General features: G+C 43.3%; 1 protein-coding gene across 1 annotated transcript; it reads left to right on the forward strand.

Annotated features, from left to right (window-relative positions):
• Positions 1–19371: 19371 nt before the first annotated feature.
• Positions 19372–42198, forward strand: ADRA1B (adrenoceptor alpha 1B). Its single transcript, XM_063447779.1, has 2 exons — positions 19372–20643; positions 40626–42198. Exons 1-2 carry the CDS (start codon positions 19680–19682, stop codon positions 41183–41185), a joined length of 1524 nt encoding a protein of 507 aa, XP_063303849.1. The 5' UTR covers positions 19372–19679; the 3' UTR covers positions 41186–42198.
• The last annotated feature ends 29891 nt before the right edge of the window (positions 42199–72089 follow it).

Here is a 72089-nt window from a genome sequence, read left to right on the forward strand (position 1 = left end):
TATACCTTCTGTTTTCTGTTTTAGTCCAGTGCATCTTATACTAGAAAACATGGCATATTGTAGACTTATGACTACAACCATAAGAGATGCTAGAAATAAACGAGTCGAAAGCCTTTTCTCAAGAAAAGAAACCACTATGGCTGTGAATAACTTCTCATTTCAAAAATTAGAGAGACTGGCAGAAAAAGAGGTTAAAAAATGGTGGGAGATTAAATATCTCCAACAATACTTAAATCTGGGGATCATACCAAGAGGACTAAGGATTGAGAAAGAACCAGCCTTTGGTAATGATAACCCCATTTTTATGGAAAAATGGAATAATGCCTTAGATAAGTGTTCTAATCAATTAATGGAAATCCTGGTGGAATACCAGGAAGACTGTTTGAAAACTATCGAGGAAGAGATCCATCTGGTGGAGTCAGAGATTAATAAAGCATTTGACGAAGAAACCATCAGAGAGAATAGTAAATTGTTAAATAAGAATGTGGAGAAATTAGAAGAAAAATTTTTAAACAATAAAGAGAATAAATTGAGTCGCGATAAGGAAGACTACAAGAAAGGCACTCAAAGGAAGTGGAGGAAGAATAATAAATTTACGGGTCCCCAGGGTAGGAATATAAGAAATAATAGACCCCATCAGTATAACCAGGGGGCTGGAAAGAGATATGAAACATATACTACCTCTGAGGAAACCAAAATAGCTAAGAAATCCTATGGTACAAATAATACTCCTAGGAAATTTAGAACGGTTGTAGATCATGAAGATACGGATAGAGTTGTAAGAAGAAAAGAAATACAAGTTAACACTATCAATAAGAAAACAAAAGACAAGCCCAGTCAGCAGGAAGTTTTTTTAGAGAGCCGACCAAGAGGCCATTATTCAAAGAATCAGAATGTATGGACCCACAAGAACAGGTTTTCCCCCCTGCAGATCACTCAGACACCACCAAAAAAGAGAAAATTATTGGGAGCCACCGGAGGACTAGGGGACATAGAGGAGGGAGAAATGTCCGACTAAACGAAACATCTAGTAGCGAGGGCATTTTGAATTTATCCTCAGTGATCTTAAGTCCAGAACAATTGAGTGTACTGAACAAAGGCTTAAAATTCGCCCCACAAGCTGAACCAAATTCATTTGAATTGTTCATTGACACTCAAAAGTTTTTGAGGAAACTAACAATAAAAAGATTTTTTGAAAAGAAAAAAGACACTACACCAATGATAGGAACCGTTTCAGACACTCCCGACAAAGATGGAACATCTATTGATGCAAGACAAACTCCAGAGACCATCCATTCAGGTTTCAAAAATAAATCCAAATTCTTTCCCACTTGGGAAAAGGGGGATCATATCCCGGTTTTCTGCGAGATGATCATGAGGGATTTCGAAAAAATTTCCACGAATAAGAAAAAAGAGAATTTAACTAAGAGAGAGAAACAAGCCCTTAAATTATTGAAAGACAATAGGGAGATAGTAATTAAACAGGCCGATAAAGGGGGGAGCATTGTGGTCTTAAATAGAGGTGACTACATGAAAGAGTCCCAAAGAATATTGGGTGACACTAATACCTATAAAATTTTAAAAAGTAACCCCACATATGATTTTAAGAAAAAGTTACATCAAATTTTAAATGAAGGTTATGATAAAGGTATTATAGATAAAGGAGAACTTGACTATTTGTTTATCTCATCCCCCAAGACAGCAGTCTTTTATTACCTACCAAAGGTACATAAGAGCCTCATATCCCCACCAGGAAGACCCATCATTAGTGGGATCGGATCGATGACTAGTAACATCTCACAGTACATCGATTTTTTTCTCCAGAAATACGTGGCACAAGCGAGATCGTATGTTAAGGATTCTGCCCAGATCATTAGGGAGTTTGAAGATATTGAGTGGTGTGATGAATACATCTGGGTAACTGTGGATGTAGCATCCTTATATACCGTTATAGACCATGAGAAGGGTATAGATGCCGTCCATAGGATTTTAATGAAAGACCCAGAAATGAATACAGAGCAGATTTCTTTTATCTTAACCCTCATAAGGTTCATTCTGTTCCACAACTTTTTCTGGTTCGAGGGGACTTTTTACCTTCAAACTTGTGGAACAGCAATGGGTACCAGGTTCGCACCGAGTTATGCTAATATTTTTGTAGCAGATTGGGAACTTCAGAACATCTGGCAGAATAACCCATTCGGTGCGAACCTGGTACATTGGAGAAGATATATCGATGATGTTTTAATAATTTGGAAGGGGGGAAGGGAGATCTTAAACGAGTTTTTGTCTTTTATTAATTTTAATACCTATGGTCTTAAATTTACTGAAGAAATTCACGACACACACATAAACTTCTTAGATCTGACTTTATTTATAAAAGAAGGGAAGGTCAGAAGCAAGACCTACTTTAAACCCACAGATGGGAATGGATTCATTGAATTCTCTAGCTGCCATAATCGCAATTGGTTGACAAATATTCCAAGGGGGCAACACATGAGAATTTTTAGAAATTGCACAGACAGGGACGATTTTAAACAACAAGCACAAATTTTAAATAAAAAATTCCAAGATAGGAACTATCCCAATGATCTTTTATTTAAAACCCAACAAAAGATAGAAGGTTTCCAGAGGAAAGATCTCCTAGTAGATAAGGATAAACATAAGATTACGAATAATAGAGGACACAGAAATTACTTTGATTTTGCCTTCCTCACTAAGTATAATGGCAGGGCGAATCTAATTGAAAGATCTATACGGAAAAATTGGCCCATTTTACTACAGGACCAGTATCTAAAAAGGGTCTTACCATCAAGACCGAAAGTGCTATACAAAAAAACTAATAATCTGAAAAACATTCTAGCACCTAGCATACTACCTAAAGAAGGCAAGGAAAAGGAGCATTTTTTATCCAAGAAACCGAACGGTTTTTTTAAATGTGGCAGATGTAGCACTTGTAAGTTTCAAGCAAACAAAACTATGGAATTTAGGAGCACAGTCACAAAGGAGGTTTTTAAAATAAAACATTTTATTAATTGCCAGAGCAAAAATGTTGTATATTTACTACAATGCAAATGTGGCGTCCAGTATATAGGACGCACTATTAGAAAACTTCATGTTAGACTGCTTGAACATTTTAATGGGATCAATAATAAAAACATGAAACATAGTGTTCCTAAACACTGTACTACCTGCAATGTTTTTAACTGGAAAGATTTTATTTGCATTGGGATTGATTTAATTAAACCACACTGGAGAGGGGGGAACACGGAGAAAATGTTGGCAATGAGGGAAACCGAATGGATATATAGAATGAAATCATCGGTTCCCTCGGGTCTTAATACGGACCTTGACATACTGTTTTTTATAGATTAACCTGTATATGTTGACCTGCATATATTAACTTGTTTTTATATCCCCTTTTTATCTAGATTTCTCCATGTATATATATTCTTATTTCCATTTTTATATTTATCTTTGTTCCTGTTTGTGCAATGAAGAAAGTGACAACAAGAGAAAGCGAGCCCCTCCATTCTTTGAACTTCACAAAATGATCCTCACCACATAGAGGTTGCTATTTCTATAACCTTCCATGGCCTCTTGATCTTATTATTTTATACTTGTCCCCTATTCAATTATGTTACACTTTATTCTCTTTATATTCTCCATATTTTGTATTGATGGATTTGATATTTAATCATTTGATATACTCTATGTACTCCGTTAGAAATTACTGATCGATTGTTTATCTCTTGAAGATAGTTTTTTTATGTTAGCCCTAGACATATATATATGTAATTTATATCATGAATGTAGTGATGCAAATGGGCTATCATTTTTTATGTACATATACACATGTAGATTTTTTATATACCATATATATATTCTTTATTTTTTTTTATATTTTATCATTTTTTCTGCCAGTAAAATCAATATAATCAATTCTTTGATTCAATTGGTCATCTCTATTTTTAAGGCCCAATTTGCATCTTTATTTAGGATGCTGGAATTGTAGCTACACTAAGATTGGATGTAGGCAGGTCTGTGAATTCAGACCGCATTATTCTCGAGCGCTCCAAGTGGAGTTTTGCTCGTTTTGTGGCTGTGTATATTACACATAAAGTTTATTTGCGTTCCAGCGTGGAAGACGCATGCGCACTCCGACCAACCGCACGTCATTACGTATGACGGCGCGCACGGCACGGACTGCGCATGCGCAACCACTAATTGGTGGCCGGACCGGCGATTTTAAAGAGAGAGAAGACCGGCAGGAATTCAGCAAGCTCCTGAGGAAGTCGTTACCGACGAAACGCGTAGAGCACCGAGCACCCGCAAGAACCCTACATTTTTGGTATAGCAGTCTGTTTTTACATGCATTTTTAGTGTTGAAGTATTTGTGCATTTTTTTGCTCAAAGAAAATAGCATTGGCACTTTTGTATACTCTGCACTTCAGCATTTGGCACTTTATTTAAGCATTGTATAAATATAGCTGCTACCTTTAGGGGTTCTTGATTCTTCTGTGCATGTTGCACTTTTAGATATTGTCCTAATAAATTGGATTTTATATTTTTATATATGGTATTTTTATGACATTATTCTGAACTATTCCATATCATTTTATACTAGATCACCACATATCTTAATGCTTGTGGCGCCCTGTAGTCTGTACTAGAGTCCAGACTTTGTGTTCATTACTCTTAGGGTTGCCAGGTATTTCTCATGTATTTCTTAGGGTTGCCAGGAATTTCTCAGAAGTATTTCTCAGGTATTTGAGGCTGCCTAGCCGGTGCCGGTATTGCAGTAATACTGGCAATACAAATGTCTGTCTCAGTTTAAACATAGATTATTCTGCAATACCAGCGCCGGCCAGTAGGGGTCGCTGTTTGTGTGGAGAGAGGCAGTGATAAGAAGTTACGGCATCTCCCTCCCTGCCTCTCTCTACTCACTGATCCGCGGGGGAGCAGCTCTGCAGAGAGAGTCCAGACAGCAGCTCCGAGACATGGGGACGCTGAGACATTGGGACACTGGGGAACATGGGGACCCTGAGCATGGACGTCCGCAGGAATTTTCTGGGGGGGGGGGGGGGCATAATTGTAATGACATCCATGCTTGGCCCCTTTTTGACAGTGTCATGAAAGGGAAGGAGCATAGTCATTTTCACATAAAGCAAGGATGAATAGCGTTTTCACAACTATGGTGGCAGGAATATATGTTTGTATTCCTGACACTATAGTGTTCATTTTATCAAATTACAGGAAGATTCTGGTCACCATAACAACTTTATCTAAATGAAAATGCTGTGATGCAAGGTGGCCCCTGGGTGATCTTTCTTTGAAGGGGTGAAATCACTCTCAAATGGTTTACCCCAAAGGCTTCCTTTAGCTCCAGATCTCCAGGTCGCTCAGTGGTATTCGACTTCTGAAACAGAGTGTCAGGAAGTGCAGATTGACGTTGGGCATGGGTGCCGCTGATTGGCTACAGTGGTCAGCTGACACTCTAAGCCAATCGCTAGTTCCCGATTCATAAAAATGTTTTACGTTTTTATGAATGGGGAGCTACTGATTGGCTTAGAGTGCTAGCTGACCCATCTAGCCAATCAGCGGCACCCCTACCCAACGGCCCTCTGTGTTTCCTGACACTCAGTAAATAAAAGTGAACACATTAACACTGATATTGTTTGTTTTTACCTGGGGAGATGAGAAGGTCCAAAGTTTCCCTGCCAGGCCCAGGTACCAACGCCTTATGATGTGGTGTCCAGAATGAAGTGCTCCAATCTCATTTTCTTCTCCTTCATTTGACACAGTCTTCTTTGTCTTCTGAGGCTCCTTCACCTTTCTGCTACTTTCTGCTTATTTTGCGCCCTTCTGCTCCTTTCTCTTTCTGATCCCTTTCTGCTCCTTGATGGCTCTTCCTGCTCCTTGATGGCCCTTCCTGCTTCTTGCAGACCCTTCCTGCTTCTTACTGCCCTTCCTGCTTCTTCCTGCCCCTTCCAGCTTCTTGCAGCCCCTTGCTGATCCTTTCTGTTCCTTCTGATTCTTCCTGCCCCTTCCTGCTCCTTGCTGCCCCTTCCTGCTCCTTGCAGACCCTTCCTGCTCCTTGCAGACCCTTCCTGCTCCTTTCTGCCCCTTCTTTCTCCTTGCTGCCCCTTCATACTCCTAGCAGACCCTTACTACTCCTTGCTGATCCCTCCTGCCCCTTGCAGACCCTTTCTACTCCTTGCTGACCCCTCCTGCTCCTTGCTCCCTCTTCCTACTCCTTGCTGCCTCTTCCTACTCCTTGCTGCCTCTTCCTACTCCTTGCTGCCCCTTCCTGCTCCTTGCTGCCTCTTCCTACTCCTTGCTGCCTCTTCCTACTCCTTGCTGACCCCTCTTGCTCCTTGCAGACCCTTCCTACTCCTTGGTGACCCCTCCTGCTCCTTGCAGACCGTCCCTACCCCTTCCTATTCCTTGCTGACCCCTCCTGCCTCTTGCAGACCCTTTCTACTCCTTGCTGACCCCTCCTGCTCCTTGCTGACCCCTCCTGCTCCTTCTACTTTACCCTCCTGCTCCTTGAAAACCTTTCGACCCCTTCCTGCTTCTTGCTGCCCCTTTCAATTCCTTGCTGACCCCTCCTGCCCCTTGCAGAACCTTTCTGCTCCTTCTACTTTACCTTCCTCTATGCGGTCTCCCCCACCTCCCATCCCTCACTTACTTGCTCTGTAGGCTGCCTCTGTGCATATCCCCTGCGGTTTCAGTCATGAGAGAGAGGCAGGGATAAGCTGTAGCTTCCTGCCTTTCTCCATTCACAGCGCTACCTACTGGCCAGCGCTGGTTTTGCACTGTATTCTCACACTAAAACTAGAAAAATAGCCGCACAAGCTGAAAAATCCAGGGGGGGGGGGGGGGGGAAGTACCCCCCTACCCCCCACCCCCATTCGGACGCCCATGACCCTGAGACACTAGGGACACAGTGGCCCCATGTCTCCCAGTGGCCCCTAGTCTGTGTCCCCATGTCTCCCAGCCACTGTCCCTAGTGTCTCAGTGGCCCCATGTCTCCCAGTGTCCCCATGTCTCTAAGTGTCCCCTAGTGTCCTAGTGACATCAGGACACTGGGAGACATGAGGACACAAACTCTAAGGGACACTGGGAGCCATGGGGATACAGTGTCCCTAGTATCTCAGTATCCCCATGTGTCCCTGGTGTCTCTCAGTGTCTGTAGTGTGCCAGTGTCCCTAGCGTCTCAGTGTTCCCTAGACTCCCAAAGTCCCCTAGTCTCCCAATGTCTCTGTGTCCCCATGTCTCCTAGTGTCTCAGTGTCCCCTAGTATAAAAGAAAAAATCTCAGACACTCACTGTGATAGATTTAGACAGGTTTATTGGACACCGCAATGTTTCGACCTGTACCCAGGTCTTTATCAAGTCTCCAATGTCCCCTATGTATCAGTGTCCCCTATGTATCAGTGTCTCGGTGCCCCATGTCTCTCAGTGCCCATAGTGTTTCTGTGCCCGTAGTGTCTCTGTGCCCGTAGTGTCTCTGTGTCCCCTAGTATAAAAGAAAACAATCTCAGGCACTCACTGTGATAGCTTTAAGCAGGTTTATTGGACACTGCAACATTTTGTCCTGTACCCAGGTTTTTATCAAGTCTCCCGTGTCCCCAATATATCACAGTGTCTCAGTGCTCCATGTCTCCCCGTGTCCCCTCGTGTCTGTCATCCAGTGTCCCCAAGAGTCTCAGATTTCCCAGGTCTCCCAATGTTCCCTAGTATCTGTGTCCCCATGTCTCCCAGTGTCCCAATGTCTCTCAATGTCCCCTAGTGACATGGGGACACTGGGAGACATGAGGACACAAACACTAAGGGACTGGGAGACATAGAGACACAGACATTCCCCCTTTTTGTGTATGTTCGCCCTTTCAGCCGTTCTGGTTATGTGATTTGTGTCAGTAGCCCACCCTTTTACCGCATCCATAGACTTCCTGCTTTACTGGACACTGCTGTTAGGGGGTATGGGTTTACTTGAAAGATGTAAGCATGAGATTAGCAAAGGGTATGTGTTTTCTCATAGTTGCATCCTATGAGTTTCCCTACAGCATCATCTCCATCAGATACATGACGCTTAGGAGGTAGGACTGTTTTAGTGTTTTTGGTCAATAAGATTTTGTAATTAGGCCCATCATAATTATCAGCACCAGGCCCATTGGGCTCTTAATCCGGCCCTGTCTACAAGGACATAATTGCTGCACATGGAGGCATATTTGACAAAATCAAAGTTTAAAGGACACAATTATTATTATACTTAAAAGTCATTATTTCTAACTTTGTCCAAGCACTATGTTTCCTATTCCAACTCATTGCATGAATGCTTTCATGGATAATAAGGACATTTCTGAGTGACCCCAAACTTTTGAATGCCGGTGTACATGCAGCAAATACACTATATATATATATATACACATGTAACATATACATTCCATATACATGCAGCATATACATTCTATATGTGTGATTGCCGTGTCTAAGGATACCCTAATGGGAAGCTAATAAACATGACTCCATCCTCATTTGGTCAGTGTGTCTGTAAATATGTGTAACAGTGTGAATATATATGTAACTGTGTATGTATGTCTAAATGTGTGTATATGAGTGAGTGTGTGTGTGTGTGTGTGTGTGTGTATGTGTAACAGTGTGGTGGCGTATGTTGGCGGTGCAGCCATAAGGGCGGTGGTGGACGCCCAGCAGGTCACTTTCGGACTCGGTAAGGCTTTCATTAGCGGACCAGACCAGGTCCTTGTCACAGTGTTGGTTTGTTATTTTCCTTATTATTTTTATTAATATTGCATTTATATAGCTTTATTCCTTCTTATTCTGCATCGCTTTACAATATTATAAAGTGGGAAATTTAAGAACAAATGAGACAATTATAAAATGTTACAGGAACAACAGGTTTATGAGGATTACAGCTCTGGTCGGCTTTAAATCCTTAATACTAAATAAAATGTTAATTGACCTGGGAAACCTTTGGAAAGCTTTAGAGAGTAGTAAGGTATATTTAAATGTAGGATTAAAATATCCACCAAGTTTTCAGGGACACACAATGTTGTCATATTTCTGAAAAAACATGAAAGTGGATGCCCCGCACTACCTCCCATGCCTCACCCTACATTGGCTTCCTATAAAATATAGAGCTCAATTTAAAATTCTGGTTCTTGTTTTCAAATGTCTACATAATGCTGCTCCCACCTATCTATCCTCCCTTATACACAAGTATGTCCAGTCTAGGCCCTTACGATCTGCTGAAGACTTACGTCTATCTTCTGTCCGTACTCCCACCTCTGATGCTCGCCTTCAAGACTTCTCGAGGGCTGCACCGTTCCTGTGGAACTCGCTTCCCTCCTCCGTTAGATGCTCACCCAGTCTCCACTCCTTCAAAAAATCATTAAAAACACACTTCATAAAAGCGTATCAATTAAACTCTTAATAGCTCCCAACTGATTCCTCTTCTGCAACTGTCACTAGTCTAATACTATCCTTACCTTTTGTGTCATTTTACCCCACTCCCTCTAGCATGTAAGCTCATTGAGCAGGGCCCTCAACCCCTCTGTTCCTGTGTGTCCAACTTGTCTGGTTGCAACTACATGTCTGTTCGTCCACCCATTGTAAAGCGCTGCGGAATTGTAGATTATACTAGCTTTAGTGTAACTATAATCTTAATTTTATTAATGACAGGAGGCGAATATTTTGCTTAAGTCTCTCTTTACTAGAACTCCACAGCAGCACATTAACAGAGAGATAAACACCAAAGACAAAAACATAAGGCATCTATATAAGGCTCCTCCTAAACCACCATTTCCTCTTTCACGCTGCGACAAAGTAACGTACACAATAATAACAAAAACTAACTAAAGAAAATATTTCAACATAACAATGAATGCCATCAGGAAAAACTTCGGATAATGGATGAACTTGAACTTCATCCTGCCAAACAGCCGATCCTATGAACCGAAGTCGAACCATTAAACTGAAACGAAATAAACAGAATCGAAAACACTGATTAGTGAACGAAATGTACTGATAAAACATAAATCCCACGATCCAGTACTGACAGAATAAAGACATGAAATTCATCACTAATGACCGTCAATACAATATAACATGCACTTCCCACAACATCACCCCAGACTACCAAACCTAGCCCAGATAATCAGACAAATCGACAGAAAAACAATCAATGCAATCCATCCAAAACAAGGGGGGGAGAAACCAAACTGGGTGGGAAATATTCGCCTCCTGTCATTAATAAAATTAAGATTATAGTTACACTAAAGCTAGTATAATCTACAATTTTATAGCATGACAGGAGGCTTCATATTTTGCTGTTTTAACGCTCCGACAGCAAAGCAAGAGAAACATAGTCCGACGGTCCAAATAAACTGGCGCAAAAAAACTCCTCACGGGACCGGACCGCCACCTACAAAAAAACGTCCCGAGGAGAAATGCCCATCAAGGAACAAAACTCGGAAGCAGTAGCGCCGCTAACCGAATGCACTCCAAGAGTCGCATTCACCCCTACCAGCGTCAATCCATCTCCTCCATCGAGATTGGACAGGGGCGAAGGATCGAACATCAGAAACACGTCCGAACGAAACCAGACACAACAAGAGGACAAACACAGTAGAAAGCTGTCGAGGGGAAAAAACAAGGAACTCCGGCCGAATCCCGAAGAAAAACGCTAAAACCATACTTACCTCCCAGAGGGAAGGGTATTTAGGCGCCGGAGGACGTGCCAGCCTCCTCTCCCGTAGAAATCTGCAGACCAGCTGGTCCTGACCGATGGGAAAAAACCTCCAAACGGAACACGCGCCGCCTAAATAAAGGACTAATCACAAGAACCAGATGGCACAGCCATCTCAAAACCTCGAGGAGGGACAAGACACTCAGCAAGTTGGTCACGGGCCGGAAAAAAGGGTTCAGCATCTTCTCCTAAGCACCAACGACACTATGAAAATCCATGTTGAGAGGACACTTCCCCTCGACCCGGGAGCTCAGGGATCCCAGAGAAGGTCCCGACCGATAGTGACGACGCCTCGACATACCAGTTACTCCCGAAAGAGTCCAAGAGGAGAATTCGAGAGGACGGTAAGAAGAGAGGATCCCGACAAGAAAAATCCAGAAGCTCCGTGAACCCGACCGCTCTCGCCATAGCGGAGTCAACAACGCCAAGGACACATGACGACCACAAACTAGAAGCAACACCCGGGGAAAAAGGGCGAAAGGAGGAAACGCCTAAGCTTCCTGAGAAGAAACGACCGCACCCGTTGAAGCGCGACCATCATTGCGCACGCTGGAACCGAGAGTCAACCAAAGCACGACCGAATCCGATGGGCGTCCTGGAGGCGAATAGAGAGCGCCCAGTCGCTGGCATCCTTCCAATGTCTGGAGAACCAATCCGACGTCAGGTTTGACTCCCACGGCCGGTACACCGCCTGAAACGCGATGTTGCGCTGGGGTAGAAACTGGAAATCCCTTTCGTCACCTCCAGTGTGCGAGACCGAGCGCCCTCCAAGCGGTCGGTATATTGCACCGCTGAAACCCTGTCCCTCCGAAGGAGGACGCAGCAATCTGACAGGTGACTTGCCAGTCTCCGAACTGCCAACGAACTCGCCATCAATTCAGGCACCTGAAGTGGAATTCAGACTCGGTCACGCACGTGGCACCCCAACCCAAAGGCGTACAGTCGATTCCAGTACGAACTCTGGGGTTGGTCCGAATATTGCCTTGCCGTTCCATGCGACCATGCGCAGGAGCCACCAGCGCAGTCCAGTCCTCACGTCCGGAACAGAAAATCCTCTGGTCTGAAGAAGGTCACCTGCGTAGAGCATGGGCCTTTAACCGTTGTATGGTCCTGTAGTGTAGTGGGCCCGGGTATATTGCCTGTATCGAGGCTGGGAGGAGGCCCACCATGCGAGCAAACATTTGAAAGGGAATCCGGACTTGCCGTGATATCCATCTCATTACCTCCCGGGCGGTTGCCATCAGTGCCAGAGGCGGACGGGGAACGCATTCCGTCGCATTGACCACGACACCCAAGGACTCCACCGTCCGGGCAGGTTCCAAAGCTGATTTCTTCAGATTAACCACGAATCCCAGGAGCTCCAATAAGGAGGTCGCCGAACGCGTTCAAAGTCCGAGCCAGGAGGGAACTTCGCAGAGGGCTAGCACATCATCCAGAAATAACAGGAAACGGACGCCCACTGACCAGAATCGGGTGACCACAATCGTCAGCAGCTTGGTGAAGCACCAAGGGCCGAACTGAGGCCGAACGGGAGGCACATGAATTGGCGAGAGACGCTATTCCAGGTGAAGCGAAGCAACCCGCGACCACTCTTGTCCACCAGGACGGAGAGGTAAGGATCCTTAGGTCTAGGCACACGAACAAGTCTCTCGGCCGGGGAAGGTTCCGATGGAGGTGAATGCCCCCCAACTTGAAGTGGTGGCAGACAACGAAGGTGTTCAATTCCCGAAAATTGACCACCGGGAGGAACTCCCCCGACTCCATCTGCACTAGAAAATCGAGCCAATGGCGAGCAGAGTCCGAACCTCCGAATCTGTCAAGGAACGTTGAGCCCTCGCGGTGATGGAGACACTTGGAGGTCCAACCCGCGTCAGTGGGGTGTGGAAGTCCATGACCTAATCTCATACAGTCCGATGGACCCCTGCGTTTGAAGGCACTTCCTCCCGCCTGTCCCTGCAGCGAAACGCACTGTCTGTACGTAGTAGAGGGAAATAGAAAAGTGGCAGGAGTTGTACCCACCCGCAGGGAAACTCACTCGTCCTCTGGCACGGTCTCCACGACCTCTACCCGCCCTTCGAGTGTAGAGAGGTCTGGGCTGGTATGGTGGTGAAAAGACGGGCCATGGATCCGTGGGCCCGAAGACCAGCCGGGGTAACCGTGAGCGAAATACCTTCTTTATAGAGGACTGTGCTTTATCCAGGGAAGCAAAAGTCGGTGCGTTTCTGTAGCTCCTAATGAGAGGTTCCCCGAACAGTAGGACTTATTGGCCGGGGGCCCAATACTAAGAACCCTGGCTCCGATAGCTCGGTGTCCATCTGAAACAGAGCCGTACACTTGCGTTCGGTGCAGATTAGCATTGCCTAGAAGGCAAATGGGGCGTAGCGCCCAAATCCGTCTGACGGCCGGGTCCAGGCTCGTACCATCCGTGTAGGCCATGTCAGTCAGGGCCAACAACCTGCACAAATGGGCTCAGCCTATCCAGCTGTCCATCTTGCGTCGAGCGGAGGTGACGCTCGACCCCTTTTGCGGGGTCCCGACCCGTACTATTCAATTACGAGGCCGCCAGGGGGTCAAAATCCGGGGCCGCCGCCCCCTCGTCTGGCAGGACGGGCTTGGGGCATTCCGCCCACAGCTTCTCGCGGGCCTCCCCTTCCAGGGGGCTGCGGGTCCAGTAGTGCACGAATAGTGCCAAGTGGTCGGGCAGTGACCATTCCGAGGGTCAGGGGTGTCGGATAGACCGAGGGTCAAACAGAGGTTCTCCGGCATCGTCTCCCAGTATCGCCGTGGGGGCCTCTGTCGCCGGCGCGTCTTCATCCTCCCAGCGCCAACCGGGACCCTCCCACGGTCCACATCCCAATCGTCTCCTCCATCCGAGGGAGACAGGTCTGCCGCCACTCCTCCAGCAGGCCAATGTAGGGGGGTAAGGAGGCCATCTCCCCTGCGCCAGAAAGGCGGGGGCGCCTGGCCGGTGAGGTTCGACAACCTCGAACCATGTCGCTTCGCCGGAGCTTTGTCCTTCCGGGAGCGTGGTTCAGGGCCTTCACCCTTCCAATAGCGCATGTGCGCACTTGCCTGCTCTCTTTCGTGAGAGTCTGACTCAGCCGAGTCGTCTGCCAAGCAGGGGGATCCTCTCGCACCCCTGTCCGGTTGTGATTGCGGGAGGGCCCTAGCCAGGGCTGTCTCCCCAGTGGCGGACACCGCCGCATTAATCAATGCCTGCAACTTCTGCTCCTGCGCAGAAGGCCTCCATAATCTCCGAGATGGTTGTAGGTGATACCTAAGTAGACAGATAACAGGTATCCCCAGCAGGCAGTAGGGGCCGCACCCCTTTAATTGGCAGAGGCAAGTCTTAACGCATGCCGGCTCAATAACAGGGGTCCAGGAATGGAGCCGCCAGGCCAGTAGCATGCGTAATATGGCACAGACAACGCAGGCCAAATCATGGGGCACAGACAAGGCTGGCCAATCAAGGGGCACTGACAGAGCAGGCCAATCATAAGGGCACAGACAAGGCTGGCCAATATATGGGCACGGGTAGAACCGGCTCAGTGATAAATGGAGGTACGAAAAGCGAATCCCAATAGGTGACACGCAGGCAAATCTTGATATAGGGCGTGCAGGGTAGAGATGTACCAGGTCCCCAGGTCAGGTCTAGACCAGTGCGGGGATAATGTCACCAAGCGGGGTCCCACGTAGGAAACCTGCCGATGCCATGGGTAGACCAATCCTCAATTAGGCCAGGCAGTCTGTACAGAGAAAACGGGATAGGCACAGGATCCAAGCACTGAGTGCGGCTGCAGTAGCAGAGTTTAAACGACATGCATGCTACTGCCACTTGCATAGAGACAGGGAGAACAGAAAAGAGCCTAGCTAACCCAGTATAGCAGAATATATAGGTTGCACAGATTGGGTGCATAAAGTAAAAACTGAATGATATAGGACAAAAAATAAAAAATATATCCATATCACCGTTTATTATATAGAACTCAAATTTACAAAATAAAGTATTAGATGGTAGAGGCAGTGGTATCTAGAAGGTAGGAATCAATATGTTTAATCCCCTGCAGAAAGGGAAAAACGTTCCAAAGCATAAAGTAATCAGGGATATGAAAAGAACAGTAATAATGCCACTGAAGGAAAACGGGCGGTCCTGCGCCTTTAAGTGCAGTGTGCACACGCGTCATGAATAGCCGAGAGCCGCGCACCCCCGAACCCATACCATGCGGTCGCGGGGGAAAGGGCGCACAGGAGCCGAAGCTAAGCGGCAACAACGAGACCCCTGACCCCTCCCCACGCCGCCCGTGAAGAGACTGCTGAGCGGGGACGCGGGAGGGACAGGGGAGCAAGTAGAGGATTCCCGCCCGGCGTCGAAAGACGGCAGGCGGGAATCAGCATGTGGGGCCACCGGAGTCTTTCTCCGTGGCCCCAACAGTCGGTACGGGAGGCGGTCAGGTGACCGCTTCCCGGCGACCGGCAAACAAGAAAAAACAGGCAAAGGGAAAAGAAGGATAAAGGGACAGACGGTAGAATAGAGCCAGAATAGCAAAAACGAAATAGGAGAAAGTAGGGCAAAAGGACGGCAGGCAGCCAGAACTGCCAACAGAAGGCACACAAACCCCAGAAAAGAAGAGGTAATAAAACGAAACTGTAAAAGCACACAGCATAAACACAGGAGGATATAAGTAATAAACCACACAGCCACCCATATAAAAACAGGAGGCAGTGGTACTCTGACCTGTACTGTTCTGCGGAGCAGCAAAGAAAGAGGAAATGGTGGTTTAGGAGGAGCCTTATATAGATGCCTTATGTTTTTGTCTTTGGTGTTTATCTCTCTGTTAATGTGCTGCTGTGGAGTTCTAGTAAAGAGAGACTTAAGCAAAATATGAAGCCTCCTGTCATGCTATAAAATTTGACGGCACTCTAGAAATAATATAATAATAATAATAATAATAATAATAATAATAATATGTTCAATGCATATTCTGCAGGATTCTTCATTGCCCATTTGCTCAATTGTATACACCTTCTTCTTAATTCTACGCACTACAGGGCAACCCTTTTCATGTGCTGCCCATCAATCTGAATATGTAATATGTGTCCCTGAAAACATAGTGGTTATGGTAACCCTATTTAAAGGGGACAGGTGCTAGAGAGATAAGCATGTAAGCCACATTTATTATGGATTGCAAGAGGCCAATTGGGGAGTTTATTATGCATAATATGTGCATAATCCAGAGCTTTGATAATAGGTAGTCAGCAGCATTGCAATATGGTTACATATGAGGTTATTAAATAAACACTGTAGGCACCATAACCACTAGTGCCCGAGGACTCCATGAACCATAACCATATCAGTTAAGTGATGCCAATGCAATTTGTGGGAGATAAATTAGAGATTGCACCTACCCGACTAAGGAGAGACTGACAAAGGTGGTAAGGAGGTATTAAAAATGTCTTCATAGTGTAGAAGGTGCATTTAATTATCCAGGAAACAAGCTTGGGTAAAGACTGTCTGTACCATGAAATGAAACACCACTATTTACACAGTATGTTACGTTAAATAAAACCATGTCATTGCCAGTGAGAGGTTTAATCACTTTACTGAACAGTAAACTGAAAACACGTTGCAAAAATAAATACAGAGTAGATCAATTGCAAAAATAGCCCAGCTTGAGAAAGTTTTTGAGAAAGGATGTCTGGAAACTGAACAGTGGCAGATCAATAGTAACTGCAAACTTGCAGAGCTACCTGTTGGTACTCCTGAAAACATTTGCAGTACCTTGTACTTGGTTGTCTGTTACACTACAGATTTATTTTATTTTTTTGGGGGGGGTGGGTGGGTTGTGTCAATATTTTTATTGATGTATTTTTCTTTTAAAGCTGAACAAACAAGTAAAGTAAGGTTTTAGAGTAGCAAGACAACAGGGGAGGTTAGAGTACGGTTAGGGTTGGTGGGATTTCACACTGGACAGTAGCATTAGGAGCTGCTAAGGCTAGGGTTAAGTGAGGCTTAGGGTAGGGAGATCTACGTTTAAAGGGACAATATTGTCACCAAAACAAAGTTAGTTTAATTAAACTGTTTAGATCATGCATTTTCACTGCTCAATTCTCTGCCATTTAGGAGTTAAATCATTTTTGTTTCTGCTTACGCAGCCATAGTCACACCTCACCTGGGTGTGACTGACACAGCATGCATGAAAACAAAATGGTTTCATTTTCAATCAGTTTTAACTTACCTTAAAAGTTTTATCTCCTGCTCGTTTAGCTTTAATTACATTTAACTTTAATTACATTCAATGACCCCCCCCCCCCCCCCCCCTTAGTGGTCCTCCCCCTCCTCCCTCCACCCCCTTAGTGGTCGTCTCCCCCCCCTCAGTGGTCCTTACCCTCTTCCCCCCTTTAGTGGTCCTTACCCTCCTCCCCTCTCCTTAGTGGTCAACATCTGGGGATCTACCTTTTGGGCACCCTTGCTCTATATCAGGTTTCCTCAAACTCCGGCCCTCCAGATGTTGCTGAACTACAACTCCCATGATTCTATTAATTAAATAGATGGGCTAAGAGTCATGGCAGTTGTAGTTCAGCAACATCTGGAGGGCTGGAGTTTGGGGAAGCCTGGTTTAAACTGTTTTAAATCGTTTAACCTCAAACTTATCCACAGGACCTCTCAATGCTGCCTTCCACAGATCCGCAGCTGCTGCACAAAGCAGAAAGGTTTTGCCAGAGAACATCATGGGCCTCCAAGGCAAATCCTCCTGTACCGTATGGTGACCAGAGGAAAGGACAGAGGCCCAGCTGGGTAACTACAGGGTTAAACCATTCGACTCCAGCCCCTATAATGATTTTAATTATGTAATGTTTTAGAGCATGGAGTCAGCCAGGATTGTTCTTTTACGTATTTAATTTTTTTGCCATACTAGCCAAAATTTAACGGAGTGAATCAGAAGCTAACTTAAACTGACTTAAACCAGATTTTTTTTTCAACAACCATTCCTTCAAAGATTTGTAGCAAGAAATGGAACTTGAGAGTGTAGACCCCATACTGTGAATTTAAAAATATAGTATTAATTCCACTGTTTTAAACTGACAAATTATGCACATTTACTCAGATTAGTAGTTTAAGCAAAAATATCTAAATTGGATGACGCAGTTGTCATGTCACCATGAATCACTGTATAGAGCAGGTTTCCCCAAACTCCGGCCCTCCAGATGTTGCTGAACTACAACTCCCATGATTCTCAGTCTATCTATTTCATTCCTAGAATCATGGGAGTTGTAGTTCAGCAACATCTGGAGGGCCAGAGTCTGAGGAAGCCTGATATAGAGCAAGGGTGCCCAAAAGGTAGATCCCCAGATGTTGTAGAACTGCAACTCCCATGACACTCTGCATGTCTTTAGAATATCTTTTTTAATATTATTATTATTATTGCCATTTATATAGCGCCAACAGATTCCATAGCTCTGTACAATATTAGAATGGCAAAGCGTCATGGAAGATGCAGTTTTAAAACATCTAGGATCTACCTTTTGGGCACCCATGGTATATAGAGAATAATAATTTAAAGGGACACTATAGTCACCAAGACCACTTCAGCTCGATGAAGTGGTCTGGGTGCCAGTCCCTCAGGTTTTAACCCTTCACATGTAAACATAGCAATGTTTACATAGCAGGGTTAATCCAACCTCTAGTGGCTGCTTTCCTGACAGCCGCTAGAGGCGCTTCTGCGACGCTAGATGCGAAATTCACATCCAGCGTGCAGAACGTCCATAGGAAAGCATTTAGAAACGCTTTCCTATGGACTGTTAGAATGTGCGCACGGCTCTTGCCGCTCATGCGCATTCCGCTCCACTCGGGAGCTGACGTCAGCGGGGAGGAGTGGTCACCAGCGCCGAGAGAGCCCAGCGCTGGATTAAGGTAAGCTGATGAAGGGATTTTAACCCCTTCAGCGCCACGGGACGGGTACCCTGAGGGTGAGGGTCCCCCAAGGATGACATAGTGTCAGGAAAACTGGGTTGTTTTCCTGACACTATAGTGATCCTAACTATCTGTATTGTGTTGTTTCAGAACATGCACATCAATAAACATTAAATTTTTAAAATTTTTAAAAAGCTGTGTTGGTAAAACACAGTAATAAGATTTTTTTAGACTTTAAAAATTCATTACAAAAACAAATTTCATTCTGCATCAATGCTCCTCACTTGATGTTCCTCAATGATAACATTTATTGTGTTTTAGCTATTTATCTTCTAGCAATAAAAAAAAAGCATGAAAAAGAGAAACAAAATGTTGCAAGTTCTAAGTAAGATTAGAACCTAATTGTATAAGTCTTGGCTCTGAAACAAGATTATTTAATTAACCACCTAATTACCAAGGTGGCCACAGTATTTTTATTTTGTAACTATTATAGGGCCCCTAGGCAACGGAAGAAAGTAATTAAACTGCTGCCTTATACGTTCTGAAGACAGTTTGGTTAACTTCTTGCGCCCTCTAGTGTTTATTTCAGAAAAGCATAAAAAAACGTGTCACTAAGCTGTGATGTCACTTAAGGAAAACAGATGCAGCTGGTTAATGCAATTCTTCTTAAGATCACTGGAGCGTTGAGATGAGCAGCATGTCTTCTTATCAGTCCAGCAGCAGCACTTCTCCCAGCCAGCAGAGTCCGGCCATCCATGGAGAAAGGGCAAGTGTGAAACCATCATCAACAGCAATAGCTCAGAACTCCAGAACTTCCATCCAGCAGTCTTTATAAGGATCTCAAGGCAGAAAACAAAAACTGGAGCAAACCTGGGCATGTGGAATTCTTTTTTAACACTCAATTCTCATGACATTGCTGAATTGCACTATGATGGAAATGGTCTTCTTGTGCTCTCTTTGAAATTGGATTAATCTAGCCCAGCTATCCCAGAAGTGCACCATGGATGATCATTTTACAATGCCTTCACTGCTTGGTGAGAACAACTCAACTCTGGCTCCATCACTTTCCATTTTGATGGACAATGAGACACTGGTGATGGATAATCAGACTGCCATTAATGGAACCACTCCAATAAATTTCACCAGAGCCATGCTCGTTGGATTCACCCTTGGTGCCTTTATATGCGCTGCCATAGTGGGCAATATCATGGTTATAATCTCAGTGGTGACAAACAGACAGCTGAGAATTCCCACCAATTACCTGGTCGTGAACCTGGCCATTGCAGACTTGTTATTGAGCACCACTGTCCTACCTTTCTCTGCTACTTTGGAGATAGCAGACTTCTGGGTATTTGGGAGAATATTTTGTGACATATGGGCTGCCATGGATGTCCTCTGCTGCACAGCTTCAATTTTCAGTCTGTGTGCTATCTCTATAGATAGGTATATTGGAGTTAGATACTCCCTTCGGTACCCCACCATAGTGACCAGAAAAAGAACCATCTTGGCCCTTCTGTGTGTCTGGATTTTGTCCACTGTTATCTCCATTGGGCCCTTGTTGGGTTGGAAACAGCAAGCCCCCAGTGATGAAGGTGTTTGTGATATCACCACTGAGATGTTCTATGCCATCTTTTCCTCCTTGGGTTCCTTCTACATCCCACTGATAGTCATCTTGGTGATGTACTGCAGGGTCTACGTGGTAGCCAAGAGAATAACCAAGAACCTGGAAGCTGGTGTGATGAAAGAAAGGATGGATTCCAAAGAGCTGACCCTCAGGATCCACTGTAAGAACATGCAGGAGGACTCCCACAATAGCAGCAAAGCCAAGAACCACCAGCCTCGCAGCTCCTTATCTCTTAAACTGCTTAAATTCTCCAGAGAGAAGAAGGCAGCCAAGACTCTGGGCATTGTGGTTGGCATGTTCATCTTGTGCTGGCTACCATTCTTCACAGCTCTCCCACTAGGTAAGTAAAGAAAGCGTTGATTCAATGTTTTCTTTCTTTGGTTGTTTGTCTTTTGTTTCTTGTACCTTGGGATTGCCTTATTATCTGTGTCAATCTTGTTAATAATAGTGAGGAGGTCAGAGATGAAACATCTGCCACGAGAAAGGTTAAACCTATATAATGTATTGACCATTGACAAGGTCACAGATCGGAGAATTGATCAATGTCCTTATGTCCTCGTCTTTTATCTCAAAAGCATAATTACTTAACCCATTAAGAAGAACAGTTATCCAAACCATTTTTATGATATCCATGATACGTTTTTAGTTCTACAGGGGTAATGCTTCCACTTTCTTACGATGAGTTCTCTTCAACCATAGTTATTTTTACAATTTTTCTTTTTTTTATTATTATTATTAATTATAATAAAAATAAAAAAATATGAATTAAGTGGATTGCATGTATTATTATACCCCAGGTATTGCCTTCTTAGTTTGAAGGATTATTTAAATATTTTAATATGTAGGTGTATATACAGTCTCTGTGTTTGATCTTCTGATTCTCCCCAAAGAAAATGATTGTGGCTATGGTGAAATTGATTTGCCACGCTCTCACCTTATGAAATGGCTAGTGAAACTTAGTAATGGAAATGAAGGAGCAATAGGAATTGCAGTTCAGGTACACTATATCCTTCCACATCAAATATGCAAAGAGTTTTAAAACATATGCTTTCATCTACGTGCCATAAAAAGTATAAAATGAGTTCAATGACAGAACTTTTCACATTTAAGTAAAAGAGTTTAGGCAGATCAGATCAGGGGTTATGTATAAAGAACAATTCTGGAGCAAAGTTCTAAAAGAGGTGCAGTCACCATGGGAACCCATGGAATGTCCCGCCTGATGTTATAACTCTGCGCAGATTTACTCTTTGTACATAGACCCCACTGCTTACCGGCAATCTTAACATCAGCAATACTCTGCGCAGTTAATGGGCTCTCTAGATTCATTCACTTAACACGGGATTGTAATTTATTTGTTTATTTATTTATGGTATTTATAAAGCACCAACAGATTCCGCAGCGCTGTACAATTAGTGGAGGACGTAAAATATACACAGACAAATACAAGAGGTAGGGAGAGCCCTGTCCTTAAGCAGATACCTAGCCATTGAAGCATTGAAGTAATGAATTGAAAACCGAATTACAAAGGTGAAAGTAAACAAAAAGTGCTGGCTTGCAAGGTTACTTACTAAACAGAGAATTTGAAGTGACTTCCAGGTGAATTTCAGATGTAATGTAATGAATTTTCAATGTAAGGTCAAAATAGCTTAAATATTCTTTAACTCGCCTATGGTTCCACTTTGACTACTTTGGCCTTAAATTTAAAATGCAATTGGAAGTCTTATTGAATTCTCACTTTTGAGGGAAAAAAACCTGTTGGAAATAGAAGAAAAGCAAATAAATAACGACTCGACTCTAGTCACAGCTCAGTTATTAGGCAAAATCTTTGTTCACACAGGGTTATTAACTAAAATGTGAATTCAAAGTGAATTACACTTTTAAGACCAAAGTAGCCAAACTTTAAGCATGGCTGAATTAGAGAACTTTCAATTTCACTTATTCTGACATTACATTTGAAAAAAAAAATCTCAGTTTCGAGAATAACCCTGTCAGTGTTTAGTGAATAAATCCATTTGTTTGGAACATTTGCATAACATTCTTCTAGATATTTCTAAAGTATATTAGAAAAACGCAAGCAGACAAAGAAAAATTATATTAAATGGCTCCGTGCATATTGAGAAACTGCAAATGGATGAAACAAATCTGAGATTCAGACAAAAAAATATTAAGACACTTAAAATAAATGGCAGAGTTTATGCAACATTTACATGTATTTTATTTTTTAGTTCATCATTCAATAAGGAAATGAAAAAATTAATAATTAAGATATTTTGGGGAACCACGTACATAGCAAACGATATTTACCGAGATTGGGCTTTATTCACTAAACAGTGAGTTATGCTCATTGCCAGTACCACTGAGGCCACAATAGACTGTTGAAACACTATCTCTTACAGCTCAATTGGAGAATTGTCCCAGCTCTCTGTGTAAGACAGCTGTAAGGATACCATAGCTCTTTGTTTAGCTGTTCAGTGAATAGGCCCCATGGGTTGTTCCTTAAACCCTTAAGGACGACAGGCAGGCTATGCCGTCCTTGGGGACCTGGCTCTAAATGCCGGCGGGCAGCATAGCACGTCCCTGCCGTCCTATGTACTTACCTGCCCACCAGCGATCCCACGCCGGCAATCGTGGTGGGGGGGACTTACCTGTCATCCCAGGGAGTCCCCCTGCTGCCGTTACTGCCCACCTGGGCTATGCGGTCGCGAGGTCCTTGCGAGGATCTCACGATCACATGGACGGAATAGCTGTCCATAGCAGTGCCAGCAGGGGGAGTGCCTGGAATGACAGGTAGTCCCCCTGCTGCCTGTAACAAGTAAAAAAAGGTAAAACACCGTTTAAAATAAAACCATATATACTTAAATCATATATATATATATTATATATATGATCTAAGTATATATATACACATACATACACAAACACTGTCTAAGTGTATTTTAATATATATATGTATTTTAATATATATATTAATATATATATATATATACATATATATATATATATATTTATATATATGTATATATATATATATTAATATCAAAATACACATAGAATGATATTGATTAAATATAAATATATATGTAAATACGTTAAAAAATAAAAAATGTAAAATAATAAAAAAAATTAATAAAATATATATGTGTAATTTCGTTCTGACTGTATTTTGATGTTAATATATATATATTGATATCAAAATACACATAGAACGAAATAATATATATATATATATATACATAAGTATATACATATATATCACTATATATACCTACATATAAATAAAAATAATTATATATATGTATATATATAATAATTCTACGTATATATTTATGTAATATTTTTACATAATTAGGTCATTTTTATTAATTACAATTTGCGAGACCTGCCTGACAACCCAGGCCAAAAGTCCATGGAATTTAATTTGCTAGCACTATATTCAACCCTGTAACTTTCCAAGACACCATAAAACCTGTACATGAGGGGGGTTCAATTTTACTCAGAAGACTTCAATGAACACAAAAATTAGTGTTTCAAAACAGTAAAATGTATTACAACGATGATATCGTCAGTGAAAGTGAATTTTTTTTGCATTTCTCACACACAAATGGCACTTACACTGACAATATAATTATTGTGATACGTTTTACTGTTTTGAAACACTAATATTTGTGTTCAGCGAAGTCGCCCGAGTACAACAGTACCCCTCATGTACAGGTTTTTTGATGTTTTCAAAAGTTACAGAGTCAAATATAAGGCTTGCATTTCAGTTTTTTCACATTGGTTACGTTGCCTTTGAGACTGTATGGTAGCCCAGGAATGAAAATTAACTCCATGATGGCATACCATTTGCAATAGTAGACAACCCAAGGTATTGCAAATGGGGTATGTCCAGTCTTTTTTTAGAAGCCACTTAGTCACAAACACTGGCCAAAATTGGCGTTCAAATAATTTTTTTGCATTTTTCACACAAAAACAAATATTAACACTAACTTTGGCCAGTGTTTATATTACATAAATATATGTGAAAAAAATGAAAACAGTAGCTATATTTGACCCTGTAACTTCCCAAAACACCATAAAACCTGTACTGTTTTAGATGTGATACATCGCTGAATACAAATATGTGTATTTTATTGCAGTAAAAGCAAACAGTATTATGACATTCACAGTTAAAATGTCACGTAGAACTAAAAAAATAACAAAATTTCTTAATTTCTCTTTTTTTATATATTTTATTCATATTAAATTATGTTCTATAGCTAAATATTTGATGTTAAATTAAAGCCATATTTCTCCTTAAAAAAATGATATATAATAAGTGTGGGTGCACTTAATATGAAAGAGGTGAATTACGGTTAAACAGACATATAGTCAAATTCCAGGTTTTGTTTACATTTTGTTTTGATCACAACATGTACATTTGGCTCAGTCCTTAAGGGGTTAATAACCTGTAGATAAACAATTCATGGCAGCCATTGATTGAGAAACATGAAATTAATAACTTTTTAACGGTTGTCATGAAAATATTGCAACCACATACTGGGATCTGACATTTTTGAAAAAAGAAAAACGTATTATTTCTCAAGCACATTTTATTTTATTTAGGTTAAGTCCATATATTTTATATTATATAACTATCAGCCTTCTCTTATGGGAATCCATTCCATGCTATCACTATTTTTAAGTACAATTTGCATGCATATTACGTTATATTAGTTTATCTAACAACCAATCACTTTCATTTTGCAAAATGAGCTTTTGAATGCCAGCTGCTGGTAGTGTCTAGTCTTCTCCTAAGATGCTCAGCCAGACCTCATGCCCAGAGGCATAACTAGAAACCACTGGGCCTTGGTGCAAAAATTGCCCTGAGGACCTCCATGTGTCTTATTCCCCCCTGGCTCCTTCATGTGTCTCACCCTCCACTCCCCACATGTGTAATCCCTTCAGCCCCTCCATGTCTCATCCCCCCCCCCTCCAGCTCCTTTATGTCTCATTCCCCCGCAGCTCATCCAAGTGTCTCATCCCCCCTCAATTCCAGCCTCTTCCTCATTCTTCCCTAGATCCTCCATGTGTCACAGTCTCCCCCCAGTTCCTCCATGTGTCTCACCCCCCAGCTCCACCATGTGTCTCATTCTCCCCCTTTCAAATACTCCATGTATCTTATCCATTCATGTGTCTCCTTTCCTTCCCCAGCCCCTCTATGCGTCTTCTTTCCTCCTCCAGCCCCTCACTGTGTCTCCTTTTCTCCCCCAGTCCCTCCATGTGTCTCCTTACCATCCAGCTCCTCTATGTGTCTCCTTCAACCACCCCAACTTCTCCAGGTGACTCCCCTTTTCCCCCCAGCTCCCTTCATGTGTTTCTTTTCCTCCCCCAGCCCCCCGTGTCTCCTTTTCTCCCCACCAGTCTCTCCATGTGTCTCCTTTCCTCCCCCCAGCCCCTACATATGTCTCTTTTTCTCTCCTAGTCTCTCCATGTGTCTCCCCCGCACCCCCTCCATATGTCTCTTTCTTATCCCTCTCACCTCCATGTAGCATGGGCGAGCAGACTGCAGTACCCACTCTCTCAGTGAACACTTCCTGTCATAACGTGGGCCACTCGGCCATGCTACACGCAGTGACCAGCAGGAAGGGAGCGCTGTGCTGTGTGTTCCCCTCCTGCCGGTCACCTGGCAACTGCATGTCCCGGGCTGTTGCAAACTCAGAAGGTGCATTGTAGGGCATACATACTCACAAATATCGATACACAAACCTACAGATATGCATACAGTGAAAAGTCCCTACACACATTTAGTCATTTTGGTTTTTTAATGACACTGACGTCATGCTTACTGTCTGACAAATCAGTTAATTTACACTTTTATTTTATGTGTACGAGGATTATTGAGTTGGTGGCTTGGTTCTTTTGTTTTTTTACTTCGATACAGTCATCTGGGGACATAGTATGGGTGACATCTCAGTTAGAACCTGGTGGCACACAGAGATTTATTTCCCTGACTTTATGTATTTTCGCTGGTATCCCTTCCACCCTGATCCACAGTAACTCAAGTGCCCATTTGTATGTAATCATTTTCTTATCATATAACATGAATAACCATATTCATATTGTCCCCTGGTTACACATTCCCACCTACAGCTCTTGGGAATCTCAATAAAAATAACATGTCACCTGTGCTAAAGCAGGACTGTTATGTTGATGGCTCCCATGGGGCAAGCTTGAGAGCACTATCATTGGAAACTCCACTAGGTTTAGCATTAAATGATTGTAGCATTTCATCTGTGCCAAATATAAGTATAGTTATACAGATTAACTTGGTATAATTGGAGCTCTCTTTTGCTCACAGCAATAATTAAACACAGACAATGGAGGTAATGTACTCAATTAACAATGTGCTTGTTTGTGTAAAAAAAAATAACCCTAGACAAAACCGTATTAATTTAATTTCCTTCTTAATGTAAATCACTTTTGGATTCAGTTGTAGAAGCAGAAGAGAGATTGCCTTGCTCTCACTAATGTGTCTATCTAGTTTGTGGCAAATCAAAGAAGAGACATGATCGATTGTTGCCGACTCATCGAACAAACACATTTGGAAGCATATTGTAAAGTTTATCTTAGTCTGTTTTTTTGTTAAGGATTGTGCATTGAGCAGGCATATATATAATAACCAATACAAAAATAGCTGGACTGCCTCTTAGCAGTAGGGTCCCTCCTGTTCCGTGAACCCTAAGTGGTAGTGCAAGGATTATTGATGGACTGTAGGGTGGGATAGGGGGATTTCAATTAATTAAATATTTAAGTACTCATCTTCTATGTTAGGCAAGTAACTGCTGAATGGTTGTCTCTTCCCCTCATCCAATGCCAAAGTGGGAATTATATTATAATTCAAGGGGTTCAATAACCCCCCACCCCCCTCTATTCACAATGAAGAAACCTCAGCCGCTCTCCAATACCAAGTGAAACATTTCCATGGCATAAACAACATACATTTCCCTAATGCTTTTCAAACTGAGAAATGTCTAGTTCGCTGGTATTAGAGCCCACCCACTACGTTTACTCTAATTTCTCGTATAATTCCAATAATCGTCATGACAAGAGACTGGGCATAATAAATTGTGCATTGAATAAAATTGCCTTGTTGGAGAATTGGGCATTCTGTACAATTGTACATTTGGAATGGGCATGGAGGAGTTTGTAAAGCTAGCGAACTGGGCATTCCCTTGTATGGGATAGTAGTTTTGGTCGCTTTTTAATGCCAGGGAACTTGACGTTCTTACTCATGGTATTGTTAAACTCATTGTGCATGGATAAAAAAAAGAACCGTGAAAGTTCCAACACCATTGTTCAATGTATCCACACATTCCTAACAATGAAGCAAGGATCCTCAAAACGTGAAGAAAACAAACTTTGAAAACTAGAAAGACTATTAACAAAAAAAAAACAAAAAAAAAAGTTATATCTACTGCAAAGAACAACTCAATGGCTTTAGCAGAGTGACAAGACTGCAACATATTTGTAATACTACCATAATTGGCAGGATTCCTAGAACCAATCTATTTGTCTTTCATCTTTGATGCAAGAAATTAAATCGCATTTGTTGAAGGAACATGCCAGGCACCAAAACTATTCCATTACCACTTTAGCTCAATGAAGTGGTTTTTGGTACACTGAGTTCCACACAAAGCCTTTTTATGTTTTTTTTAATGGTTTAACACTGAGGTGAAGTCTTCTATAGCAGGTGGTTGGGCTACCTCTCCTGCACAGCACAGCAAATGATAAGCAGCAGGCTGAGAGCATCATTAGATTACTGGTTACCCATTACGATTAATGCTTCAAACATGAATGTATGATTTTGAGCACTACGTGTGTCACTGCTACACAAGCAAATGCTTCTGCATTTGCTGAGCAATTCTAGGGAGGACGTGGACTGGTACCTGAGAGAAACCACTTCTGTGGGCACCCTTAGCAATGGAGCACTGTTTTAAACAAAAGCATTGATTGTGATCCAAAATGATCAATAACCAGAAACAAATCAAAGACTGTATATGATGTTTTGGGTTTCATTACCATGGCGCTGGTTATGGCCTAAGAGTAGAATTCTAAACACTAAACATTAACTCTTATTCTACCTTAACACTTGCATTAAAATCTGATCCTAACTTTAAAATATCACATAATATAAAACAGACATACCAGTGCTCACATTAAAGCTTCCCCATAGGAAAGCAATGAATCAATACTTTCCTATAGAGAATTTATAGATAGTAGACAAGAGCTTCAAATTTGTTTTTAATGGAGTGAAATCTTCCACTCCATTTTATGCCTCTGACTCCAATATTGCCCCCCACCAACATCTGTCCCTCTCTCCAAATTTACCACCCAATCTTCTGCCACTTTCTGTCTCTCTCTTTATATTCTCCCACTGCTTTCTATCCTCTCCATATATATTGTATTCCTGACCATTCCCAAATCTCATTTTTATTCGTGAGATATTATTCACCTCATCACTTTGTTTTATAGCAGGGGTTGGAGCTGTGTCACCCAGTCAGACCTTGGTAATTTTTCAAACTGTTCTAAAATGGTTTGACAAATTACACTGGGAGGGTGCCAACACTTCTGGAACAATAACAACTACAGTGAGTTTTAGTGGCAATGGTGCTTGGAGTATTTATTTAAGATATGCATATAATGCACAGCAATAAATGTTGAATAGATATTGGAAAAATTGGAAACTGGAATCATTTTTGAATCGTGATTCCTATGATTAAGGATTTAAGGGTCTGAAACGTGCTAGGATCTCCTTATGGTTCCCCCATATTGGTTTTTGTTTGGTGAAGAGTTTTTTTCCTTTCCACGATGAGTGCCTGTTTTGGAAATGTTCTTGTAGCATCTTGGTCAGGATTGGAATTTCCTTGCCCAGAGTCTCCATTAGTTCTAGGAGAGTGGAGTTTTGTCTCCCCTTAACGTGCAATTATTTATCACTACCCACGGTTTAAGGTATAATTAAGCTATATTTTCTTTTTAAGGTTAAATTGCATGGTATGCTTGGCCACTAGTTCTATGGTAGTACCTGACTCACAACCTCATCTTCTCCTTCCAGTTTCTTCCTCAATGAAAATCTAGATTGCTCTATGTAGCAAAACATGGTCATGCATGACCACCATCATTAGCTTAGAGTCTTAGACCATCAGCTGAGCACTATCAGTCTATGAACATGGTCATTCATAGGCTGTGCTTTATTCTACAGACTTCCAACTTCTTCTCCTGCAGAAGACTGGATGTTCCATGGAAAACATGCTAATTACTGGTTATATTTTATTGCAATGCTTCCAGTATTTTACGTTGAATTCAAAACTGAAAGGGTTCCTCTTTTTTCATTTCTAATCTTTTATTTCTAGTAATGTTTTTCTAATCAGCACATATCCTGCACTCATGTGATGTCAGTGCTTATGGGGTCCATGATATATATAGATATATTCCATTTAGGCTGTAATACTGCAAGTTAGAGTATTTAAAACTCCCTCAATAAATGCTGAATCTTTGATTCATTATCTCTTATGATGTTGTAGAATTTTTACAATGTTACAGTAAGTTACAATCCTGCAATTGTATTTTGTTGACGAATACAGAATGTACTAAATAAGGTTTCTTTGTTCTGCATCTAACTTTGTATTCAACTATACACATATGCTGGTAAGACTGTTGAATGGGTTGATTATTCTAGTGTAATGTTACACTGAATACACTGAACACAATTATAAACGCAACACTTTTGTTTTTGCCCCAATTTTTCATGAGCTGAACTCAAAGATCTAAGACTTTTTCTATGTACACAAAAGGCCTATTTCACTCAAATTTTGTTCACAGATCTCTCTAAATCTTTGTTACTGAGCACTTCTCATTTTCTGAGATAATCCATCCACCTCACAGGTGTGGCATATGAAGATGCTGATTAGACAGCATGATTATTGCAAAGGTGTGCCTTAGGCTGGCCACAATAAAAGGCCACTCTAAAATGTGCCCCTGTACATACAAACTACAGCCCCTACGTATATACTATAGCCCCTGTGTGCCCAAACACACACATACACAACACAGCTTGTATATTCACACGCACTACATCACACATACACTGCATACTCATACAAATGAGCATGGCAGCTTCTTCTGCCTTCTGCTCCTTTACTTCCTCTTTTTTGCATCCCCCTACAGAAGGGGGTTAAAACAATACTGTCATCTCCCCAAAAAATTTTAATTCATAAACATGGAATCTTTATGAAAAACTCATTTTGACTGTGTTGAAATTTCACTGATAAAAGGAGACAAAGTAGGGCCTCAGGGCAGAGTCTAAGAGTCAATCCTGACAGCACCAGTAACAGCTGTAGAGAATTGGCTGTGTCTATGGAGGATCCAAGGTCTCGCAGGATCCTCCATAGACCTCAATGCTGTACCCTTGCGCATGAGCGAGAATAGTGCAGGGATGTCAGCGCTGAAGAGGGCCCTGTCAGATTAAGATGGCTGCATTCCAGTGATGTCACTATTGGGGGACTTTGGGAATTCAGTGTCGCTTTAAGAGGCCCACAATGGTAAGGTGCACACAAAAGGTAAATAGACATACGCACAGACAAAATATTTGTTGTTTTGTCTTTCCGGGTCATTCAAAATTCTGAAAAACTGTAATCACCGAATTTCAGCCAACTCTTACTCTCTATGGACAACTGGGAGCGCTCAGGGCCGGATTAACATAGGGGATGATGGAGCTGCAGCTCCAGGCCCAGGCCCATGGAATAGGCCCATTGATTTTTTTACACACACTACTCTTAGGGTTTCCAGGTATTTCTCATGTATTTCATATGGTTGCCAAGTATTTCTCAAAAGTATATCTCAGGTATTTGAGGCTGCCTAGCCGGTGCCGGTATTGCAGTAATGCCGGCAATACAAATGTCTATCTCAGTTTAAACAGAGATTATTCTGCAGTACCAGCGCCGGCCAGTAGGGGTCGCTATTTATGTGGAGACAGGCAGGGATAAGATGTTACAACATCTGCCTCTCTCTACTCACTGATCCGTGGGGGAGCAGCTCTGCACAGAGAGTCCAGACAGCAGCTACGAGCCTGCGAGACATGGGGACGATGAGAGACTTGGGGACACTGAGACATTGGGACACTGGGAGACATAGGGACACTGGGGGACATGGGGACCCTGAGACACTAGGGGCACAGTGGCCCCATGTCTCCCAGTGGCCCCTAGTCTCCCAGCCAGTGTCCCCATGTCTCCCAGTGTCCCTGATGTCTCTCAGTGTCCCCATGTCTCTGTGTCCCCATGTGTCCCTGGTGTCTCTCAGTGTCCCTAGTCTCTCAGTGTCCCCTAGTCTCTCAGTGTCCCCTAGTCTCTCCGTGTCCCCATGTCTCTCCATGTCCCCATGTCTCTCCCAGTGTCTCAGTGTCCCCATGTCTCACAGTGTCCCAATGTCTCTTAGTGTCCCCTAGTGTCCTAGTGACATCGGGTCACTGGGAGACATGGGTCACAGACTCTAAGGGACACTGGGAGACATGGGGATACAAATACTAGGGGGCACTGAGAGACATGGTGTCACCTAGTATAAGAAAAAATCTCAGGCACTTACTGTGATAGATTTAAGTCCAGTGAGCAATCAACAGAGAGAAGCTGTTATATTTCTACTCCTGTCTCTATTCTGCCTGTGAATACCTTATGAGTTAATAATTACTCAATAATTTCTAGTTCACAGAGAGATTTTTCACTTATTTTTTATTTCTTCAAGTTTATTCAAGACAGGCATTAGATATGAGCAGTATATAGGGGCTGCAATCTAAAACAAGTTACCAACCACATACAACTGAGGGTTAAAGCAACTGTAACTAATTAGTATCCTCTTTATGCTCTCTCCGTTTTGCAACAATATTGCAACACTGTGATAATACAGAAGCCCTAACCTGACAGCTCTCAGTTTCTTCACTCAAACTGTCTCCTATATTGAATTGAATTAACCAAAATTAGGAGAAGAGAGATCGCAACAATTTGTAATTACAAACAACCTTCTACTAGTTCTATATTACGATATTGTAGAATCAATGACATCAGCCATCTGCTCCCTGTATCCTAGACAACTACTCAGTGTGATATAAGAAAATACAACTCCTGATAGAGACCTCACTCAATAAAGTCACAGATTAGGACAATTGGAGGAATTTATATCCTTTATCTATTTCTGTATATATCATCTATTTTTCTGAGTAGGTAGAGGAATAGCCAGTTGGCTTTGGATTTGATACTGACCATTAATATAAGTGGTGTGCAGCGTTCTATCAAAGAGCATACATTTCCTCATCTTGTGTTCCTTTCCAGCTAACACCAACATTCAGAGTCTTCTAGCTCTGGAAATAGGTAGTTATTATTACGCTGTGATAGATTTAAGCAGGTTTATTGGACACCGCAACGTTTCAACCTGTACCCAGTTCTTTATCAAGTCTCCAGTGTGCCCTATGTATCACAGTGTCCCCTGTGTATCAGTGTCTCAGTGCCCCATGTCTCCCAGTGTCCCTGATGTGTCTCAGTGTCCTTAGTGCCTCAGTGTCCCCTAATCTCCCAGTGTCCCCATGTCTCACAGTGCCCCCAAGTGTCTCAGTGTCCCCTAGTATAAAGGAAAAAAATCTCAGGCACTCACTGTGATAGATTTAAGCAGGTTTATTGGACACTGCAACATTTTGACCTGTACCCAGGTCTTTATCAAGTCTCCAGTGTCCCCTATATATCAGTGTCCCCTATCTATCACAGTGTCTCAGTGCCCCATGTCTCCCAGTGTCCTCTCGTGTCTTAAAGTCACCCAGTGTCCCCATGTCTCCCAGTTTCATAAAGAGTCTCAGTGTCCCCAGGTCTCTCAGTGTCCCAATTTCTCTCAATATCCCCTAGTGTCCTAGTGACATAAGGACACTGGGAGATATGGGGACACAGACACTAAGGGACTGGGAGACATGGGGACACAGACATGCCCCCTTTTTGTGTATGTTCGCTCCTTTCGGCAGTTCTGGTTATGTGATTTGTGTCAGTTGCCCACCCGTTTGCCCCGTCCATAGACTTCCTGCTTTACTGGACACTGCTGTTAGGGGGTATGGGTTTACTTGAAAGATGAAAGCGTGGGTATGTGTTTTCTCATAGCTGCATCCTATGAGTTCCCCTCCAGCACCATCTCCATCAGATACATGACACTTAGGAGGTAGGACTGTTTTAGTGTTTTTGGTCAATAACATTTTGTAATTAGGCCTATCATAATTGTCAGCACCAGGCCCACTGGGCTCTTAATCTGGCCCTGTGAGCGCTAGCAGCCAGAGGGCAAATAGTCATATGAAACCTCAGTAGCACAAGCGTTAACAATGTGGCACCTGGCCAGTGCTTGCTAGCCAACCGGAAAAAATAAATAAATCCTACGAGTGTCACTGTGACCCCCATATTAGAAAGCTTGGATTGCTATTGCATAGCATAGGAATTTTTCCCACGCTATACAATATCAGTCAGAGCACTCTGACTAAGTTTGCAAAGCATGGGAAAGCCAATTTAAGGGCTTTTCCTGCTATACAAGCTCAGCATGTGCCGTGACACTGCAGGATGAAGTTGGATTAATTTTATTGCATTAGATTTTTTTAACAGCATTTTTTGTGATTTGTATTTTTTTCTTTTAATAGTTGCTCCATATTACTGAAAAATAGAAGATTTTAAGTATAATTTAATTTTTTTTTTACAAGTATTAGTTTTATGAGTGGGTTAAGTATGTTTAATTTAACGGGGATGGCTAGGAGTTTGGGGACCTACAGCACCTGAAGGGGGTTGTGGATCATGCCACTTAATTGGGGGGGGGGGGAATAACATGTCCACCCCAGTTAAATAATATTTTTTAGAGCTCCCACCCACCACTTTTATGGGGTAGACCAGTGTGACAGAAGATCCTGTGCCATGGACTATTGGAGACGCTTGAAGACCAGCCTACTGCCCAAATAGTATGGGCATGGTCCCAACAGCCTGTAAATTGGGCTATTGTCACTATGGAAAAGGGTGTGGGGGACCAGGAGGCTTACTGTGCTTCCCATCCAAATCTGTTTACACATCCAACGCCAGACGGGGAGATACCCTGAAAAACTCTGGAACTGTTCCTTGGATCGGGACTGCACTGAGTTCCGGTTAATGTTTAAGTGGGTTTTGCTCGGTCCCCTGATCTCCAAATAGAGCGCTATTTGGAGAAGAGGTTGTGGAGTCAAGAAGGCATCGGAAGATACCTGGGGGTTGAGAGCTCTGCCCTCCCCAGTCCCCAGAGGTCCAGGAACCTATTTTTTAAGACCGGGACTAAGCCAACGTTCGCCTTGAATTTTTTACCTGATCAGAGAATAGCCATGACCAGGTTAAACTTTCAAACACTGTAATTCAGGTGCAGATTCTCCAATCAGGAGAATTTGGACAGCTAGGTCCATGGAAAGGGGGTTCTGGCAGACATGTTGTGCCCGGTGCCTGTAGGGCACAGCAGGGAACTGATTGTCTTAGCTGGGAGTGACAATTGTACTGTACATTGCTTTTAATGGAGGTCCCCATTCAGGCATAGTCAACACTGTTTTGTATAGATAGTTGTGTTCTGTACAATCAAATATTTCTTCTACCTACACTCAGACACATGTAACATGTGGGGGAAAAGCTATAGTTTCTGCCTTACAGGAGAGAAGCTCTAAGCTCTAATCACTGCAGCCTGTTCAAGTGGAAGAGGTCATCGGAGATCCCAGTCAAGCTACATTAACTGGGTATGAACTGCTCTAGAGTTCCCTGGTAATAGCGAGGAAGCTGACCTAGCGGAGGTACTCAGTCGAAGTACAAAAGCTCCATCACAGTTAGATCCCCCCTTATCAGTATTAGAGCCCTGACCTATGAATCCCCTAGTCCCCACTTATCAATATTAGGTTCCCCAACCCCTATGTAATTATTAAAGCCCCACCTCCTGCCAATGGGACTAAGGTGGGGACATTAGGGCTCCCCCCTTTGTGAGTAGCTCCCACTCTCTGTCCATGACCCCATATTTTTTGCTGTTAAATGTGATCTGTTCACCTCCCTTTTTTAATTCAGGCTCCCATGCCCAGTGATCACAAGTGGTGCTCGGCATGGGAAATCACGTGCCAACTGCATGAGCTCTAGTTTGGAGGCACAGTGGGGTACTTTATTTCATTTATAAAAATTTTTTTTACAAATGTTAGCCTCACTGTGGGGTCAGATGGGTATATGACAACATACCAGCAACATGTAGCAATAGCTGCCCAGTTGCTAGTTTTTTTTATTACAGCAGGCAGCCACCAGCTGCTTGTTGTTTAGCAGTCATGCCCCCACACGCAACATGGCAAGAGGTATAAATGTGGCCAGTATGACTGAAAGCTACCGAACAACCTCTGGTCAGTGAACCATTCAGTCATTTAGAAATTCTGTAATTTATGCCATTCACATTCGGATGCTGACTAAATGACCGAAAAACTAAAATTTTTCATTAGTTGGTAAATCTTCTGAATGAGACTGCCCAAGTCTAGTAGTAAGAGACACACAAGGAGTAAAAAGAGGCATTAAGTGGCATACAAAAGGTAACGGGGATTAAGAGATACATAAGGAGTAAAGGGTGATACAGATAAGTTATAAATACCATAGAGTAAAAGGGAATAGGCGCCAAAAAAATGGGTTCCAACCCACGAAGACTTTGAAGTTTAGCCCCATTTTGGATTCCTGTTATTTTATTTATGGAGATGTAAAATAGTTCTCTTAGCTCAGTAGTCCACACAGTATTTTGGAATTGGAACTGGTAGGAAATGGTAGGAAACTGATACTTTAGATTTTTAATGTAGATAATGAATGGCATGGAGCACCAGGAACTCTGATTAGACAGTCTTATATAAGATTGAAGAATGAGAATAAAAGACAGATTTGAAGAAAATTTATATAGTGAGGACTTGGAGATCATTTTGAACTCTTCTTCCTCTAGAAATCATGACAACTATTGTGTCCATCACTAATCTCAATGAGTCAATGGCTGGTCAGGGAATGACAATCTACATCACAATTTCCTACTTGAAAGCAGCAACATGAATGTTTTTAGAAATGACGTTCTTGGACAGTTAATCTATAACTCTGTACTCCAAACAGGCAAAGTGTTTTTTATCTGCACAGCCAAGGGTGTTCCATCCAAGATACCATTCCATGCTCTTTCTGCGGAAATCACTATTCACTGGATAATGTATGACTCCCACTAGATCACAATGATAATTGTTTTACGGTATTGAACTTGATTTTATTTATTATATTCCAGTAAAAGAAATACAAAACTTTTTTAGGACTTAGAACACTTGCAGAACTGACTGACTAACCTTGTCTAGACATATGGAACACTAGATCATATTAATACATCTTGATCAACGGTGCCAGACCTGTGGATTAACGAGCTGGCATGAGTGCATGCCTTCTTGTGTATTTATTTTGTTTGGTTATCCCGTGATCCCTGATAGTTTAGTCTTGTTTATTAAGAAACTGGTATAATTAAAGGAATACTCCAAGGTCCATAACTGCTACAGTGCATGCTCCTGGTGTGCCCCAGGAACCCTCAAGTGGCAAAGGCAAATGGAACCCAGGTACAAAGTCAATTAGTTTGTCTACTTACATGGAGGTGGGCAGTGCCAGGGCAACCCTGGCACCACAGCACCCTGAAGTGGTTATGATGTTTTCAGTGCTTCTTTAACAACAATGGTAATAACAATTATAAACTAAGACATTTAAAAAGGATTATCTGGAAAACAAGTTTAAAAAGTTGAAATTAACATGTAGCAAATGCACTGTGCTTCAAGAAAGGGTATACAGAGACAATTTTAAATAATGTTAGTGCCGTTCTCCCATTTGGATGGAATTGCTCTAGATAAAATGGAAATGTAGTTCCTGCTTATCAGCCCTTCCCATTTCCAAAATTTGCCAAAGATCACGAGCCGCATCGGAAAAAACAACAACTTTTTCTTATGATAAATAAAATTCCAAGCTGAATTGCAATACAATAAAAACAAAGATATATGGAGGAGCAAAAGATAATTAATTTAAATACATTACCTGCAAAATGACAGATGTGCTTTAACAAATGTGTGTGCTTTATTTCAAACACCTACAGTGTTGTTTGTGGCTTTCACTTCCACAACTGAAAAAGTTAACGTATGAATAACTATAAACATCACAGATTTGCTTACAAAGCTAACACAAATGGTGCACGCAAAAATAGGATATATGCTACTTGTACTGACCAGATTGGGCATTTATTGGCTACTGGTATCTTGGGATAGATTATAACCCTGGAACTGCAGGACATGGATCTAAAATCAAGACTGTGGTGCTCTGCTGAAGATGATGGAGCATTGTATGTAACATATGAAAAAAAAAAAATCTGCACTAGCCACTTTTATGTGCAAGAGGGATCACTTATATTTACATTTTCAGATTTCTATAATCCTGCAAAGGATTTAAATGTAAACATCAAAGTACAGAATGTACTTGCCTTTCAGCATCCATGTGTGTGTTTTTGTGTCAGATTACAGTGTGTAAGATGTTTAGAAATTCTATGAAACCTTATTCCTAATTATATTTACACTGAGTATCCGCAGGCTATAACATCATCAAAGTGTAAAGCGGCAAAGATTGTAAGTGGAAAATAATGGTAATAATGCGTCAAATTCTTGTTTGTTACATAAATTTAAATTGCATCTATAATATATGTGTTTTTTTATTCACTGCCTCTACCATATTGCATACATCACAAGTGTCCATATTAAGGAGGTAAAGTCCATATTTTGGCCATATTTGCTATCCTAATGTCCCTCTGTTCTGGGAGCTCTGTATTGTTTGTGTGAGTGTATAACAGAGCTCCACAGCATTAAAGGGACACTTTAACCCCCAAAACTACTTTACTTTAATAAAGTGGTTTTGGTGTAAATCAGACCCCTGTAGGCACAAAATTCTAAGGCGCCCACTATTCCCTAACACCCAAAAAAAGGCAGATAAAGTAAGTATAATTAATTTATTAACTGGAGATAGCAGGCCTAAAAAAATCTAAAAAATATATATATTTGACAACTGCATATGTATCAATGTATGTACTTACATATTTCTGCTCTGCTTGCGATGTATTTTGTTTGAATCTGTGAGTGTATTGAGTTTATGCTGCTGTATAAATGCATGAATGCATGCAGAGTTACATACAATGTTAGATGTAGTTGTAGTAAAGCGGGGGGATGGTTTTTTTAAGGTTAGAGAGGGGATAATGTCAGCGTTATTATATTATATAAGGTATTACGTATTATGAAGATTAACAGCTTTTAGCATAAGCTGTATGTTATTACTTTTTATAGGTCTAATGTTGGGTTAAATGTAATATTATGGTACATGATGTGTTTAGTTTTTAAGAGGAGTTAAATATAGGATTATGGTAAAGGGCTTATAGGGGTTAAGAGCTGCAGGAGTGGTTATACAGGGTGCATCCCCAGTATGCAATGCAACTTTCTGTATGAGAGGCTGTTAGTGGCCAGAGGGCAAATTATTTATTCTACTTCCTGCAGCCTCACATACAGACACTACAGGTGCTGGGGCTGTTCCTGCAGCTCGGCATAGGAGCTTGACTGGACTACAGCAGACGCTGGCCTGGTACTGTCTCTCCCCACTAGTTTATTTAAGCTCACAAAGGCACATTGTAAGTGCTGGAAACAGTCTCTCCCTGATTTTCTAATGGGAAATAAGGAGGTTTAAAAGCTCCCTTATAGTAATATGTAGTATTATTGGCCCTTCTAGGGTTTATTTTTTTTAAACTTATTTAATTTTTTGAACGTGGCAGGAGCTGGCTAGCAGGAACCTGGCTAGATGCCACATAAACAATCCCTGCAGCATTGAGGGGTTTTTAAAGGGACACCATAAGCACCAAAGCAACTTTAGCTTATTGAAGCAGTTTTGGTGTATAGTGCATTCTCACTGCTCAGTTCTCTGTTATTTAGGATTTAAATCACTTATTTTACATAGCCCTAGCCACTCCTTCCTGAATGACTTGCAAAGCCTCCCTGAATACTTAAACTAAAGAGGCATCTAATGTTTAAACTCCCTAATTGCACAGTGTGTTTAATTTAGAATTGCTTAAAGTTTCATTTACAGAGCATGAAATTAAAACTTCTAAAGGACGTTAACAAACAAGAAAAATAGTGGTAAACCGCGCCCAAACAGTACAAGTAATAATAAAATTGTATACATACAAATAGAGATAGGATTTTTTTCCATATACTACTGTGGAGGATTGGACCGCGCACTGCACCATCACTTGACATCCCGAGACGGGGATTGTACCGTCTAGGCGCTATACGGCAGAGCTCTGAGTAGCTCTGCAAAGTGTGAGTTAGTCTTTTATAAAGTTTTAACCACTTTTACTTGCCTGATATACTGCACTATTATTATTTTGTATTTTTTATTGAAGGTTCCATACATTCCTTGTTATAGGACTATTTGTATGTATACAATTTTATTATTACTTGTACTGTTTGGGCGCGGTTTACCACTATTTTTCTTGTTTGTTTCACTATTCTGAGTAGGCATTGGGAATTCCTGCTCGGTTCACTGCTGCCCACCTTTAGTTTATTTAGTGAGCGCCTATTCCTCTTGTTTTTTAAAGGACGTTAACATCTAAATGAAAATTAAACCTTTTTTTAATGTAGGCTGTGTGTCACAGCCAGTGGAGGCATGACTGGGGCTGCATAAACAGAAACAAAAGTGATTTAACTCCTAAACGGCAGAGAATTAAGCAGTGAGACTGCTGAGGCATGATCTATGCACCCATACTGCTATGTTGAGCTAAAGTAGTTTTGCTGCCTTTCTCGAGGATATATGTATACAAACTCACATGTACTGGTTTATATATCTCTGTCTACAGCTGTTGGCCATCAGGAACTCATCTCAATCAAGGTCAGAAGTGTCATCACTTCCGGTCTTGAGAGATGTCTAGCTACAAATGATTACACATGGCTAGTCATAGGCTTCTCTGAGCCTCTGATTCTCAGTCATTAGAGCTTGTACACTTGTGAACATGCATGGTGATCACGGAGAACCAGGGTAGGAGGCAGAGGAGCCCCATAGTATAATGAGCCCTGTGGGCTTACTGTGACTGGCATAACATGCAATAAAGATTGGATACTCTTTACAAGTAAGCTAATTAGCTTTATGGATATAGAGTGGTGCTTTAAATCATGTGAAGTCCATTATCTGATGCATTTCCTTTCTTTCATTCCAGCTTCAATCTTCAAACAGCTGGAGCCACCTGAAACTCTGAGGAAAGTTATATTTTGGCTTGGATACTTCAACAGCTGCATCAACCCCATCATTTATCCCTGCTCCAGCAAGGAATTCAAGAGAGCCTTCATTCGCATTTTGAAATGCCAGTGGGGAAGCAGAAGACATGCTGGGATGAGGAGATCACAGTGCCGGCCAAGGAGTAGTAGTACCTTCACCCATTCCAGGAAAGATTCTATGGATGAAAACAGACACTTTATAAATGGGAGCCAGAGGACCATCTTATCTAATGCACCAAGTCCTAGTTTCAAAAGAAAAGTAAATCAAACTAAAGACAACAGAACTCCTCACGACTGGAAATTGGGCAATTTTAAAGAAGACCCAACTCACAAGGAGGTTCCGGGATCCAAACCAGAAAAAGAGAGTTCCAATACCTGCAATACCTTAACTTTCCCAGTTTCTCCTGAATTAAATCAACATAGTTCAGACACAACATATGTGCAGGACACTAACAGTTCAGATGTCATGTCACATATACCAACAGATAAAGGCCACAGATAAATACCAGGAGAAATAATGGTTTAAACAAAAGGCAGCCAAACCTGTATTTTTATTCATGGTTGGGATTTATAACTATGTAGATTGTTTTTTTGTTTTTTTTGTTGTTGTTATTGTTGATGGTCTAAATTATAAAATCTGGGAAATATTTTTAATATAGAATTTAAAAGGTGATATTAAACCTTTCAAAATTTCTAAATAAGAAAAAAAATGTACGAATAAGAATGGTCAACCCAGGTCAATTATCAGAAACACAGGTGTCTTGGACAAGGCAGAAAGGTGCTGTATCTACCTGCATGAAATGTTTTGAAGGCATTTAAAGTGTCATTATAAATCAATGGGGGATTTTAACAATGTGAATAATAAGCTTACATTGCAAACACGTCATCATTACAGATATATCCAATGCTTTGAAGACTTTCTGTCATTGTTTCAGAATATCTGTAATTAATACATAATTACTTAAGGAAATCACTAAATAGATTTCTCATGCTTACACTGCTTTGAACAATCCCTGTTAATGTTCTGAATCGGTGATTGCTAATTTCTGCAGACTTATTTTCTGTCCCATGATGCTCAGCCAGCCATTAAAGTCACACTGTAACCACAGTGTGTAGTAGTGGTTATGATACCAGGAGTGCGTGGCACCACCCTATTGTAAGTAGTCAAGACATTTTATTATGGCTTGACTTCTTACCTGGGTCTGCTGAGCACTGCTCATTGTCTCCTCTACAGTCAGAGGTCCAGAAGCTGCGGTTTAGGAACTTCTGTTAGCACCATAACCCTTACAGCGCACTGACTCAACTAATTAAGTTCAAGTTGCTAAATTATCTTGTGATTCATTTGCCAGTGCACTCCAGTTTAATGCTCAGTGAATAAACCTTCACAGGGCCGCTATCAGAAATTTTGGGGCCACTTACACAGTTCAAGGTCTGGCCCCCCTGGGCTTGCCCTCAAAGCCACCCATTAGGATAAGTAAAGTGAGTGCAGTGTGTGTCTATAGTGAATGCAATGTTTGTGTGTGCATATATAGTGGATGCAGGGTGTGTCTGTATAGTGGATGCAGCGTGTGTGTATAGTGGATGCAGTGTGTGTCTGTATAGTCTGTATAGTGGATGCAGTGTGTGTGTATAGTGGATGCAGTGTGTGTCTGTATAGTCTGTATAGTGGATGTAGCGTGTGTGTATATATAGTGGATGCAGTGTGTGTCTGTATAGTCTGTATAGTGGATGCAGTGTGTGTGTATAGTGGATGCAGTGTGTGTGTATAGTGGATGCAGTGTGTGTCTGTATAGTCTGTATAGTGGATGCAGTGTGTGTGTATAGTGGATGCGGTGTGTGTCTGTATAGTCTGTATAGTGGATGCAGTGTGTGTGTATAGTGGATGCAGTGTGTGTCTGTATAGTCTGTATAGTGGATGCAGTGTGTGTGTATATATAGTGGATGCAGTGTGTGTCTGTATAGTCTGTATAGTGGATGCAGCGTGTGTGTATATATAGTGGATGCAGTGTGTGTCTGTATAGTCTGTGTAGTGGATGCAGTGTGTGTGTATAGTGGATGCAGTGTGTGTGTATAGTGGATGCAGGGTGTGTCTGTATAGTCTGTATAGTGGATGCAGTGTGTGTGTATAGTGGATGCAGTGTGTGTGTATAGTGGATGCAGGGTGTGTCTGTATAGTCTGTATAGTGGATGCAGTGTGTGTCTGTATAGTCTGTATAGTGGATGCAGTGTGTGTGTATAGTGGATGCAGTGTGTGTATAGTGGATGCAGGGTGTGTCTGTATAGTCTGTATAGTGGATGCAGTGTGTGTGTATAGTGGATGCAGTGTGTGTCTGTATAGTCTGTATAGTGGATGCAGACTATACAGACACATAAAAATGTCTGTGGCTTACAAGAGGATGTACTGGACGTAGAACCTCCCAGGACCACATGCCAGTTGTCTCCCAGGACCACCAGGCCAGTTTTCACACCCTCATGATGGCCCTGAACTTTAAACCCATAAGTGAAACAATTGCAAGATAAATTGCTCTTATAATGATACCAAGCCAGTGGCATGTTTGTGCTGATAGCTCCAAACAAACTCCAATGTTTCCTTGTTAAATATTGCCTTTTAAATGCATGAAAAGCTAATAACCTCCTAACAATTGTTTAACTACAATTATTATGAACCTCAGTAAGTAAATGGGTGATAGGCGGTTTAGCCCTGCTTAGGACAGTCAAGTCATGGTAATCTATACAGAACCTCAAGGAAAATTAATGTACATATTATATTTACATATATTGTATATAGGCGTGTTCATTAACAGTTCCTTTTGATATTATACAATGTTTTATTTTTGCACCCATAAGAATGCGGTATAGCATATCCTTTTTGGTGCCAGAGGATGTAATATGATGCTCACCCATCTACCACCAACGAGGGTTAAACCAGAGTTATATGCCAATACAAATTGCAACTCTATTGTTTTAATATATAGATATATATATACTTGTATCTACAGAGCCATGAAAGAATAAATATATATATAAAATAATTGCAACCAAATTTGTTTTGTTTACAAAAAATGGAGTAACATTTATTTGAAACACAGGGTACATATACAGCATTGTTGGGAATGTTACTTCCCAAATATTCCATCAGACTGTAAAATGTATATATGTGATGCACATTGTCGATAAACAGTATGTGCAAGCAGTGGTGTAGCGTGGGCTGCCACATGGCAAGTATCGCGCCTACCAACTGTGGAGTGTTAGCACTCCCCGAGGCCACTCATGGTGGCCTAGACAGCCTCCCTTCGCCTATACTCCCTGCTTTGTCTCTGTGATTAGTGTGACATTGAAAGTTGTATTGCATAATTTTTCAATCCCACCTCACACCTAAAGTAATGGGTATAAACTATACTGAAACCGGTACAGGTATGATACGATATAATAGCCATTTATATCATGCCTATTAATAGCGGAATTTCCGTTTGACGATACTGAACATATCTTAAAATTGGAAATTACACTATTTGTAGGTGTTATAGGCATTATGTAATTTCCCAATAAGAATTACATGACGACAGTATGGCTGTAATTAGCATGAAAAATACTGCAAAGTGTTATGAGTCAGTGTTTATTTGTCCCATAGAATGTACAATTTTAATGTGTGAAGTAGAGGTAGATGTGGATAGAAATTACATTGTGTAGAACCAAAAAGCACCTGGCTCTAGGTAGAATAGCTGTTGGTGTCTTAAAGGTTCCACCATACCCTCTGGGTGAATGATGTTGCAGGATAGTGACCTTAAAAGTAAATACAGAGATCCACTAGTGCAGATGAAACTGAGTATCAGAAATATATAAATATAAAAGTTGTCAAAACTCACATGGCTCAAGTTTGAAACGCAATGTGGAAAATAGGGATAGCAACCCCTCTCCAGAAATCAGGAACACATCAGCAGACTACAGGCAGCCGGTGTTATGTCAGATTTCTATACCTGTAAGATATCCTTACCTCATGTCATGTCCAGCGACGTGGATCAGCTGTTGGCTGTGCTACATTCCTGATGGATAGGGAAATCTGGTGCAGACATGTGTGCGCTCTGAGACGCAAAAGGAGGGAGAGCGAGAGGGGATTATAATGTTTTTTTTTTTTTTTTTAAATGCACTGATGGTGAGGCGGGGATGGTTGCATGAACTAAGAGAGAGGTTACATCCAAGCTTTCCTTTGTCGACTCTGCCTCCAAGTGGAAGCTCAATACGCCTTTTGCCAGCATGCTGTGTGCACTAACTACACACGTATTTTCTGCACAGAATTATGCACTGCCAATGTCATCTATGCTGGTGGTGGGTCTAGCCTCAAGCACACAATTGCCAATATCTCAGTCAATGCAGTGTTTCAGACTAAAACACTACACATACTCCTACAACCATGACCACTTCTAAAAGCAGGAGTTGTAATGGTGGTTGGAGTAACATTTGAAAGGGACACTCTATGCATTCAAATTCAATTCATTTCATTGAAGTGGTCTGGGTGAAGTGTTCCTGTCCCCTTAACCCTGCAGCTAAAACATTGTATTTTTAGAGAAACTGCAATGTTTATATTGCAGTGTTAAGACTGCCTCTAGTGGCTGTCTACTACTTTCTATCACTAGTTTAACTTCGTGAAACAACGCTGGACATCCTGATGCTTTGTATGAAGACGTCCAGCATCTTCTAAATCACCATAGGAAAACATTTAGGCAATGCTTTTCAATGGGGAGTACCTAATGCATGCATTAGCATGTCGGAGGAGGAGGCAAGGATGAAGCCAACACCATGGGACCTTGGGGCTGGAATAATGTGAGTGTTTAAAGTTTTTTTTTGAACCTTTAAAAGGGGGGAGGGGGTGCGGAGATTGGGGGCAGAGGGACACTATAGTATTAGGAGCTATTGCCAAAACTAGGGTGTTTTTAAGCTAACTTTCACCTATTTAGTCAATAAAGCTGTTATACTGATTACTGTATGGGGTACTAAAGACCACCTTCTTAGAATCATTCTAACAAGACCTGTTCCCTTCAGAATCACTACTTGGATCACCAATCACGGTACATCTATCGTGATCCATGGCATGTGAATGTGTTGGTGCTATATAAATGCCAATAATAACAATAATGATAAAAAACCCGGTTGTAAGTGCTGTCTACCAACCACCTTGCATATTATATATCTGTGTTAAATCACTGTCTTCCAGTTTGAACTATTTAACAGTACAATAATTTAATTTATTGAAGGATACATGTACTTGGATTTTTATCTATGTTCTTTTGAAAGACCATTGTGCTAGCAGTTTTGCAAGCAAATGTATAGATTGGAACAAACCTTATCTCCCATCTTGCAATAAAGCCAGCATGCCCAAGCAGGACAAATCAAAGAAGAGAATAGGTGGAGCAGAGAACGGCACGGAGTTGGGTGTTACAAGAATAACACCCACAAAGAGGAGTTGGCATGGAGGAAAATTGACTAAATCTCTATATTTTACATTGAATACATCTTGAAATTTTGTGATATATAGTGTATTCAATATTTATGGCAACATTTAAGGTTCCTTATCAGGGATGTCAGATATCAGTCGGTTCATTGATTGATGACCTTGGACGTGGTCTCCCTATATTTATCCATGCCACATAGAGCTGATTGTCTTACAGCATCATCTTGATTTATACAGTGGTTATAATTTCACACTTAAGAATTGAATTTTGATCATGATGCAATACCTGTTGGAACATAACCATTTTATTTTTGAGGGGGTTTATAATCTCTAAAAACACACTTGCTAGCCAGCTGCCACATTAAAAAAGAAAATTAAATAAATTAATTAGATTTTTATTGGTTTATCTGGTGGGCATTGGGTGGGGCTACTCAAATATTAATGGAGGTGATCCTCATGTCACTCCACCTGCACCCACCGATGAGTGATGGGTCAGGGCCCTAATATTAATTAAAAAAAGAGGGGAAGTACCTAATGTTTCACCCAGTCCCAACACATGGGCAACAAGTGGGGGTCCTAATATTAATAATATAGTAAGGAGTACCTAGTATGCCCTCAGGCCTCTCCATGTGCGATAGGTGCCCTAATATTAATAATAAAGGGGGGTCTAGTGTTTTCCCAGCCCATCGATGGAAGGTGGGGCCCCTAAATAATTGTCCACCACAAAATAATAGCTTGTTCTCCCTGGGTAGGGCTAGCCGCCTTCCTAAAATACATTAATGTCTCTACTTACCATCTCTGACCCTAGTAATAGTGAAGAGGCAATAAATCTAAAACCTGTTTAAAAAAAAATTATACTTACCATCAGAAGTTTTCAGCCCCCCAAAATGACATTTTAAATCCCTTATAACTAACACCACAAATTAAAAAAAGAAAAAAGGCCCTAATGCAAAAAAAAAAAAAAAAGCTGTAAAACATCAAAACGGTGACACAATACAAAATAATCTATCTTCACCCATGGAGGATATGCCGCTGAGATCTGATGATGAGGAAATTCGCTTTATATGATTTTCCATGCTATCTCAGCTATCCTAAAACCAAGAGCTCTGATTGGTTGACTGGGAAATGTCCCCACTGCTTGCAATAGGGTTATTCCCCTTATTATTTAAATTAGGGCCCCCACCTGTCCCCCAATGGGTGGGAGCTAGGGAAAGGCACTTAATCCCCTCCTATTATTATTAATATTATTATTATTTTTTATTATTATTATTTTTATTATTATTTAAAAAAAATTACATTCAAAGATGATAATTACATATATCGACTATAGCATGTTAACAATACTTACAACATATATACATACAAACATATATTTATCTCTTCTATTTCAGTAAACAAGTTTGTGGGTTTCTTTTAGTATTGGTCCGAGTCAGAATATTCCATTATGACAAATTCTATTTCTGCATTTAGAGGTATATCAATTTAATCCATACACTCTATGGAGGGCCATATCAAGGATCTTAATCCATTTGTCCCAAATTTGGTATCTGTGCGTACTGATGCAAAATTGTGAGGCCATGCCTCTTTCCATTTTGCATTGGGTTCTAACGGCCTCCTTAATTTGCTGCCAAGTATCTATTGTTGTCTTTTTCCAATTCCTGGCGATAGATATTTTAAAAGCCATCAGTGCATGAATCAGAAGATATTTCTTATCTTTTGATATTTGCAGCAATTTTAAATGTAACAATATCGTTAATATTAGGGCCACCAGCTGTTGGCCATGGGTGGGTGCCAAGGGGGGCACTAGATCCTTGTTGCTTTGTTATTAATATTACTGATCCCACTATTTGCCTAGAAGTGAGAGTTCAGGGGTCACTAAGTCCTTCCCCATAAATATTTAAAGAACCACAACCCGATTCCCATGTATGGGGGCTCGGAGGGAAACAACTTTTCAAGTGGCAGGGCATCAATGACAGCCCAGTGGCTAGTTTTAAAAACTTAGTGACATGCCCCTTACATGCTGCATGGCAGGTGGGTTCATATGGAAGTACAATATCTACATTATATTAAGAGTTCCATCAATAAGATCCCAATAGGATTTTTTATTCTTTACTTTTGTAATGTGGCGGCTGGCTAGCAAGCACTGTCCAGCCGCAACATAATAAACCCTTGTGCTGCCAGCAGACAAAATAGTTATTTTTTACTTTATACTTCTATATTAGTTAGTCACAACTGTGTTCAATCCTTTTCCTCAGTTCCACCACTAGATGGTAGTAAACACTGCATTACTAGCATGAAAGATTCTGCTCGAAAAACCGGCAACTTAATAGTTATATTATTATTATTAGTATCATTATTACTGGCATTTATAAAGCACCAACATTCCGTAGCGCTGTACAATTGGAAAAAACACAAGACAATATAAACAGACCAATACAAAAGGTAGAGAGCCCTACCCGTGAGCTTACAATCTTATATGTGAGTTAAAAAGTATATGAAGTATTAGGAGGATAGAGATCATAGAGTGAATTGTTTTTAGTGGTGTAAAATCCATAGATAATTTAATTTCCTGTTCTAGAACTTTGTCTGGTAATAGCTCAAATAGGCTGATAATAGTACCAATCTATTTAATGCATACATAAGGATTTATCATTTACAGAGGGGAGATACTGAATCGATATACCTATAAGAAAAATGAAATCTAAAAATCTCACATGATAAAAAGACCTCAAATCATAAAAAAGAGACTGTTTATTCACATAAAATATATAAGGTAATCATCAAGAGTTAGTAATACAAAAAACATACACATAAAACAACAATATAGCAACGCAATTGAGTAGAAGCACAATAGCAGCACCAGTAAATAGCTGCAAATAGTAGCTGCAGAAAAAGTTAATATGTCTGAAACTGCATGCAGCAGCGCAACATTCAAAGTTTAAATAGTGAATATTAAAAAAGTCTCATACCCACATTAGTAGGGGATGCAGTGTACAGTAATACTGGGATAGTACTTCGAGCAGAGAACCTTTAGGTAGTCCGCTACAGGTCAGGATCAGTCCTCCTGTGAAATTGGAGAGCTGGTGCCCAGGTCCATTCTGCAACTGCCCTGAAGATGAAAGTCAGTTTACCCATGCAAACACGCTTCACCCTTCTGGCTTTATCAATAGCAGAATACATTCCAATCTCTCCCTTTCTTGTTTAAATAGCCCATTTTCCCAAGGGCTGTGTGAGGAGAGGGGAAGTCTTAATCTCCAATCGAGCTCGACTCTTTCCGCTTTCTTTCCAGAGTTTCCTCAATGCTGACATAAACAGTGCTTTCGGTGATGTGAGCAGGAATTTTCCACTGGCTCTTTGGAGTTTCAGATGGACATGCATAGTGCTTTTTCTATCTCATTAATTCGGTTCCATTCAAATGCCAAATGTTAGACAGGTTCTCCGTTTCGAAGCCCAACGTGCGGTTAGATTTCCGAATGAAAGTCCAGACAGCCTAATATAGAATTAGGTCATTTATGTCCATTTTTTTTTATTATGATAAGGCATTGCGCTAGGCAATAAATACAATGGGATTACAATAACCAAATGCACCAAGACAAATAGGGGGAAAATTACACAATTCTAAATGCAAAAATAGAATAGACAGTGCCAATTGATATAAAATCAGTAAGGAATATATGTTTAATTCATAAAAAATATTTGTGCTCGGAATTTAATATGTAATGGATAGTATCTGTAAGGGCAAAGTTGGTTGTGGTGTGCCGAAACCAACGTACGAGTGGGCCTGTAAATAAAAGAGGGCCCACCATGGAGAATGTAATTATAACAGGGTGTAGGTGGGTGGGGACAATCAGCTGAACGGCAGAGGTGAGTAGGGGCTGGGAGTTTAAGTAGGGGACTTAGTCCTCCCACAAATTCAAGCCTAATGGCCTTTCTTCTTGTGCTCGGAATTTAATACGTAATGGATAGTATCTGTAAGGGCAAAGTTGGTTGTGGTGTGCCGAAACCAACGTACGAGTGGGCCTGTAAATAAAAGAGGGCAAAAGAGAAGTTCGAGAAAATACACACTTTATTGCCTTTTTACATAACCAAGTTCCTGAAAGCTTGACAAAGCTCTTTTTCTGGTTGTGGAATATAAGTATGGTATATGGAGTATTTCCATCGCCCCAGTCTCTTGATGATGTGGACCGGTGTATTAGTGCTGGAGGCTGAAGAGGCAGCTCCTATGCGAAAGGAGTACCCGGAGAATGAAGTCGGATTGAAACCCAGTTTAGATAATAGTGTTCTGACGTGAGACGTGAATTTAGCAGTGGTAAGCGGGTGTCCTTGTATTGATAAGAGCGGAGAGTCTGGTAAGTGCGCGTGAAGGGTTGACCGTAGGTGGTCTAGCGCCTTGACCGGACACCAGGCATTATCAGTAGGCAAGAGAGGAATTACAGTGGGGTGTAGTGAATGGTTGGTTTTAGTTGATGGGATCGAAAGTAGATAGTGATCCCCCACCTTTGTGAGGTGCGATGTTTTTAGGCTGTGCGTGATATCCCCTTGACGAACAATGGTGAACTCTCTAGGTCTGAGAAAACCGTAGAAAGCAAGATAGATAGCCACTTTGATCACCAGGTTTGGGTCGGGATTAAACGGGGATTCGTCAAGGAGATTGCTAAGTGATCTGAAGATAGGCCCATCTATAGGTAGTCTTGTGATAGTGAGAGGAGCTGAAACCTTTAACTTACCTTTCAATACCTTTTTAATGGGATATGATGACAAGAAGGGGGTGTTGTTAGGGAAATATGTGCGGCTATGGTGCTGCACCCCGTGAGGTAAAGTTTTATGGTGTTGTGGAAAAGTTTAAGGTGTAAGTGGCAGAAAGAGGCAAAAGCCACCATGGTTTGAATAGAAAGGTCGCCTTGTAAACCGAATTCTGCAGTGAATTTGTTAAATATGGTAAGTGCCCTATTATAAGAGATAGATGTGTTAGGTGATAGTGCTTGATGAGTGAGAGTCCTAGCGTGATGCATTAGTGTGCTCAATCCAGGATTAGTTTGTGAAACCGTGGTGTCCTGGATGGCTGGTGGTGAGCCGTAGGGAGTGCCTAAAAGAATACCTGGAATTGAGAGCGAGAAAGAGCGTCAGCTGCAGTGTTGTGGATACCCAGGATGTGAAAACAAACTAAGTGAAACTGACCGGTTGCTGCTAGCCAGGTCAGCTTGCGAATCAGCCGCATGATGGTCAGGGATGATGAGCGCCCCTTGTTAATGATTTCACAAGCTGACGAGTTGTCAGAGTAGCATTTTACTGCCTTGCCAGACCAGAGATGACCCCAGGTGTGTGCGGCCGCCACAATGGGATAGATTTCAAATAGGGCTGAGGTCTCCCTGAATCCTGGCAAGGCATCCGTCTCAGCGGGCCAGTGACCCCTAAACCAGTGGTTCCCAAAGATGGCTGCAAAACCAGTGTTGGCTGCAGCATCTGTATGAATGATGGGTGAAGAAGTGGAGAGAGGGGGGGTAAACATGGAGATACCGTTCCAATCTGCCAAAAACTTCCCCCACATAGCTAAGTCAGCCTTGGCGTGGGGGTCCAATGAAACTGGGCAAGAGTCCGTTACCTCGTGGAGCAGGCAAAGAAGTCTGGATTTAAAAGACCTTCCCTGTGGGATGATGCGCAGGGCGAAGTTCAGGGATCCCAGAAGGGACTGGAGTTCCTTCCTGGTGCAAACATCATTCCACAGGAACATGTCTATCTCCCCTCTCAAGCGGGTCAGTTTGTCATGGGGAAGGCTAGCTCTGAGGGTAACGGAATCTAGCTCTATCCCCAAAAATAGTGATGTCCCGAACTGTTCGCTGGCGAATAGTTCCTGGCGAACATCGCTTGTTCGCGTTTGCCACGGATGGCGAACACATGCGCTGTTCGGTCCGCCCCCTATTCGTCATCATTGAGTAAACTTTGACCCTGTACCTCACAGTCAGCATACACATTCCAGCCAATCAGCAGCAGACCCTCCCTCCCAGACCCTCCCACCTCCTGAACAGCATCCATTTTACATTCATTGTGAAGCTGCATTCTTAGTGAGAGTAGGGACAGTGTAGCTGCTGCTGATTTGATAGGGAAATTGATAGCTAAGCTAGTGTATTCAGTGTCCACTACAGTCCTGAAGGACTCATCTGATCTCTGCTGTAAGGACAGCACCCCAAAAAGCCCTTTTTAGGGCTAGAACATCAGTCTACTTTTTTATCTTCTAAGTGTAATGTAATTGCAGTTGCCTGCCTGCCAGCCTGTGTGTCAGGCTCACAGCATATACTGTGCCCACTTGCCCAGGGCCACCACTCACTCACTGGTGTCACAATAGCTTGCATTTAAAAAAAAAAAAAAACTTTTTTGACTGTAATATAATAGCAGTCAGTTTCCTTCACTAGTGTGCGTTTCAGGGCCTGCCCAGTGCCACCACTCACTCACTGGTGTCACAATAGCTTGCATTTAACAAAAAAAAACCTTTTTGGACTGTAATATAATAGCAGTCAGTTTCCTTCACGAGTGTGCATTTCAGGGCCTGCCAGGGCACAGTGTCACACCAGTGCAACTCATATCTGGTGTAACAGTAGTGTACATTTAAAAAAAAAAAAATACAATTTTGACTGTAATAGATTGAATAGCAGTTAGTTGTCTGCCAGCGTGTGTGTCAGGCTCACAGCGTATACTGTGCCCACTTGCCCAGTGCCACCACTCATATCTGGTGTCACAATAGCTTGCATTTAACAAAAAAAAAAATTTTTGAACTGTAATATAATAGCAGTCAGTTTCCTTCACTAGTGTGCGTTTCAGGGCCTGCCAGGGCACAGTGTCACACCAGTGCTACTCATATCTGGTGTAACAGTAGTGTACATTAAAAAAAAAACACAATTTTGACTGTAATAGATTGAATAGCAGTTAGTTGTCTGCCAGCGTGTGTGTCAGGCTCACAGTGTATACTGTGCCCATTTGCCCAGTGCCACCACTCACTCACTGGTGTCACAATAGCTTGCATTTAAAAAAAACTAAACTTTTTGGACTGTAATATAATAGCAGTCAGTTTCCTTCACTAGTGTGCGTTTCAGGACCTGCCCAGTGCCACCACTCACTCACTGGTGTCCCAATAGCTTGCATTTAAAAAAAACTAAACTTTTTGGACTGTAATATAATAGCAGTCAGTTTCCTTCACGAGTGTGCGTTTCAGGGCCTGCCCAGTGCCACCACTCACTCATATCTGGTGTCCCAATAGCTTGCATTTAAAAAAAAAACTAAACTTTTTGGACTGTAATATAATAGCAGTCAGTTTCCTTCACTAGTGTGCGTTTCAGGGCCTGCCAGGGCACAGTGTCACACCAGTGCTACTCATATCTGGTGTAACAGTAGTGTACATTTAAAAAAAAAAAACAATTTTGACTGTAATAGATTGAATAGCAGTTAGTTGTCTGCCAGCGTGTGTGTCAGGCTCACAGTGTATACTGTGCCCACTTGCCCAGTGCCACCACTCACTCACTGGTGTCACAATAGCTTGCATTTAAAAAAAACTAAACTTTTTGGACTGTAATATAATAGCAGTCAGTTTCCTTCACTAGTGTGCGTTTCAGGACCTGCCCAGTGCCACCACTCACTCATATCTGGTGTCCCAATAGCTTGCATTTAAAAAAACTAAACTTTTTGGACTGTAATATAATAGCAGTCAGTTTGCTTCACGAGTGTGCGTTTCAGGGCCTGCCCAGTGCCACCACTCACTCATATCTGGTGTCCCAATAGCTTGCATTTAAAAAAAAAACTAAACGTTTTTGACTGTAATTCAATAGCAGTCAGTTTCCTTCACTAATGTGCGTTTCAGGACCTGCCCAGTGCCACCACTCACTCACTGGTGTCCCAATAGCTTGCATTTAAAAAAAACTAAACTTTTTGGACTGTAATATAATAGCAGTCAGTTTGCTTCACGAGTGTGCGTTTCAGGGCCTGCCCAGTGCCACCACTCACTCATATCTGGTGTCCCAATAGCTTGCATTTAAAAAAAACTAAACTTTTTGGACTGTAATATAATAGCAGTCAGTTTCCTTCACGAGTGTGCATTTCAGGGCCTGCCAGGGCACAGTGTCACACCAGTGCAACTCATATCTGGTGTAACAGTAACGTACATTTTTTTTTTAAAAATACAATTTTGACTGTAATAGATTGAATAGCAGTTAGTTGTCTGCCAGCGTGTGTGTCGGGCTCACAGCGTATACTGTGCCCACTTGCCCAGTGCCACCACTCATATCTGGTGTCACAATAGCTTGCATTTAACAAAAAAAAAAATTTTTGAACTGTAATATAATAGCAGTCAGTTTCCTTCACTAGTGTGCGTTTCAGGGCCTGCCAGGGCACAGTGTCACACCAGTGCTACTCATATCTGGTGTAACAGTAGTGTACATTAAAAAAAAAAACACAATTTTGACTGTAATAGATTGAATAGCAGTTAGTTGTCTGCCAGCGTGTGTGTCAGGCTCACAGTGTATACTGTGCCCATTTGCCCAGTGCCACCACTCACTCACTGGTGTCACAATAGCTTGCATTTAAAAAAACTAAACTTTTTGGACTGTAATATAATAGCAGTCAGTTTCCTTCACTAGTGTGCGTTTCAGGACCTGCCCAGTGCCACCACTCACTCACTGGTGTCCCAATAGCTTGCATTTAAAAAAAACTAAACTTTTTGGACTGTAATATAATAGCAGTCAGTTTCCTTCACGAGTGTGCGTTTCAGGGCCTGCCCAGTGCCACCACTCACTCATATCTGGTGTCCCAATAGCTTGCATTTAAAAAAAAAACTAAACTTTTTGGACTGTAATATAATAGCAGTCAGTTTCCTTCACTAGTGTGCGTTTCAGGGCCTGCCAGGGCACAGTGTCACACCAGTGCTACTCATATCTGGTGTAACAGTAGTGTACATTTAAAAAAAAAAAACAATTTTGACTGTAATAGATTGAATAGCAGTTAGTTGTCTGCCAGCGTGTGTGTCAGGCTCACAGTGTATACTGTGCCCACTTGCCCAGTGCCACCACTCACTCACTGGTGTCACAATAGCTTGCATTTAAAAAAAACTAAACTTTTTGGACTGTAATATAATAGCAGTCAGTTTCCTTCACTAGTGTGCGTTTCAGGACCTGCCCAGTGCCACCACTCACTCACTGGTGTCCCAATAGCTTGCATTTAAAAAAAACTAAACTTTTTGGACTGTAATATAATAGCAGTCAGTTTGCTTCACGAGTGTGCGTTTCAGGGCCTGCCCAGTGCCACCACTCACTCATATCTGGTGTCCCAATAGCTTGCATTTAAAAAAAAAACTAAACGTTTTTGACTGTAATTCAATAGCAGTCAGTTTCCTTCACTAATGTGCGTTTCAGGGCCTGCCCAGTGCCACCACTCACTCATATCTGGTGTCCCAATAGCTTGCATTTAAAAAAAACTAAACTTTTTGGACTGTAATATAATAGCAGTCAGTTTCCTTCACGAGTGTGCATTTCAGGGCCTGCCAGGGCACAGTGTCACACCAGTGCAACTCATATCTGGTGTAACAGTAACGTACATTTTTTTTTTAAAAATACAATTTTGACTGTAATAGATTGAATAGCAGTTAGTTGTCTGCCAGCGTGTGTGTCGGGCTCACAGCGTATACTGTGCCCACTTGCCCAGTGCCACCACTCATATCTGGTGTCACAATAGCTTGCATTTAAAAAAAACTAAACTTTTTTGACTGTAATATAATAGCAGTCAGTTTCCTTCACTAGTGTGCGTTTCAGGGCCTACCCAGTGCCACCACTCACTCATATCTGGTGTCCCAATAGCTTGCATTTAAAAAAAACTAAACTTTTTGGACTGTAATTTAATAGCAGTCAGTTTCCTTCACGAGTGTGCGTTTCAGGGCCTGCCCAGTGCCAGCACTCACTCATATCTGGTGTCCCAATAGCTTGCATTTAAAAAAACTAAACTTTTTGGACTGTAATTTAATAGCAGTCAGTTTCCTTCACGAGTGTGCGTTTCAGGGCCTGCCCAGTGCCAGCACTCACTCATATCTGGTGTCCCAATAGCTTGCATTTAAAAAAACTAAACTTTTTGGACTGTAATATAATAGCAGTCAGTTTCCTTCACGAGTGTGCGTTTCAGGGCCTGCCAGGGCACAGTGTCACACCAGTGCCACTCATATCTGTTGTCACAGTAGCTTGCACGCATAGTACCACTAATCGGAAAAAAAATGACAGGCAGAGGCAGGCCACCCCGCAGGGGCCATCGTGGTCGTGGTGCTGTGATTCCCTTTGGCCCTAGAATAATGCCCAGTGTTCAGAGGCCACGTACCCTGAACTCGAAAAGTTCTGAGGACATAGTTAACTGGCTAACACAGGACACCCAATCTTCTACAGCTTCCGCTCGGAACCTCGACGCACCATCCTTCTCCAGCTTAGCTTCGGGCACCTCTCAAGTTACCACTCGCCCGCCTGCCGCCACCACCAACACTAGCACCACAGCCGCTTCACTTGGTATGTCAGAGGAGTTATTTACACATCAGTTGGAAGAAATGAGTTATGCGCAATCATTATTGCCAGAGGATGTAGATAACAGGGATTTGTCTCAGTCAGGCAGCATTACACACGTACGGTGTGATGATGATGATGTTGTACCCACTGCTGCTTCCTTTGCTGAGTTGTCAGATACAAGTGAAGCGGTTGATGATGACGATGCATCCGTGGATGTCATGTGGGTGCCCGCTAGAAGAGAAGAAGAACAGGGGAAAAGTTTAGATGGGGAGACAGAGAGGAGGAGGAGGAGGAGACGAGTTGGAAGCAGGGGGAGGTCGTTGCAAGTAGCTAGTGGCACAGTCAGACAGCATGCATCGGCACCCGGGGTCAGCCAGGCAGCACGCCAATCAACACATGCTGTTGCCCCCACCAGAATGCCGTCATTGCAGAGCTCAGCAGTGTGGCATTTTTTTTGTGTGTCTGCCTCTGACAACAGCGATGCCATTTGCAACCTGTGCCAAAAGAAACTGAGTCGTGGAAAGTCCAACACCCACCTAGGTACAACTGCTTTGCGAAGGCACATGATCGCAAATCACAAACGTCTATGGGATCAACACATGAGTACAAGCAGCACACAAACTCAAAGCCGCCATCCTCCTCCTGGTCCCGCATCTTCAGCCACGTTAACCACTGCTGTCCTCCTTGCCCCCTCTCAATCATCCGCCCCTCCGTCTCTCGCCTTGAGCAGTTCCTGCTCATCTGCCCACAGTCAGGTGTCTGTCAAGGACATGTTTGAGCGTAAGAAGCCAATGTCACAAAGTCACCTCCTTGCCCGGCGTCTGACAGCTGGCTTGACTGAACTCTTAGCCCGCCAGCTTTTACCATACAAGCTGGTGGAGTCTGAGGCGTTCAAAAAATTTTTAGCTATTGGGATACCGCAGTGGAAGGTACCCGGCCGAAATTTCTTTGCACAAAAGGCAATCCCCAACCTGTACTCGATTGTGCAAAAGGAAGTAATGGCATGTCTGGCACACAGTGTTGGGGCAAGGGTCCATCTGACCACTGATACCTGGTCTGCAAAGCATGTTCAGGGCAGGTATATCACCTACACTGCGCATTGGGTAAACCTGCTGACGGCTGCCAAACATGGAATGCGTGGCTCTGCAGAAGAGTTGGTGACACCGCCACGACTTGCAGGCAGGCCTGCTGCCACCTCCTCTACTCCTCCTACTCCATCCTCTTCCATAACCTCCTCGGCTGAGTCTTCTTCTGCTGCTGCGTCTTGCACCACATCAACGGCACCTCCCCAGCTCCCCAGGTACTGTTCCACATCCCGGATACGGCAGTGTCACGCCGTCTTGGGGTTGACTTGCCTGAAAGCAGAGAGTCACACCGGACCAGCACTCCTGTCCACCCTGAACGCACAGGTGGATCAGTGGCTGACTCCGCACCAACTGGAGATCGGCAAAGTGGTTTGTGACAACGGAAGAAATTTGTTGCAGGCATTGCATTTGGGCAAGTTGACACATGTGCAGTGCATGGCACATGTGTGTAATCTGATCGTACAACGCTTTGTGCATAAGTACCCAGGCTTACAGGACATCCTTAAGCAGGCCAGGAAGGTGTGTGGCCATTTCAGGTGTTCCTACACGGCCATGGCGCACTTTTCCGATATCCAGCGGCGAAACAACATGCCAGTGAGGCGCTTGATTTGCGACAGCCCGACACGTTGGAATTCAACACTCCTAATGTTCGACCGCCTGCTCCAAGAAGAAAAAGCAGTTAACGAGTATTTGTATGACCGGGTTGCTAGGACAGCCTCTGGGGAGCTGGGATTTTTTTTGCCACGTTACTGGACGCTCATGCGCAATGCCTGTAGGCTCATGCGTCTTTTTGAGGAGGTGACAAACCTAGTCAGTCGCACCGAAGGCACCATCAGCGACATCATACCATTTGTTTTCTTCCTGGAGTGTGCCCTGCGAAGAGTGTTGGATCAGGCCGTAGATGAGCGTGAAGAGTTGTGGTCACCATCACCACCAGAAACAGCCTTATCAGCATCGCTTGCTGGACCTGCGGCAACGCTGGAAGAGGATTGTGAGGAAGAGGAGTGCCCAGGGTGCTCGTTGTCACCTATCTGGTACCCGTGGTGTTGTACGTGGCTGGGGGGAAGAACATACCTTCAGAGAGAGGGAGCCTCGTATAAAAAGGCTGAAGGAGAACGACCTGTACTGGGTGTCCACGCTACTAGACCCCCGGTATAAGCAGAAAGTGCCTGAAATGTTACCGAATTACGGCAAGTCGGAAAGGATGCAGCAGTTCCAAAATCAATTAAAAAGTATGCTTTACACAGCGTATAAGGGTGATGTCACAGCACAACGCTAATCTAACAGGGGAAGAGGTGAAAGTAATCCTCCTCCTCCCACGACCACGCCGGCAAGGACAGGACGCTTTACAGACGTGTTGTTGATGGAGGACATGCGGAGCTTTTTAAGTCCTACGCATCGCCACAGCCCTTCGGAGTCCACCCTCAGAGAACGACTCGACCAACAGGTAGCAGACTACCTCGCCTTAACTGCAGATATCGACACTCTGAGGAGCGATGAACCCCTTGACTACTGGGTGTGCAGGCTTGACCTGTGGCCTGAGCTATCCCAATTTGCGATAGAACTTCTGGCCTGCCCCGCTTCAAGTGTCCTGTCAGAAAGGACCTTCAGTGCAGCAGGAGGTATTGTCACTGAGAAGAGAAGTCGCCTAGGTCAAAAAAGTCTAGATTACCTCACCTTTATTAAGATGAATGAGGGATGGATCCTGAAGGGACTGACAGTGGGCGATACATTCGACTAAAAAAGGCCTGATGAGGGGGACTACTTAACACACCAATACTATCTGGTGGCACATTAGATTGCACGCGCAGTGCCCCAACATTGAAGTAGGAGGACCGACCAAGCATCTTTTTCCATATCCCGCTTCCTGGGTGGAGGAAGAGAGACCTTCAATGACATCAGTGAGGACAAGGAACGGGACATGGCTAGCTTGGTATCCAACCTTGTGCAAATAGGGAGTTTGCGGTTGTGCAAATGGACTGTTTGCGGTTGTTTGCGGTGCGTTAAACGGGGAGTTTGGTCTGTCACTGTGAAGCGGGTGTAACCCTTACACTACCTGATCGATACAACATCATACCTGATGTTTTAAAGCACGTTATTCCAAACAATTTAGGAATGTTAGGTGATTTATGCCCTTTATGGATTAAAACCAGACTCTGCATCAACTATGTAATTTTCCATGGGAGTTTTGCCATGGATCCCCTCCGGCATGCCACACTCCAGGTGTTAATCCCCTTGAAACAACTTTTCCATCACTATTGTGGCCAGAAAGAGTCCCTGGGGGTTTTAAAATTAGCCTGCCCATTGAAGTCTATGGCGGTTCGCCCGGTTCGCCCGTTCGCGAACATTTGCGGAAGTTCGCGTTCACTGTTCGCGAACCGAAAATTTTATGTTCGCGACATCACTACCCAAAAAGGTTAATTTAGTTGTGGGGCCAATTGTTTTAGATGGGGACAAAGGTACTCCAAGTGTAGAAAAAAAGTGCTGTAGTGCGGCTGATGGGTGGGTGTTTGTGCCCCTGGCTCTATCAGTAGGAAGTCGTCTAGGTAGTAAATAACGGAGTGACACCTGAGGACATTCAGAAGCAGCCAGCATAGCGTCTCAGCGAAGATATCGAAAAGTTTGGGGCTGCTTCGAGAACCGAAAGTGAGTCGTGTGGAGAAGTAGTACTTTCCTCGCCATTTAACACCGTGCAAGTGCCAGAGTGAGGGGTGCATGGGTAGTAATTTAAAAGCGTTTGTGATGTCTGTTTTGCTGAGCCAGGGGCGATTACCAGAAGAGATGATGGCCTGCATAGCGTCGTCAATAGTTACATACTGGAGTGAGAATTCGTCTGCTGGAATAAGTGCGTTTATGCTGGGAACAAAAGAGGAGTGCGGTGCTGATAAATCGATAATTAGACGTTTTTTATTTGAATATTTGTGAACTGTGACACCGATTGGGTTAGTGCACCAGGAGGAAAAAGGTGAGGAGGTAAAAGGCCCGATCATGAAACCATTGGTAATTTTTAGAGGAAAGGAGAGTGTCTGTGGAGACTGGGTCTAGACGTGCTGACAGGAGATTAGGACATTCAAGTGTACCTGAGGGGATGGCTACTATACCCGTGAGAAACCCCTGTGTGAACCCTGTGGTCAGATATTCCACCAGGTGCCTGTTAGGGTGTGACCTTAAGTAAAAAAACAGGTTGTCGACATGAATGTCGGTTAGTCATTTGTTAGGGGACAACCTGGCCGGACACATGGTCTTGATATGTGCCCTGAAGCAAATGGAGCAGATGTGCAATAATCTACATGCGCTGAAACTGCAGGAGCCTGCGTTGAAATTATTGCACACCTGCGCCTTGTGCCTACCCAGCTTGTCACGTAGACCACCCGCTGGTTTGTTGTGAGGGGTGAAAGAGGGATGAGGGGTGGGAGTGGAGGTGGTGGGATCTGCTTCAGAGGGACATAAGTCCACCATGTGGGATGTTGAATTACATATGACAGAAGACGGGGGCCTGAGACCAGCGAAGTGGCGACAGAATAGTTCTGTATCCATCTGACACCAGTTAATTCTAACGTTGAACTGTTTCAGATGGGTCGCCGCCTTCGCTGATACTGACTTATAATAGTCGTAGAAAGAAGAGCCCCCGTACTTGATGCCTAGATCCACCACCTTGTGAAGGTAGAGGTCTAACTCCTCTCTTCTGTGGGGATACACCGTGCAGATGACGTCACGGTATATCCCGAAAGCTATCACGAACTGGGGAATTGAAAGTTTTTTATTAAGCCTGGGATCTCTCGTTTTAAGCACTACTGATATGTCCCCGTAATTGTATGCCTTGTTCTCCAGTATGTCCTGTGAAGCTATAAGCAGAGACACCAGACACAGGTCCTTCCCGTCTAGGATTTCTTTCCTGATAGAGTCTGGGACGGAGTGAGCTGGTGACTCAAAAGGAGCTATAGCTGTGACTGTGTCAGGGTCTTACCTGAGTTGGGAGTCTGTAGCGCAGATATGACGCTCACCCTTGCAGATAGCCACAGGCCGAGGTGGTCAGGTAAGAATTCACCTGGCCTGTGGGTCTGTGCACGGGGGCTGTGCAGGATGCAGTACCAAAGTCGCAGGACAGGCAAGGACAGAACCAGCAGGATAGTCGAGGGATAGCCGAGGTCAAAGGATGCCGGAGGTAGAATCAACGTAGTCACAAGCCGAGGTCAAATATACGAAGCAGAATAAACAGGAACACTGGTACGACACAGGAACACAGATCAAAGACTTGACAACGAGTGCAGGGCGAGGCTGGGTTTAAATACCCTGCTAATGAAGATCAGAGTCAGGTGAGAAGCAGACAAGTCAAGGTGCAGCCCCCGGTGTAGTAGCCAAGCCAGGATGAACAAGGCCGGAATCAGAAGTCTCAGGTAAAGCCGCTGTGGCTCAGAGGTAGAGAGCAGGACTGGGATAGACAAGTACCCCGGTTCAAGTCCCCTGCTGGGAATTCCAGGAGCGACCACGTCTGGCCGTCTGTCTCACAGGTGAGTACCCTGACAGTACCTCCCCCTTCAAAAACGACCTCTGGGCGTAGGTAGGCTCCTCATTGAAATAATCCGTCTCTCCAGAGTCACTCTCAGAATCCGTCGAGTCCCCATAGTGAAAGTCCTCAGTATGGGGTCCCTGATTAGCTCGGGATTTCCCAGTACCAGCTTCTGGTACAGCTGACGATCGGTCTAGGTTCCGGGTAGGGGTGACAAAAACTTCCACAACTTCGGGAGGGACAGTGCTCGCAGCTAGCAGTGCTTTTTCGAACACTTCCAGGTCTTTTTTACAGACCGTAGTGCCATTAGAAGCAATGACACAATCCTTAGGTAAATCCTTTTCAAGTGGGCAGGAAGTAGTGGTGGTAATACAGGAAGCAACTTTGGTAGTAAAGGCAGACGACTCTGGAGCAGGAGGTCTAGGAGGGCGAACAGGACAAAGCGTGATGAAGTGTCCACCTTCTCCGCAGTAAAAACACAGACCATGGCTTCTCCTTCGGTCCCTCTCTCCCGGTGTGACTTTGCAGTGGACACGTCCAATTTGCATAGGTTCCTCAGGATCAAGTTGAACACAGGATACCTCTGGAGTTCTCCTGGGAACTGGATCATAAGAGGGTATCACTGGGGTGTGGTGACGTAGACTCCGCGATTTTTTAGTAGTTGGAGCTGGCTTGGGCTTAGTGATCCTGCACTGTGAGTCCAAAGCAATAATAAAGGACTCCCAGCTGACAAGGACAGGACTCTTCCTCTGCAACATTTGGTAAGACCAAGCTTTAATGCGTCCCGACAACAGGTTGATAGCCGCTCTGACCCTGATGAAATCCGTGGCGTAAGTTCGAGGCTTTAAAGAGAACAATACCTCGCAATCCATCCTGAATGACTGGAAGGACGTGTAGTTACCATCAAATCTGTCGGGCATGATGACAAAGGGTTCCGGAGCTGGATGTACTGCGCCTTTAAGAGAAAAAAGTTCCTGCTGCAACTCCGAAACAATCTGGGCCAGGCTGGACACTTGCTGGAGTGAGGGTGAGCACATTTCTGCGGACTCCATATTGGTCAAGTCTTTTGTCAGGGTCTTACCTGAGTTGGGAGTCTGTAGCGCAGATATGACGCTCACCCTTGCAGATAGCCACAGGCCGAGGTGGTCAGGTAAGAATTCACCTGGCCTGTGGGTCTGTGCACGGGGGCTGTGCAGGATGCAGTACCAAAGTCGCAGGACAGGCAAGGACAGAACCAGCAGGATAGTCGAGGGATAGCCGAGGTCAAAGGATGCCGGAGGTAGAATCAACGTAGTCACAAGCCGAGGTCAAATATACGAAGCAGAATAAACAGGAACACTGGTACGACACAGGAACACAGATCAAAGACTTGACAACGAGTGCAGGGCGAGGCTGGGTTTAAATACCCTGCTAATGAAGATCAGAGTCAGGTGAGAAGCAGACAAGTCAAGGTGCAGCCCCCGGTGTAGTAGCCAAGCCAGGATGAACAAGGCCGGAATCAGAAGTCTCAGGTAAAGCCGCTGTGGCTCAGAGGTAGAGAGCAGGACTGGGATAGACAAGTACCCCGGTTCAAGTCCCCTGCTGGGAATTCCAGGAGCGACCACGTCTGGCCGTCTGTCTCACAGGTGAGTACCCTGACAGACTGGTGTTGGCGAGGGGAGTATGGGGGGGCATGCTGGAACAGCGGGGACAGCCGGGTGAAGACTGGGAGGCCCGGGGTATTACCTGGGGAGGCGATGGCGCTGTCCACCTTAGATAGCCTGCTATTAAGGGTCTGCAGGTTGGCCAAGATTGGCCAAGGGTATCCTGGGTGGCTGTGCCAGTGCTTGGTGGCTGTCCTTGAGAGCTAGTGCTTGGCCTAGGCTCAGGGGCTTGGTTGGTAAGCAGCCTGTAAAGTTCTGCCTTTCTAGCTGTGGCTGGAAAGGGGATTCCCCTGAGCCTAAGCTCGGCCGTAATTTTAGGAATAGTCCATGCTCTCAAGGACGTGGGAGTTGAAGGGGTGAGAGATTCGCCTGGAGACTCTGGTCTGGTTGGCGTGAACAGTATCTCTTCTGGCAGTTCTTCGATGGGGATTGGTTCTTGGGACATTCTAAAAGAAATTATTGTGTGAATGAGATATTAGAAGGGGAGTAAGGAAATGTGGGGGGGATATGAGGGATGGTAATGCTAGTGCCGAAGCGAAAAACGTATCTGTGGGATTTTTGGTAGGTGCTAATGCCAAGTGAGGGTGAGAGGCTCTACCTATGATTTGGCTTAGGAAATTGAGGCCACAGACGTGGTGGAAGGGTGTTGGCCTCTCGGTGACTGTAAAGAGAATTCAAAACGTGTGGCCGTGACAATTGAGGCCCTGACTAAAGCCCTGTAGTAGGGCGGGCGAGGCGTATAACTATGATTTGGGCGTGGGGCTGTACCTCCGTGTTGAGGTGGGAGATGGCCTCGCGGGACCGGATTTCCTAATAGGGTGAGCTAAGGCGGTAGCCTAGACCCAGTAGCCAGTTCAATTGTATACTTAAGGTTGACTGGGAAATTCTGGTGTAATGTGTGGATACTAACCTTGAAAGGTTGTAAATGATAACTGGAACCTTCTAGTATTTTTTAATGTGGCGAGTCTTGTCTGCTGCTGTTCTTGAAGAAGAAGCCTGAGGATTAAGACAGATATTGATGTATTTATGCGTATGGTGGTGACGTATGGTTTGTAGTGAGGGTTGGCTGTTAGGAGCGCAACGTGAGATCCTGAATTGAGAGATCTGAAAGGTTTAGTATAGGATTGGGACGAGTTTGCGTTAAAGAGAAAGGCTGATTGAGGCCTTGGGGTAGTGATTGCCATAGGTGAGTAAGGACGTAAGTACCTGGTGGTATGCCTGAGTACCGGGTCAGGTAGGTTGGATGATTTTCTTGGCCTGATGGCAGTATGACCATAGGCCTGGGTAGATAAGTTGTAAAGAATTAACATACCGTGGGCGTAAGACCGTGAGTCAATCGTAATTTAACGGAATTACTCTAGAAGATCGTGTTTAATAATTAATATCTGTATGTAGGGTTTGAATAGGGTTGGTGTTTAGTTAGAAAAACCTGTTCTTTATAATGGCGGCATGAGAAGTCTATAAGAATTAATAAAATGAATATTAAAACGTAGGTTACTAGTTAATTAGGTGTAGGGGAAAAAAAACAAAACTATATTATAAATAATTGTTGAGATTTGAAATGTTTTAGATATATCAAACCGGCCAACACAGTTTAAGAGAAAAGACCGGATTGAATAACCAATACTGACTTGTAGGTATCAGCAGTTAACTGACCGAACAGGGAATATGCGTTTACATTTGAAATTAGTGTAAATGAAATTCATGGATTTATTTAGCATGGTTTAAAAGAATTAACCGTAATAGGGATTTGTTCCGTGCGTTCTTTTAAACCGTACGAATAGATCAGTACTGAATGAGAAAATAGCGAGGGGTGAATAGGATTTTCGTCTAACGTTAAGGATGCACGAATGGGTAAGTAGGTAAGTACGAGGTTCATGCGTATGACCGAACAGTAACACAGAAATACAACGATTAATATGAGCGTTATACTTATACATAGTTCAGCAGTTTTTTCCGTACGAATACGTGAATGATGCGTAAGTGTAACGGGCGTTCGTCCGTTTTGGCGCAAACGCTGAATACGTTAAACGAGCATGGATACGTTTAAAGAAGATAGAGGGAGCTTACCCCTACATTTTTAGGGCCGAACAGAGGGAAATAGCCGACCTTAGCTTACGACTTAGCTTACGTGAGCGTGCCAGTCTCGTGACCGGAAGCCAGGTACCGCGACCGGGAGGAAAAACCGCACGGCAGGGCCTCAGAACGGACGGAGGATTGCTCTGGACCTCTTGCTGCAGGAGACTGAAGCTGTTCTGGCAGGAAGCTCGGACCGGAAGTGCTGGTTGCTATGGGGATAGACAATCAGCAGCACGGCAGAGGTGAGTAGGGGCTGGGAGTTTAAGTAGGGGACTTACTCCTCCCACAAATTCAGGCCTAATGGCCTTTCTACATGTGGAATCAAAGAACTAAAAAAGAGCTAAAAAAACAGAAGGGGGAATTAAAAATACCAGATTGCAAAAATAATAATGATAATAAATAAATATAGATATAAATAAATAAATAAAATTTATAAAAACAAATTACATACAATACATACTTCAATATGGGAGTTAAGAACCTGAGCTACTAATGTACCTATTTGGTATATCAATTAAATCTCAGTGTTGACAAGTTGCTTCATATGATACCCTCCTCTCCAATGTTTCTTCACTTTGCAGATTGCTATGAATTTAAACAGTCTGGCATCAGCATATGGTGCCTAGAGAGATGAGCTGATACACTATGTTGTAGGAACCTTTTCTTTATATTTCTCATACTGTATGTTCTCTTACTGTTATGGATAGTCTTCTCATGGTCCTACCTATGTATTTCCATCCACAAAGACACTCCAACATATAAATGACATGAGTGCTTCTACATGTTACAAAACACAGAGTTCAAACAACACACTCACCCTAAAGGTGCAGTGCTAAGATATAATAAAGTATTTACACTTTGGAATAAAAATATTGTAGAGCACTAAAAGGTTCCCCATGTTCCTCGCAAATATGACACAAAACAAGTATCTACAATGAATAAAAAACAGGGCCAAACATAGAGCAGTAGAGAAAAAAACACTGGGAAAGGGTAAAATTCAATGTTAAACTTACAAGAGTATGTGAAAATAAGGCTTATTTGGTGTATAAATGTATTTCATGGTAAATCCGGTTATTCTGGTATGGTGAATCTGGTCACCTTGAATTCTAAAATTTGTATGAGAGTAAGGCAGCTGCTCAGATCCAATCCAGAAACTGTGTTAAGGTGAAATTCTTTCTCATGCAAATTTGAGAATTCAAGGTAACCAGATTCACGATACCAGAATAACCGAATTTACCATGAAATACATCTATACACCAGATAAGCCTTATTTTCACATACTCTTGTGAGTTTAACATTGAATTTTACCCTTTCCCAGTGTTTTACTCTACTGCTCTATGTTTGGTCCTGTTTTTTTATTTATTGTAGATACTTGTTTTGTGCTTCTACATGTTAACTTATATTTATTCTTGTATGTTTTATTGTCTTTGGTACTCACAAATGCTATAATCCTTTTTTCTTTGTTAACGATAGTTTCTTTGCTGGCTGCACACTTATTACATTTGTAAAAGCCTTCCAATGTTCTATTTGAGATAATACTGGTGGGATCCCAGTATTATAGGTTAAAATATACAGTATAGTGTTGACAATAAAATAAATCTGCTCCTTTTCCATTAATGCTTCTTTGTTCAGGGCATATTATACTGCCTATCCTAGCTGTGCTCAATAATCGTGTAAAGTGATGTGACGTTTGCCATCACCAAAAGGTAGGGTCGTTCTCCTTCAGCCTTTTTATACGAGGGTCCCGCAACAGGCACGACAGCATGAAAGACCCCATTTGCACAAGGTTGGATGCCGAGCTACTCATTTCCCATTCCTCCTCCTCACACAGAGCAGAATAGAGACTTTTCCCCCTACATAGGGTCACTTGGCAGATATGGATTGACACCTGTCCTCAAAACCCCTGATACACACTGACACAGAGCAGAATAGGGACTGTTCCCCCCTACATAGGGTCACTTGGCAGATATGGATTGACACCTATCCTAATGATCCCTGATACACACTGACACAGAGCAGAATAGAGACTGTTCCCCCTACATAGGGTCACTTGGCAGATATGGATTGACACCTATCCTAATGATCCCTGATACACACTGACACAGAGCAGAATAGAGACTGTTCCCCCTACATAGGGTCACTTGGCAGATATGGATTGACACCTGTCCTCAAAACCACTGATACACACTGACACAGAGCAGAATAGAGACTGTTCCCCATTCTCAGAGACCATGATACACACTGACACAGAGCAGGATAGAGACCGGGGGTCTAGTAGCGTGGACACCCAGCACAGGTCGTTCTCCTTAAGCCTTTTTATACGAGGGTCCCTCAACAGGCACGACAGCATGAAAGACCCCATTTGCACAAGGTTGGATGCCGAGCTACTCATTTCCCGTTCCTCCTCCTCACACAGAGCAGAATAGAGACTGTTCCCCCTACATAGGGTCACTTGGCAGATATGGATTGACACCTGTCCTCAAAACCCCTGATACACACTGACACAGAGCAGAATAGGGACTGTTCCTCCTACATAGGGTCACTTGGCAGATATGGATTGACACCTGTCCTCAAAACCCCTGATACACACTGACACAGAGCAGAATAGGGACTGTTCCCCCTACATAGGGTCACTTGGCAGATATGGATTGACACCTATCCTAATGATCCCTGATACACACTGACACAGAGCAGAATAGAGACTGTTCCCCCTACATAGGGTCACTTGGCAGATATGGATTGACACCTGTCCTCAAAACCCCTGATACACACTGACACAGAGCAGAATAGAGACTGTTCCCCATCCTCAGAGACCATGATACACACTGACACAGAGCAGAATAGAGACCGGGGGTCTAGTAGCGTGCACACCCAGCACAGGTCGTTCTCCTTAAGCCTTTTTATACGAGGGTCCCTCAACAGGCACGACAGCATGAAAGACCCCATTTGCACAAGGTTGGATGCCGAGCTACTCATTTCCCGTTCCTCCTCCTCACACAGAGCAGAATAGAGACTGTTCCCCCTACATAGGGTCACTTGGCAGATATGGATTGACACCTGTCCTCAAAATCCCTGATACACACTGACACAGAGCAGAATAGGGACTGTTCCCCCTACATAGGGTCACTTGGCAGATATGGATTGACACCTATCCTAATGATCCCTGATACACACTGACAGAGCAGAATAGAGTCTGTTCCCCCTACATAGGGTCACTTGGCAGATATGGATTGACACCTATCCTAATGATCCCTGATACACACTGACACAGAGCAGAATAGAGACTGTTCCCCCTACATAGGGTCACTTGGCAGATATGGATTGACACCTGTCCTCAAAACCCCTGATACACACTGACACAGAGCAGAATAGAGACTGTTCCCCGTCCTCAGAGACCATGATACACACTGACACAGAGCAGAATAGAGACCGGGGGTCTAGTAGCGTGGACACCCAGCACAGGTTGTTCTCCTTCAGCCTTTTTATACGAGGGTCCCTCAACAGGCACGACAGCATGAAAGACCCCATTTGCACAAGGTTGGATGCCGAGCTACTCATTTCCCGTTCCTCCTCCTCACACAGAGCAGAATAGAGACTGTTCCCCCTACATAGGGTCACTTGGCAGATATGGATTGACACCTGTCCTCAAAATCCCTGATACACACTGACACAGAGCAGAATAGGGACTGTTCCCCCTACATAGGGTCACTTGGCAGATATGGATTGACACCTATCCTAATGATCCCTGATACACACTGACACAGAGCAGAATAGAGTCTGTTCCCCCTACATAGGGTCACTTGGCAGATATGGATTGACACCTATCCTAATGATCCCTGATACACACTGACACAGAGCAGAATAGAGACTGTTCCCCCTACATAGGGTCACTTGGCAGATATGGATTGACACCTGTCCTCAAAACCCCTGATACACACTGACACAGAGCAGAATAGAGACTGTTCCCCGTCCTCAGAGACCATGATACACACTGACACAGAGCAGAATAGAGACCGGGGTTCTAGTAGCGTGGACACCCAGTACAGGTCGTTCTCCTTCAGCCTTTTTATACGAGGGTCCCTCAACAGGCAGGACAGCATGAAAGACCCCATTTGCACAAGGTTGGATGCCAAGCTACTCATTTCCCGTTCCTCCTCCTCACTGATGTCATTGAAGGTATGTTCTTCCCCCCAGCCACGTACAACACCACGGGTACCAGATAGGTGACAACGAGCACCCTGGGATGCCTGTTGTGTTTGGTCTTGCTCCTCCTCCTCCTCAAAGCCACATTCCTCCTCTGACTCCTCTTCCTCACAATCCTCTTCCAGCGTTGCCGCAGGTCCAGCAAGCGATGCTGATAAGGCTGTTTCTGGTGGTGATGGTGACCACAACTCTTCCTCTTCCTCTTCACGCTCATCTACGGCCTGATCCAGCACTCTTCGCAGGGCACGCTCCAGGAAGAAAACAAATGGTATGATGTCGCTGATGGTGCCTTTGGTGCGACTGACTAGGTTTGTCACCTCCTCAAAAGGACGCATGAGCCTACAGGCATTGCGCATGAGCGTCCAGTAACGTGGCAAAAAAATTCCCAGCTCCCCAGAGGCTGTCCTAGCACCCCGGTCATACAAATATTCATTAACAGCTTTTTCTTGTTGGAGCAGGCGGTCGAACATTAGGAGTGTTGAATTCCAACGTGTAGGGCTGTCGCAAATCAAGCGCCTCACTGGCATGTTGTTTCGCCGCTGGATATCGGCAAAGTGAGCCATGGCCGTGTAGGAACGCCTGAAATGGCCACACACCTTCCTGGCCTGCTTCAGGACGTCCTGTAAGCCTGTGTACTTATGCACAAAGCGTTGTACGATCAGATTACACACATGTGCCATGCACGGCACATGTGTCAACTTGCCCAACTTCAATGCCGCTATCAAATTTTTTCCGTTGTCACACACCACTTTGCCGATATCCAGTTGCTGCGGAGTCAGCCACTTTTCCACCTGTGTGTTCAGGGCAGACAGGAGTGCTTGTCCGGTGTGACTCTCTGCTTTCAAGCAAGTCAAACCCAAGACGGCGTGACACTGCCATATCCGGGATGTGGAATAGTACCTGGGGAGCTGGGGGGGTGCCGTTTATGTGGAGCAAGACGCAGCAGCACAAGAGGACTCAGCCGAGGAGGTTATGGAAGAGGATGGAGTAGGAGGAGTAGAGGAGGTGGCAGCAGGACTGCCTGCAAGTCGTGGCGGTGTCACCAACTCCTCTGCAATGCCACGCATTCCATGCTTGTCAGCCGTCAGCAGGTTTACCCAATGCGCAGTGTAGGTGATATACCCGCCCTGACCATGCTTTGCAGACCAGGTATCAGTGGTCAGATGGACCCTTGCCCCAACACTGTGTGCCAGACATGCCATGACTTCCTTTTGCACAATCGAGTACAGGTTGGGGATTGCCTTTTGTGAAAAGAAATTCCGGCCGGGTACCTTCCACTGCGGTGTCCCAATAGCTACAAATTTTTTGAACGCCTCAGACTCAACCAGATTGTATGGTAAAAGCTGGCGGGCTAATAGTTCGGACAAGCCAGCTGTCAGACGCTGGGCAAGGGGGTGACTTGGTGACATTGGCTTCTTACGCTCAAACATGTCCTTGACAGACACATGACTGTGGGCAGATGAGCGGGAACTGCTCAAGGCGGGAGACGGAGACGGATGTTTGAGAGGGGGCAAGGAGGACAGCAGTGGTTGACGTGGCTGAAGATGCTGGACCAGGAGGAGGATGGCGGCTTAGAGTAGGCGTGCTGCTTGTACTCATGTGTTGATCCCATAGGCGTTTGTGATGTGAGATCATGTGCCTACGCAAAGCAGTTGTACCTAGGTGGGTGTTGGACCTCCTTTCTTTTGGCACAGGTTGCAAATGGCATCGCTGTTGTCAGAGGCAGACACACAAAAAAAATTCCACACTGCTGTGCTCTGCAATGACGGCATTCTGGTGGTGGACACAGCATGCGTTGATTGGCGTGCTGTCGGGCTGACCCCGGGTGCCGATGCATGCTGTCTCGCTGTCTCGTCTCGCGACGACCCCCCCTGCTTCCAACTTGTCTCCTCCTCCTCTCTGTCTCCCCATCTG

This window comes from Pelobates fuscus, chromosome 3 (genome assembly GCF_036172605.1).
Source record: "Pelobates fuscus isolate aPelFus1 chromosome 3, aPelFus1.pri, whole genome shotgun sequence".
In the NCBI taxonomy this organism is placed as follows: Eukaryota; Metazoa; Chordata; class Amphibia; order Anura; family Pelobatidae; genus Pelobates; species Pelobates fuscus.

Bases quoted from the DNA above. Each gene is read 5' to 3' on its own strand.
- ADRA1B (XM_063447779.1), top strand. From the start codon at position 19,680: ATGGATGATCATTTTACAATGCCTTCACTGCTTGGTGAGAACAACTCA. The intron at 20,644-40,625 runs GTAAGTAAAGAA...CTTTCATTCCAG, and splicing joins CTTCACAGCTCTCCCACTAG to CTTCAATCTTCAAACAGCTG.